Source organism: Aquarana catesbeiana, linkage group LG05 (genome assembly GCF_042186555.1).
Source record: "Aquarana catesbeiana isolate 2022-GZ linkage group LG05, ASM4218655v1, whole genome shotgun sequence".
Taxonomy (NCBI): Eukaryota; Metazoa; Chordata; class Amphibia; order Anura; family Ranidae; genus Aquarana; species Aquarana catesbeiana.
The window spans coordinates 3,716,688-3,788,776 of NC_133328.1; the positions used below are offsets into that span (position 1 = coordinate 3,716,688).

Genomic DNA, 72,089 nt, shown 5'->3' on the forward strand with positions numbered 1-72,089 from the left:
CAGAGACATCAGAAATAAAGACATGGCCTGACATTCAGTTGAAAATGCTGTAATGAACATGTGCTATAGCTTGTGTCAACCTGCGTTGCATTAGGGCAACCCACACGTTCTGAAAAGTATCATCACATCACAGTGGATGAAAAACACGCATGGCCCTTTGTTTAACACAGCATATAGGGTGCGCTGCAGTGTGCGTTGGGGCTCTACTGTGCAATGTGTTGGGGTGCCATTTGCAATGAATGGCGCCACAATGCTCTGCGCATAGAATAGATGCTTTGCCATGTGATGTGGCAGTGCTCGTTGCCACAATGTATAGGAGTGAATGGGCCCTTACAGGTGTTTTTGGGCTACCTTCATACCCACCCTCCCCCAATGCCCTGTGGTTCCTTCTGCCACCCCCTATATCAGTGGTCTCCAAACTGCGGCCCGAGGACCAGATGCAGCCCTTTGTTTGCTTTTTTCTGACCCTTGGGCACTATTTCATTCACTAATGCCAACAATGGGGAGAAAAAAGGGGTGAAAATACTGCGCTAAACCCAAACAATCTTAAAACAAAACAGCTGCTAACACACAAACAAACCAAGTCCTGATGAGAAATATCAAAAAATAAGTGAAGCGCTAAAACATAGTGACAAAATGAATAAATAACAATATGTATATATATGTGTGTGCATCCAAAACACCTCAAGTGCAAAAATGCAAAACAATATAAAAAATAAATATGAAACAGCAAAAATGAACCCCAAAAAGTTATGGAGTAATGACAATAAAAAAAGACCAGAAGTCCACATGAAAAGTGTCCAATGATTGGGGAACTTTCTCTTCAATCTTCAACCGAAGAGGACAATAAACCAAAAGGCAGGAATAACATTCAATAAGGAAGATGGGTACTCTTACCGGATCTGTTGGACGCACATACCATACGGCAGTGCGTCTAAAGAGCTTTGGGATACTGGATCCCCAATGGTGAGGTGATGCCAAGGCTTGAACGATATCCTGTAGGCCGCAGATTACAATCTACACGAGGTTGGGAGATGGTTCCAAACAAAGATTCCAAAGCTGTCGGCCGCCAAACCGTGCCAAAGGGAAGATGATCCAAGGATGGTCATCAGTACTCAGGCATGAGGAAACAAAAAAAGGGGGCGCCATATGGCGCAGGTCAACCAAAATAGGTTTATTAGGATAAAATACCATGTAGTATAAAAATATAAAAAGTGATCACAAAAGGTACCAAAATGGCAATGTGGGAAGCAAGAGGTGTTGGCCCAACGCGTTTCAACTCACAAGTCTTCAACAGGGGCATGGGACAACAATGGGGAACAATTCCTCCCAAAGACACCAACGATGGGGCACAATTTATGCCAATGACACCAACAATGGAGCACAACTCCTCCTAATGACACCAACGATGGGCCACAATTCCTCCCAATGACACCAACAATGGAGCACAATTCCTCCCAATGACACCAACAATGAGGCACAATTTATCCCAATGACACCAATGATGGGGCACAATTCCTCCCAATGACACCAATAATGGGGCACAATTCCTCCCAATGACACCAACAATGAGGCACAATTTATCCCAATGACACCAATTATGGGGCACAATTCCTCCCAATGACACCAACAATGACGCACAATTTATCCCAATGACACCAATGATGGGGCACAATTCCTCCCAATGACACCAACAATGGGGCACAATTCCTCCCAATGACACCAACAATGAGGCACAATTTATCCCAATGACACCAATGATGGGGCACAGTTCCTCCCAATGACACCAACAATGGGACACAATCATTCCAACTGAAACAAACGCTGGCTATTATTTTTTCCTATTGAAGATAGGACATTTTCTACCCCCAATAGCCAAAGTCTGACCCCCCCTAAAATCTGAAGGATATTATTGGCCCTTTGTTTAGGAGGTTTGGAAGAACCTTGCGCTATATATCGACACTCCTTGATGTAGGTCCAGTGTGAGGAGCCGTGAGGCATGGTGGGGGATGATCTGTAGGCCCAGAATTGGGTCATATTTGAAGATTCTTTGTAAACTTTAGCTTTGCAAGAGTTGAGGAAGATCCCACAAACGGAGCCCACGGACCAGGAAAGGATAAATTATCTTCCTATACGGGAGCTTTTTGCTTTAAATTTTTTTTCCACACCTGGATCTCTTTTACTGGCTATAAAGTGAGCTTTCCTAAAAGACCACCCCCGCCCCCCTACCCATCAACCGATACTCACCTTTGCTGCACTCTGGTTGGAGTGCTTGGAAATGCCAAATGCTTGAGGGTATGGGGGAACATGCGACCTTCTTCTACTAACAATTCGGCACCCAGGCCTAGCAGCCAATCCCCAGGTCCCAACGCTGTCACATGGGGCAGAAGGCCAATAACCCTGTGTAAGACCAAAACTGACCCACATGGAGCTTACACAGGGTTTAGTCCTATAGCTCTGACAATCGTATGGAACAGCGGGGGGAGGGCACTAAAGGTACCAGTGGGTGTAGGTTCAGCGCTCAAGAGGACCTGTCACCATCCATACCCCGATTGTGAAAAATGAGACATTCCTTTGATAATAAACTTTGCCTTTTTGAAATGCTTAGAAGGGATTCCTCTTGGCACAATATCTGACTTCCCGACACAGCCAGCGTTGTTTCCTGGAAAGCATCGGCAGCCGCTGATTTATTCCTCCAGCCCGGAGTGACTCTTTAATGGATGCCTTGTCTATATGTAAATATCATTCCGATACAATATGTTTCCTCCTCACACGGTAATGTATATATCTCGGATCGATTCCACAAACTTTCATGAATATATTACTCTCCGACACCTAATAAATCCGGCAGCTTTATGTCTTTTTACCCACGATTGGGGAATTGCATCTGCAGCAGAGCGCTGCCTTATTTATACCGCGGCCGATCAATGCGCATCAGGTAAAATGTAAGGAAAGCCTTGATCTTCTCTGCCAGGACTGACAGAACGCTCTGCGATGGGCCGCACCGGGCAAAATTATTCAGCCTTTGTCAGCCAATCATCGATCTTATCTGAAGGTGACAGAAAAAAGAAGATAAAGCCGAGGAGTCTATTTAGTCTTTTCTATTTGGTGACATTGTATCCAAAAAAAAGAATGGATTGTCCGTCTCCCAGAATCCTATAGTCCCAGATTGGAATCATTTAAAGGAGGGGTGTCAAACTCAATTTCATTGTAGGCCACATCGGCATTATGGTTTCCCTCAAAGGGCCAGTTGTATCTGACTAGACTAGATGTCTTGAGCACCCCCACCTGCCTTACATCAGATATCAAGAACCCCTCCGTCATCAAGAGTCCTCCCACCCTCCCTTACATCACAGTGAACTCCCCTTACCTTGTGCTGCTGCTGGGAAGAAGCTGGAGGGAAGCAGAAAGTTCTGGAGGAGAACCAGAGTAAGGGCCAGTTGTATCTGTAAGACTAGATGTCTAGAGCACCCCACCCGCCTTACATCAGATGTCAAGAACCCCTCCGTCATCAAGAGTCCTCCCACCCTCCCTTACATCACAGTGAACCGCCCTTACCTTGTGCAGCTGCTGGGAAGAAGCTGGAAGCAGAAAGTTCTGGAGGAGAACCAGAGTCAGGGCCAGTTGTATCTGTAAGACTAGATGTCTAGAGCACCCCACCCGCCTTACATCAGATGTCAAGAACCCCTCCGTCATCAAGAGTCCTCCCACTCTCCCTTACATCACAGTGAACCGCCCTTACCTTGTGCTGCTGCTGGGAAGAAGCTGGAGGGAAGCAGAAAGTTCTGGAGGAGAACCAGAGTCAAGGCCAGTTGTATCTGTAAGACTAGATGTCTAGAGCACCCCAACAACATAATACAGGGAGCCACCCCTTGACCTCTGACGTCATAACGTCAGAAACCTGCCAAAAATAACGTAGACAACAGATCGATAAATGACTCTTGCCTTGTAAAGCATCACACATATCAAAGACCTAAAAGTGGATGTGTCCATTACTTGAAACATACAGAGCCTTGAAAAAGTATTCACACTCCTTGAAATTTCCCACATTTTGTCATGTTACAACCAAAAATGTAAATGTATTTTATTGGGATTTTATGTGATAGACCAACACAAAGTGGCACATAATTGTGAAGTGGAAGAAAATGATAAATGATACAAATAAATATGTGAAAAGTGTGGGGGGGGGGCATTTGTATGGCGCCCCCCGGAGTCAATACTTTGTAGAACCCCCTTTCTCTACAATTATATCTGCAAGTCTTTTTGAGGATGTCTCTACCAGCTTTGCACATCTAGAGAGGGACATTTCTGCCCATTCTTCTTTGTAAAATATCGCAAGCTCTGTCAGATTGGATGGAGAACGTCTGTGAACAGCAATTTTCAAGTCTTGCCACAGATTCTCAATGTGATTTAGGTCTGGACTGTGACTGGGCCATTCTAATACATGAATATGCTTTGATCTAAACCATTCCATTGTAGCTCTGGCTGGATGTTTCGGGTCATTGTCCTGCTGGAAGGTGAACCTCCGCCCCGGTCTCAAGTCTTTTGTAGACTCTAACAGGTTTTCTTCTAAGATTGTCCTGTATTTGTCTCCATCCATCTTCCCATCAACTCTGACCAGCTTCCCTGTCCCTGCTGAAGAAAAGCATTCCCACCACATGATGCTGCCACCACCATGTTTCACAGTGGGGATGGTGTGTTCAGGGTGATGTGCAGTGTTAGTTTCCCCCACACATAGCGTTTTGCTTTTAGGCCAAAAAGTTCAGTTTTGGTCTCATGTGACCAGAGCACCTTCTTCCACATGTTTGCTGTGTCCTCCACATGGCTTCTCACAAACTACAAACAGGACTTCTTATGACTTTCTTTCACCAATGTCTTTCTTCTTGTCACTCTTCCATAAAGGTCAGATTTGTGGAGAACACGACTAATAGTTGTCCTGTGGACAGATTCTCCCACCTGAGCTGTGGATCTCTGCAGCTCCTCCAGAGTTACCATGGACCTCTTGGCTCTTCTCTGATGAATGCTCTCCTTGCCCGGCCGGTCAGTTTAGGTGGACGGTCATGTCTTGGTAGGTTTGCAGTTGTCCCATACTCTTCCCATTCTCCGATGATGGATTGAACAGAACTCCGTGAGATGGTCAAAGCTTGGGAGATTGTTTTATAACCTAACCCTGCTTTATACTTCTCCACAACTTTATCCCTGACCTGTCTGGTGTGTTCCTTGGCCTTCATAATGCTGTTTATGAAAACCATTTATCATTTTTCATTCCCCTTCACAATTATGTTCTACTTTGGTAATGATAAATGATAAAAATGTCATATGTGTACAGTGTTACATGACTGAGTAATTGTCATTCAAAGTGTGAGAGCGCTGAAAGCTGAAAATTGGCCTGGGCAGGAAGGGGGTGAAAGTGCCCGGTAAGCAAGTGGATAAATAACAATTTCCAAAAAAATTGTGACAAAAAAATGACAACTTCAAAAAACCTCTCAATCCCTCTTACTAAATACCTTGGATTGTCTACTTTCCAAAAAGGGGGTGATTTTGGGGGGGGGGGGGGTATTTGTACTGCTCTGGTGTTTTTGGGCCTTAATAAATGGGATGGTCCGTCAGTACATCAGGATCGATCGATTTTCAGATATCTATCCCATAGTGTGTGGACTCTATAACTTTCCTACAGACTAAATAATAGACACTGATTTTTGGGTTATTTACGCCAAAGAAATGTAGCAGAATACATTTTGGCCTTAATTTATGAAGAAAGATTATTTATTTGCAAAATTTTATAACAGAAACAAAAAAAATATGTTTTTTTTTTTCTCATTTTTAATTTTTTTGTTTATTTAGTAAAACCCCCCAGTAGCGATTAAATACCACCAAAAGAAAGATCTATTTGTGTGAAAAGAATGATAAAAATGTCCTTTGAGTACAGTGTTGTATGACCGCGCAATTGTCATTCAAAGTGTGATGGCGCTGAAAGATGGCCTGGGCAGGAAGGATGGTGAAAGTGCCCGGTACGGAAGGGGTTAACAAACTCTTTCAATGGTAGATGTAGCAATCCGAAAGGTATGAGACAAGTTCACCATTGGGGGGGGGGGGGGGCAGTGACATCTCCTTTAATTCTGAGAACCCCGTCCCGGTCCTGTGAACTGTTCAGCACATACAAACTACAAATAACGGCTTATTGGCGAGTAATCCTATCGCAGTGAGCCGGCCCGGATTATCTGATCACACCGGCGTTATCGGCTTGCCGGTAAAAATTTATGTCAGCGGCAGATAAAAAGAAAAGCGGATGCACCGGCCTGCCATAGATCAGCAGCTGTCAGCGCCGCGGCAACAATGCGAGGAGTTATAACCGCGGGAAGATGGAGAGCGCAGCGCCGCCCTTTGATATAGCGCCATCTCTGCAAACCCCCCCCCTCCTTGTCCAGGTAGCCTTGCATTATTCATACGTGAAATTTAAAGACACCATTATGGTAACCACGGCAACAGGTTCTTTTTAAAAAAAAAAAAAAAAAAAGAAGGAGCCTGATTACGGCGTTGGACACGCAACATGTTTCTAAATAGAACAGTCGTAACTTAAAAAAGAACAACAAAAAAAAAAAATAGATCCCAGCGCTACAAATAACGTGCAGCCAGTCAGATGAGAGAATAATGCGACGGACGGCGTGCAGTTAGCAAAAACATTTAACCGTTTCAATACCGGACGCTATCACCCCCTCCCCCCCTTCCCGCCCAGGCCGATTTTCAACTGGATGACAATTGCACGGTCATGCAACACTGTACCCAAACAAAATTGTTACCATTTTTTTGAGACAGATAGAGCTTTCTTTTGGTAGTATTTAGTCACCACTGGGGTGTTTTATTTTTTTACAAGATAAGTGAAAAAAGACCCAAAATTTAGGAAAGAAATTGGATCGGGCTGCTGTCTTTTCTGAGCGACCTTGCGGTCATTTCAACATGGAGACTTGGATAAAAAGAAATGAGCTCCTGGTGTCCAGAGAACTGTAACTTTTAAAGTTTGGTTAATAGATGGTTATTAAAAAGTAGCAACATCTACATCAAGCCAACGCGTTTCGGGGGGGACTCCTCCTCTTTCAGGTCTTTTTGCTGCGTACTATTGGGGAGTGATTCTCATGAATGGTTGTGTTAGATATGAGATTTCAGAAACAAAAGTCGACATTCTGCCATCTTTTGTTTCTGAAATCTCATATCTAACACAACCATTCATGGGAATCGTTCCCATCCAATAGTATGCAGCAACAGCCCTGATGAAGGGGGAGGTTTTTCCATCAGCCTCCTTCAGGGATCTTAGCCCCCAGATATGCTTCCAGCTTCCTCCAGAAACCTCATCCTTTACAAGGCCACCAATTGCCCCCAACCTCCAGCAGTGCAAAACTCCCCAGTCTCATGGAGAGACCCATAGCCTCCTTCAGAGATCTCAGTCCCCGCAGTTGCCCCCAACTTCCCCCAGAAACCTCACCCCATACAAGGCCACCAAATGCCCCCCCCCCCCCCCCAACCTCCTGTAAAGTCTCTTTACCAACAAGGCCACCATGTCTGTAACAGAGTTCCCTAAAGGCGGCATCCTGACGTCCTTGTTTCTGAAATCTCATATCTAACACAACTATCCATGGGAATCGTTCCCATTCAATAGTATGCAGCAACAGCCCTGACGAAGGGGGAGGTTGTTCTCCGAAACCCCCAGCCTCCTTCAGAGATCTCAGTCTCCGCAGTTGCCCTCAACTTCCCCCAGAAACCTCACCCCATACAAGGCCACCAAGTGCCCCCCCCCCCAACCTCCTGTAAAGTCTCTTCACCAACAAGGCCACTATGTCTGTAACAGAGTCCCCTAAAGGCGGCATCCTGCCTCCTTGTTTCTGAAATCTCATATCTAACACAACTATCCATGGGAATAGTTCCCATCTAATAGTATGCAGCAACAGCCCTGAAGAAGGAGGTTTTTCCATCAGCCTCCTTCAGGGATTCTAGCCCCCAGATATGCTTCCAGATTCCCCCAGAAACCTCATCCTCTACAAGGCCACCAATTGCCCCTCAACCTCCTGCAGTGCAAAACTCCCCAGTCTCATGGAGAGACCCATAGCCTCCTTCAGAGATCTCAGTCCCCACAGTTGTCCCCGACTTGTCCCAGAAACCTCATCCCATACAAGGCCACCAAGTACCCCCCAACCTCCTGTAAAGCCTCTTCACCTACAAGGCCACCATATCTGTAACAGAGTCCCCTAAAGGCAGCATCCTGCCATCTTTGTTTCTGAAATCTCATATCTAATACACTATTCATGGGAATCGTTCCCATCCAATAGTACGCAGCAACAGCCCTGAAGTAGGGGGTTTTCCCGCCCCGCCGAAACGCGTTGGATTTATGTAAATGCTGCTACTTTTTAATATACATCTATGAACCATACTGTAGAAGCTGCAATTCTCTGGACACTGAGCACTCCTTCCTTTTACTTAGACAAACGGCACCGCTGCTATATCAGGAAGGCAGAGGGGGAACTATAAAGGTGGAGGCTGGTAGTACCAATGTCTACCCGACTAAATATTTATTTCAGTTGGGCTTTACCAAACCAAAACACAAGTTGAATCACCGCGCCACACACTGAACCCATGTAGTTTCTACTGAGACTGAAAAGGATGCATCTGTAAAGAAATCATCAGTGGAGCATGGTATAAATAGGAGCAAAACCAAAAAGAATAAAAACCCTTCATGCTATATAATGGTGGATGAAAATTATTGTACAGCCATATCCATAAGCTTAAATCTGTAGAGTATACTGGTAATGGACAGGAAATCCCAACTGGGCTAACGTGATCGGGATCCAAGTTTGTATGAGACCAACAGGGTTGTTTATGTGTAGCTGGATCGCCCCAGTTATTTAGGGGGCCTCTCTGCAGCATCCTGAATCCTCCAATCTGCTTCCTCAGTCAGCGAGTGACTTGAGGAACTTTCATTATGTTGGGCGGCCACTTTCACAGATGTCACCAAGTCCAAGGCATCCATCGGTTGGGATCTCTGTGTTCCAGACCCTTTAATGAGACACCATGGGGCTCCTCTGCTCCTAGGGGTTTATCTGTCTGATTGGAGTCACCTGAGCTCAGTGAGGTTGTTGAACTGTCAGGTGGCCAATCAGACCATTTCAATTGGGCTTTAACTCTGCTGTCCAAGAATGCGTGCTTTGTAAAATGAGAAGTCTAAGGAGAGTTTTTAAGGGAGGATTACAGAAGAGAGAGACCTCAAAGGTGGCCACCACCAAGGTTGGGATCTTCACTAGAAGTTCACACACCAGGAAGGAGGCGGGGCAGTGGCTCAGGCTACCACATTTCCACATGTATGTGTAGCTGGATCGCCTCAGTTATTTAGGGGGCCCCTCTGCAGCATCCTGAATCCTCCAATCTGCTTCCTCAGTCAGCGAGTGACTTGAAGAACTTTCGCTAGGCTGGGCGGCCACTTTCACAGATGTCACCAAGTCCAAGTCATCCATCTGGTGGGATCTCTGTGTTCCAGATCCTTTAATAAGACACCATGGGGCCTCTCTGCTCCTAGGGGTTTATCTGTCTGATTGGAGTCACCTGAGCTCAGTGAGGTTGTTGAACTGTCAGGTGGCCAATCAGACCATTTCAATTGGGCTTTAACTCTGCTGTCCAAGAATGCGTGCTTTGTAAAATGAGAAGTCTAAGGAGAGTTTTTAAGGGAGGATTACAGAAGAGAGAGACCTCAAAGGTGGCCACCACCAAGGTTGGGATCTTCACTAGAAGTTCACACACCAGGAAGGAGGAGGGGCAGTGGCTCAGGCTACCACATTTCTAGCTAAAATTTTCCACAGGGAAGGAGTGGTCTGAAGTTATGCTTATTACTTTACGAATAATTATATCGGTGAAGGTGTCCCTCCCTGTAAGGTGCCACATCCAAATTGACTAGACAGTAGGAGGGATCCTCTAAGTGGACTTTTAAGGCACTAACATAATTTGTAGAGAAAACTTATTTAATTAAACACAATAAGCGCAGTAAAAACAAAATATATTGGAATGGTTACAATTACTGTGTACTAAGTACAAAATCACCACAATGATTGTAAAATTCTCGTAATTCACCCGACGCGTTTCAGAGTAATTATGTCGCCTTCTTCAGGGGTGTTTATAAGAAGGTCAATCATGCATCTATATTGTGGTAATAACAGAAAGTTAGATACAGGATATACAAAGATGTACAAAGAACAATATTATTTATAGTATGTATATTACAATAACAAAGAATAAAAGCGAACAGATATAATAGTAATGCAGAGTTACAGGTAAAGAAGAGAAACTGCAGAGAGCCACTAATAAGGATTGATAGGCCATCTATTGATGGATGACCCCCTCCGTGTATAGATGGTCTATCAATCCTTATTAGTGGCTCTCTGCAGTTTCTCTTCTTTACCTGTAACTCTGCATTACTATTATACCTGTTCGCTCTTTTTTTTTATTCATATGTACTTTATTATGTACATAGGGTGTCTTTGCCTTATGTATATATATTTCCCCGAGAATACATGTGTAATGTCTGCTATCGGGTTTCTGTGTTCCCAGTAATCTGCCTGTCATTTGGGATTTCAAATTCGGCCACCAGGGGGCCATGTTAATCCGTGTCCCCTGCTGTGCCTTCCCCATAGTACATGATGGAACATTCAAAGTTTATTGAAATATTTATTACATGCCAGCCGACCCCTGGGGGGGGGGGGGGGGGGGATCGTTGCAATGCCCGTGGCGACTGGTTTGACCCCTCTGTGTCTGCCCACACTTCAACCTCTGGCACTTTTCCTTAAAAAAGGAAAGAAGGAGCCAGAAAATAAAATTCCAGCAGCTTCAGATACATCTGGATGAGAGGTGCTGACAGCCAAGAGGTGAGTGAGCTCACCATCCATCCCTGTCTATGACTGAAGTCTCCCCCCTTCTCTCTCCTGCCTTTAAGTGAGTACGCTAAAGTAAATCAGGGTTCTCAGAGCATCCCTTATGTCAGAGTCCACAGAGTTCTCCCTTACATCAGAGTTCCCCATTACACCAGAGGCCACAGTGTCCCCCCTTATATCTGAGTCCTCTTCGTACATCAGAGTTTTCTCAGTGTTTCTCCTTAAATCTGGATTCCCAAAGCATCCCTTATGTCAGAGTCCCCAGAGTTCTCCCTTACATCAGAGTTCCTCATTACACCAGAGGCCAAAGTGTTCCCCCTTGATCAGAGTCCTCTCCGTACATCAGAGTTCTCAGTGTTCCTCCTTAAATCAGGGTTTCCAGAGAATCCCCTATGTCAGAGTCCCCAGAGTTCTCCCTTACATCAGAGTCTGCAGAGTCCCCCCTTACAGTGAAAGGGAACTCTGCGAGTTCAGATGTAAAAGGGGAACTCTGTGGACTCTGAAGGGAAGGGGGACTCTTGTTATTAAATTCATATGATTAGAAATGTTATTTAATAGCAAAATATATGTATAGTTTATACTATAAAAAAAAAATGCTGTGCGCCGATAAAGTGTTCGGGTTTGACTTGAGGAAAAGGCGGCAACTCTACGGCAACAGCTCATTCTATCTCGTCTGGCCGCCAGAATGCGCTGTCCACCGGTGAGGCTTGTGTGTCGGTGGGCCTTGGGTGAACGCTGTCGTTCCGTCGCGATGTCGGTCAGGACGGGGGAGGAGGAGTGTACGCAGGGCTCAGGAAGACCGCAGAGGATACGTTCTTGATCTCCCTTTCCATCTCGGGCACAGATGATAATCATGAAACAAGAATTTACCCCCAAAAGGTAACGGGGCTTTAAAGGCAGCAAACAACAACATCCATTGTTGTTTGCTGCCTTTAAAGCCCCGTTACCTTTTGGGGGTAAATTCTTGTTTCACGATTTTGGGGTGGGCAGCCCCCCCTCTCCCAGGTGTCTCTCCCCTCTTTTTGCAGATGATAATCATCGGCTGTGTCTGCCATTGGAGGGAGACAAGTATATCAGGCACGCCGCGGAGACACGGCTGACATCCACCTGAGGGTTTGGATGCAGGGCCATCTTTAATATTGATTGGACCCTGGGCAAAAATTTTTTGGGCCCCCCCCCCCCCCATGCAATTTCACTCTCCACCTGCTCTGAGACATACAATGAATAGCAGCTAGACTTAAAATCAGTTTACTGTATCAGATCAGGCAGGATTGCGACTGGTTGCCAGCGGTTACAGCATATCATTGCTGCTTATTGACTGGTTGCTAGAGTTTACAGCACACATTACGGCTCACTGATTAGTTGCTAGAGGTTACAGCAAATGAATTCTGCTCGTTAATTGGTTGCTAGAGATTACTGTACAGTATTACTGCTCACTGATTGGTTACTGGGTTACAGCACATCATCTCCTCACTGCAGGGGGGCATGATATACACATGAATGCTGCCTTTATTTACATATCAATGCCGCTGGCCGCAGCTATTTACTTATGCATGCCGCCGCTATTTACATATGAATGCCGGTTATTTACATGTAAACACAGGGCCTGCAGGGGAGTCATCTGTACACAACAATAGGGCAGAGCTGGGCAGCATTAGTAACCAGCACTTCACACTGAGATATTGGGACACAGCACAGGACTAAAACTTCAAAGGACAAGGGAATTTAAACTGGGATAGTTGGCAAGGATGAGGCAGCTGCTTTGGGCCCCACAACAATGACAGGGCCCAGGGCAGCTGCCCCTCTTGCCCTGCCTTAAAGACGGCCCTGTTTGGATACCAGGATGTGTCTCCGTGAGGCTCCCTCTTATAGACCAGGTACGATTGACTTATTTTACATTACAGTGACAGCTTGTTAAATGCTAAATCATTGGATGGACTATCACTGCTCTCTCACTGACACTGTTCCACTTATCTTCATTGTTAATGTTTAAAAGTATCATATATATATATATATATATATATATACCGTATATATATGTGTACAAGCCCCAAGTTTTTCTGTCTTGGCTGCCAACCCCTGCCTCCATTGAGGATTCATCGCTCCCAACTGTCCCTGATTTCGAGGGACTGTCCCTCTTTCCCCCTCATTTGTCTCTCATTTTGGTCTGATCTATATAGTTGTATATAAAATGCACTTTTTATCTTTCAAAAAGTGTTTCCCAGCGCTAAACCTTTCATCCGATTTTTAAATTGCTGCATTTGTAAATTCCACAAGCCAATAAAAAGGAATAGTAGTGGTAAAGAAAAGTAGGGCTGGGAAAAATTAAAGATTAATTCCTCGATTAATCGTTAATTTTTTTGATCGATCAAAATTCTTTTGATCGGTACTCACCTCCCCGCCGGCTTCCCGGGTCTTCAGGGAGTTCCGTCGGAGATCCGGTGACGTCACGGACATCGACGTCACCGGACTCCTCCCCCCCCTTCCCCAAGTGCCTCCGTCTGCTAACGAAGAGAAGGGGGGAGGAGTCCGGTGAAGTTGATGTCCGTTAAAATCATAAATTGGGGAAGACAGATCCTAACGATTTCATAGCTCCCAACTGTCCCTGATTTGGAGCAATGTCCCTCTGTCCCTCTTTCCTCCTCATTTGTCCCTCATTTTGGTCTGATCCATATAATTGTATATAAAATGCACTTTTTATCTTTCAAAAAGTGTCTCCCAGCGCTTTCATCTATTTCTAATTCTAATTCTAATTCTAAATTGCTGCATTTGTAAATTTTAAAAGCCAATATAAAGCAATAGTAGTGGTAAAAAAAAGCTCTTGTGGATTTAATTAACCTTTTTTTTTTTTTTTTTTTGGTCAATTCTTCTTTAAGGGGGTGTGGCAGGGGGCGTGTCCTATGCCTACATACGTTTGCTAGTAGGTGTCCCTCATTCCCATCTCAAAATGTTGGGAGGTATGCGATTTGATTGATCTCACTGGTCAAAGTATTCAGATAAACATCTATGTAAATCCTGGACTTGGCTATGAAAATCAACATCTCTGAGGGCTTTCCTGGCTGTAAGTCAGTTTGACGATGAACTGACATTGATTGGTTATCCACCAATCGAGAAACATTTATGACGAGGGCACTTTTTTCCAAAGAGCTGACACTTTGCTGTCTCAGCAGGTCATGGATGTTTCTGGCTCTCTATCGGTCCCCCTGATGCACAACGGTGCTATTTAAATAGACTGTAGGGTGACGCCGTAGCCCCGCCCCGCTGAGGAAGTTCTGATTGAACGTAACGCGTACGGGGGAGGAGCTACGCATGACGTCAGCTAAAAGTAGTTGGATTGAAATTAGTCGATTAATCGATTAAAAAAAATAAATCGATTAGTCTAACACGAAAATTTTAGTCAGTAACAGCCCTAAAAAAAAAAGCACTTGTGGGTTTAACCAATCTTGTTTTTTTTGTGTGTACAATTCTCCTTTAAGGGGGCGTGGTCAGGGGGTGTGTCCTATGCCTGCATGCTTTTGCTGATAGGTGTCCCTCATTCCCATCTCAGAATGTTGGGAGGTGTGAGGATATAATAAATTGTTTGATACACTTCGGTATTATACAGGCTCAACCACAAGGCTTATTAATCGCTTAGCAAGCTACTCATACAGGCGATTCTCTAGTCACCTCTAATGTGAATCTATATTACCTTGAATCTGCCTCATTGTATCCTACATGGTTAGGATATATATGCGTGTATATATATTATATATATATATATATATATATATATATATATATATATATACACACACACGTAAGTGACACCCTCTGTCATGCATTTATTATCGTTCAGTTGACATCAACTATATAGCGTTCTGTATCAACCTTTCACCAATTATCTGTTCTCATTGAGCGCAGGTAGGATACATATGTATATACATTATTTTCATATATTTTACATATATACCTCTTCAATATAATCTCTCTGTATACATCTTGCTTGTACATTCTCTAAAAATTCTTTTAGTAAAAAACAAATGTAAGTTAGCTGAGTTTGTACCATTTAGTATGCCCCCTATTACAATTGACTACTTTTACTTACAGGGCTCCGCCCTCCTTTGGCTTCAGGGTTGTCAGCTGTCCAATGCCTCTCATTCTAGCCCGGCTCTACTCGAATCTCATTGGATGGTATACTAGATAATGCTGTGAAGACCGGCTACCCCAACAGACAGATTCTTGGAGACACACTTCCGCTTAAATTCCTTGTTTTTAAATAGCTTTATTGGAAGGTTTTGCCTACGATATCTCCACAAAATATGTGAGTCTATACAATATTCTTTGTTTTTGTAATATACATGCTATAAATAATATCGTTCTTTGTACCTCTTTGTATACTTTGTATCTGACTTTCTGTTATCACTACATTATAGATGTATGATTGACCTTCTTATAAAAAACCCCTAAAGAAGGAGACATAGATACTCTGAAACGCGTTGGGAAAATTACGAAAACTTTACAGTCAATCATTGTGGTGATTTTGTACTTAGTACACAGTAATTGTAACCATTCCAATACATTTTGTTTTTACTGCGCTTATTGTGTTTAATAAAATACGTTTTCTCAACAAATGATATTTTATATGTTAATGCCTTAAAAGTTAAAAGTCCACTTAGGGGATTCCTCCTTCTGACCTCATGGGAAGGGGTGGGCGGAAAAATAGCTTTGCTTCAATTTTAATAGACAAGGCTTCATCCTGCCCCAAAAAAGGAGGTATGGATAATAGTAAAATGATGGGAACTTATGGTGGAACCTGGATGCCCACTTTATAATAAGGGGATGACTGGATATTCACCCCTTTGGTGGCCCTGAAAGGCATGAGGTTTCTGGGGGAAGCTGGTGGCAACTGTGGGAACAGAAATCTCTGAAGGAGTCTTGGGGCTCTCCAAGAGGCTGAGGCTTTGCAACAGCACTGTAAGAGGTTGGGGAAAATTGGTGGCCTTGTAGGGGATGGGATTTCTGGGGGAAGATGGAGGGGATTCTGGGGGCTGGGATTCCTGAAGGAGGTGGGGGTTGCCCCAGGAGGTTGGGTGCTTTGCAGGAGCACTGCAGAAGGAGGGGGGGCAGTTGGTGGCTTTGTAGGGGATGAGGTTTCTGGGGGAAGATGGAGGGGGTTTTAGGGGCTGGGATCCCTGAAGAATGCAGGGGGTTTCTCAAGGAGGTTGGGTGCTTTGCAGGAGCACTGCAGGAAGTTGGGGGGCAGTTGGTGGCCCTGTAGGGGATGAGGTTTTTGGAGGAAGCTGAAGGCAACTTTGGGAACTGTAATCTCTGAAGGAGTCTGGAGACTTTGCAAGAAGATTGCAGGAGTTTGGAGGGCATTTGATGGCCTTGTAGGGGATGAGGTTTCTGGGGGAAGCTGTGGGCAACTGTGTGGGCTGGGATCTCTGAAGGAGGCTGGGGGTTTCTTCAGGAGACTGGGGGGTTTGCAGGAGTACTTCGGGAGGTTGGGGGGCACTTGGTGGCATTGTAGGGAATGTGATTTCTGGAGGAAGGTGGGGGCTGGAATCTCTGAGGGAGGCTGGGGTCTTTCCCTGAGGCTGGGGGCTTTGCAGGAGCACTGCAGGAGGTTGAGGGGACGACGACTTGGTGACCTTGTAGGGGATAAGGTTGGTGCTGAGGGGAACTGTGGGAACTGGGATCTTTGAAGGAGGCTGGGGGTCTCTCCCTGAGGCCGGGGGCTTTTCAGAAGCACTACAGGAGGTTGGGGGGGGGGTACTTGGTGATCTTGTAGGGGATAAGGTTGGTGAAGGAAGCTGAGGGGAACTGTGGGAACTGGGATCTCTGAAGGAGGCTGGGGGTCTCTCCCTGAGGCCGGGGGCTTTGCAGGAGGCTGGGGGGTGGCACTTGACCTTGTAAGGGAGGAGGTTTCTGAAGGAAGCTAAAGGGAACTGGTATCTGGGATCTCTGAAGGAGGCTGGGGGTCTCTCTGGGAGGCTGGGGGCACTGCGGGAGACTAAAGGGCACTGAAGGGGGGCACTGTAGGATTCTCTTGATAGCTGGAGGCACTGTGGGAGGCTGGAGGCTCTGCAGAGGCTGGGTGGCACTGTGGGAGGTTGGGTAGCACTGTGGGAGGTTGGGTGGCACTGTGATAAAATATTAAAGTCTGGGGCACTATGGGGGGGGGGGCTGGAGACTCTGCAACAAGCTAGAGGGCATTGCATAAGGTTGGGCGGGACGTTAGGGACACTATGGGAGCTTGAGGGGCACTGTTGGGGCTGAAAGTTCTCAGAGGGCCTGGGGGGATTGCAGGCCACTATGTGGAGTTGGGTGGCATGGTAGAAGGTAACAAGCAAGGGGATATTGCAGAAGGCTGGGTGGCACTGTGGGAGGTTGGGGGGCACTTTGGGGCTAAAAGCATTAGGGGGGCCTGGGGACATTGCAGGCCATTATGTGGGGGTGAGGGGTATGGTGGAAGGTTAGGGAATCTACAGGCCCAGGAGGAGGAAGGCCCTGGACTGGCAGCGAGCCCAGTGGTTGAGAACCCCTGGAATAGGCAACCAACGCATTTTGGTGGTTCTAAAGGCACCCACCCCCCTTCATCGGGGCTACAGGACAAAAAATACTAATTCAATTAGCAATAAAATAACTTTACAATTAAAATAAAAACATCTATTTTGAATAGAATACAAAATATCTCCCTTTGACCTTGAGAAACGTTTAGCTTCTTTTTATTTCTCGCTGTATTTTCAATTCGCATTTTCCATTCGGTGTCGGTCAGAAATGAGCGAACGTTAGGAGAAACTCACTAAATTCTCCTCTAAAGAAACTTTTTTTTTTTTTGTTTCCCCTTCCAAACCCCACTGAATAAATTTCCACCCCGATCTGTGAAGTTGATGCCGGCCGCGGCGCTCTGAATCCGCAGATACAAATCTTTATTAATCAGGAAATAATTACAAGGGAGCACGAATTCCATTAGATGTAAAATTGATTGCACTTGCTAATTTGTCAGGGTAAGCTGTACGGCAGAAAAAAAAAAGAAGAAGACATCGGTATTAACACCGCGCCGTGTGTCTCGTAGCCGCATGGATTTCCAGTGATTCCATGCAGAACAATATTCATTTTCACGCATTGTATGCAAATCCAAATCCGTCTGGCACGCCGCATTCCTAATACACTTCAGAGAGAACTCCTAATAAACTTTCATAGAGTTTTGGGGTCGATCGTTAGGAGTGAGCCGTTGCTTCCTATCGTCCTTCAATATCATTGCGGAAGCAGAATGCAAAGTTTCCATCAATCTCAGCACTACGTGCACTGCTTCCTCCTCCTCTATCTGACCAGACACACCGTCCCCTTGTACACAGATTACTGATCCATCACTGCTTCCTCCTTCACCACCCTATTACAGGAAGTGCCTGAACAAGGACCTCCATGGCAGGACCACCAGGGATTGTTTTATTGCAAGCTCCAGATTTTAAAATATTGTAAGTGACATGAACATAGTAAAGACGATTGGAGAGTTAGGGGACTAGGTTCACATCTGTAGTAGTAGTGAGCGGTCCTCTGGTCATACAGCATCTCTTAGACATGGGAAACCTGCGACCCTCCCCCAGCAACGACCTACAAAAGGGGCCCAGAGAGACTCGTCAGTTGGATATAAAGCCATACAGGCCCTGCCAGGGGCATTGTGGGTAAACAACGTCAAGAGTGGAAAACATCAGCTGGCGGTGCACCGGGATGGATAGTGCCCATTGTAATTCAGCGGCGAGCTGTAGGAAGCCGGTAATAGGTGAAGTGAGATAAGGCCACGGGCAGAATTGATAATCTCTATTACCCGCTGCAGTGATGGTGTCCACTTTATAAATGATGCAATACTAAAAACGTCTGCGGGCTTAATGCAGCCCATTGCTCAGGGAGGGGAGACCGTAATGGCGCTCTCAGCGCTCTCATCATCAGCCGCCTTTGTTTAAACAACCGTCATCACTTCAGCCTGACACCGTCCTAAAGTTATATCGGCGTCTCTCCCTTCCGTGTCCTAGTTTGTTTTATTCCTGGCAGGGGGGCAGCATTGTGAAGACGGCGGGCCACCGTGAATGGGCAGCAAACCGCGACGCGCTACAATGAAACATCAACTGTCTGTGACACCGAATAAGCAAATGTGGTCTAAATACAAGAAGTGTGGGTGATCGTACTGGCATCTTTGGATTGTATTTATAAAAACAATTGCATGAACATTCATCCCGTACAAAGTTGTGAAAGATCGAATGTCATGAGGCTATTGTCTCTCTAGGTCAAATGCTATTTATTCATACAGGAAAATACCACATCATGGCCACTAGATAGAGCTGATGATCACATCATAGGCCCCTTATCACATCAGAGGTCCCCCATTATATCAGAGGTCCCTCATTACATCAGAGGTCCCCCAGTACATCAGAGGTCATCCCATCACATCAGAGGTCTCCCATCATATGGGAATACTACCTACACATCAGAGGTCCTCCCATCACATCAGACATCACCATCACATCAAAAGACCCCCATCACTTTAGAGATCCCCCATCACATCAGAGGTCCCTCCATCACATCAGAGGGCCCCCCATCACACCAGAGGTTTTCCCATCATATCAGAGGTCCCCCAACACATCAGAGGCCCTCCGATCACATCAGAGGTCCCCCATCACATAAGAATACCCCCTACTAGGGATGAGCTTCGTGTTCGAGTCGAACCCATGTTCGACTCGAACATCGGCTGTTCGATCGTTCGCCGAATTGCGAACGTTATGGGCCGTTCGCGCTAAATTCGTGTGGCGCGTCACGGCCCATAATTCACTGCGGCATCGCAGTGCATTGCTGGCTGATGATTGGCCAAGCATGCACTATGACCCGCATGCTTGGCCAATCACAGCGCCGTCAGTAGAGAGAGCTGTAATTGGCCAAAGCCAGGGTGGCTTTGGCCAATTATGGCTCAGGGGATTTAGTACACACCCCACACTATATAAGGCCGCCTGCACGGCGGCCCTGTGTAGTGTGTGTTCCGGTGTGCTGAGAGATAGAGAGAGAGAGAGACAGTGTCATTTGATTTGAGTTAGATAGATTAGGCAGAACAGTCAGTCAGTTAGCTGCACTTACAGTGTATTGTGTATATATATGCATCCCAGGTGTTGCATATATATATATACACTGTATTCAGTTTAGCTAGATCCGTTCCTGTTATCTTCTATCTAGACTATTTACATTTAATGCAGTGCGTCCTGCTCACAGTGTTCAGCTAGATCCGTTCCTGCTATTTACATTTAGTGCCGTGCGTCCTGCTCACAGTGTTCAGCTAGATCCGTTCCTGTTATCTTCTAGACTATTTACATTTAGTGCAGTGCGTCCTGCTCACAGTGTTCAGCTAGATCCGTTCCTGCAATTTACATTTAGTGCAGTGCGTCCTGCTCACAGTGTTCAGCTAGATCCGTTCCTGCTATTTACATTTAGTGCAGTGCGTCCTGCTCACAGTGTTCAGCTAGATCCGTTCCTGCTATTTACATTTAGTGCAGTGCGTCCTGCTCACAGTGTTCAGCTAGATCCGTTCCTGTTATTTACATTTAGTGCAGTGCGTCCTGCTCACAGTGTTCAGCTAGATCCGTTCCTGCTATTTACATTTAGTGCAGTGCGTCCTGCTCACAGTGTTCAGCTAGATCCGTTCCTGCTATTTACATTTAGTGCAGTGCGTCCTGCTCACAGTGTTCAGCTAGATCCGTTCCTGCTATTTACATTTAGTGCAGTGCGTCCTGCTCACAGTGTTCAGCTAGATCCGTTCCTGTTATCTTCTAGACTATTTACATTTAGTGCAGTGCGTCCTGCTCACAGTGTTCAGCTAGATCCGTTCCTGCTATTTACATTTAGTGCAGTGCGTCCTGCTCACAGTGTTCAGCTAGATCCGTTCCTGCTATTTACATTTAGTGCAGTGCGTCCTGCTCACAGTGTTCAGCTAGATCCGTTCCTGCTATTTACATTTAGTGCAGTGCGTCCTGCTCACAGTGTTCAGCTAGATCCGTTCCTGTTATTTACATTTAGTGCAGTGCGTCCTGCTCACAGTGTTCAGCTAGATCCGTTCCTGCTATTTACATTTAGTGCAGTGCGTCCTGCTCACAGTGTTCAGCTAGATCCGTTCCTGCTATTTACATTTAGTGCAGTGCGTCCTGCTCACAGTGTTCAGCTAGATCCGTTCCTGCTATTTACATTTAGTGCAGTGCGTCCTGCTCACAGTGTTCAGCTAGATCCGTTCCTGTTATCTTCCTACTGACAGGCAGGCTTGTCTGGTTACAGTATATAAAGCTACCTGAAGAAAATTACAGGTGTTCTATTTGATCCTATTAGTACCACGGTCAGGCAGCTAGACTATTTACATTTAGTACAGCGCGTCCTGCTCACAGTGTACAGCTAGATCCGTTCCTGTTATCTTCCTACTGACAGGCAGGCTTGTCTGGTTACAGTATATAAAGCTACCTGAAGAAAATTACAGGTGTTCTATTTGATCCTATTAGTACCACGGTCAGGCAGCTAGACTATTTACATTTAGTACAGTGCGTCCTGCTCACAGTGTTCAGCTAGATCCGTTCCTGTTATCTTCCTACTGACAGGCAGGCTTGTCTGGTTACAGTATATAAAGCTACTTGAAGAAAATTACAGGTGTTCTATCCCAGCTTAGTGCAGCTACAGGCCATTAGTATGTCTGGAAGGCCAAGAAGGAGAGGCAGACAGTCACAAGCCAATAAGAGAGGGCAAGCAGGCTCTGTGTCTAGTGCTGGTCGTGGAGACGGTGCATCCTCATCAGCACGTGGCCATGGGACACGCTTGGCCTTTTTTTCGGCAGCTGGCCGTGTTGAGCCGCAACATGCGGAAGACTTGGTCGAGTGGATGACCAAGCCGTCCTCATCCTCCTCATCCTCTCTCACCCATGCCCAGGGTGCTTTGTCTGGCAAAGCAGCGGCCTCTTCCCTCAGCTCAATGTCATCAGTGACTCCTTCCCTAGCTCCACCATGTCCTCATGAGGATTCCCTCGAACTGTTTGACCACAGTGTTGGGTACATGCTCCAGGAGGATGCCCAGCGTTTGGAAGGCTCTGATGACGATACTGAGCTCGATGAAGGCAGTAACATGAGCACGGACAGAGGGGGTGCCCAAGAAGGACAGCAATCTGGCAGTCATGCTCCCCCTGCTGCAGCATACTGCCAGGTTTGCTCCAGTGATGAGGAGGGAGGGGATGATGAGGTCACTGACTCAACGTGGGTGCCTGATAGGAGAGAGGAGGAGGAGGAGGAGGAGGAGGAGGAGGAGGAGGCGGCGGCACATCACCAACGAGGCAGGATGCCCTCCAGGGGCCAGCCTAAGAGCAGCACATTGACTGCATCACACCCCAAAGCTCCACATGTGCAGGGCGCTGCAGTCTCTGCGCGTTATTCAAAAAGTTCTTTGGTGTGGGCCTTTTTTGAGACGAGTGCATCAGATCGCACCGCTGCTATTTGCAACATATGTCTCAAGCGTATCTCGCGTGGCCAAAACATCTCCCGCTTGGGTACCACATGCTTGACCAGACATATGTTGACCTGCCATGCAGTTCGTTGGCAAGCGTATCTAAAAGACCCACACCAAAGAACAAAGAGGATCTCTCCTTGCTCCTCATCAGCTGAGATTTCCAACCCCACTAGACCTTCAGTCCTCTCTGAGACCTGCAGTGAGAGGAATGAAGGTGTAGAATTAGGTGTGTCACAGCCAAGTACTTGTGGGCAATCTGCTTTTGGTACACCGACGTCAGATTGTACCAGGCAAATTTCCCTGCCCCAGCTGCTGCACCGCCGAAAGAAGTTTGCTCCCAGCCATCCACATGCCCAGCGGTTGAATGCTAGCTTGGCAAAATTGCTAGCACTTCAACTGCTGCCTTTTCAGTTGGTAGACTCTGCCCCCTTCCGTGAGTTTGTGGAATGTGCGGTTCCTCAGTGGCAGGTACCCAAACGCCACTTTTTCTCACGGAAGGCGATTCCGGCTCTCTACCGGCATGTGGAAGGCAATGTCCATGCCTCGCTGGACAGGGCGGTCAGCGGTAAGGTGCATATTACCGCTGACTCATGGTCCAGCAGGCATGGACAGGGACGTTACCTAAGTTTCACGGCGCATTGGGTGACTCTGCTGGCAGCTGGGAAGGATGCAGGACAAGGTGCAGTAGTGTTGGAGGTTGTTCCGCCACCACGCCTCCAAAATGCTGATTGTGACACACCTCTCTCCTCCACCCCCTCCTCTTCTTCTTCCTCTATGGCCTCTTCCTCGGAACCAGCGGTGCTCCGTAGGCGTTCAAGGGGCTACGCAAGTACGCAGGCCAAAAGATGTCATGCGGTGCTTGAGCTGGTGTGCTTGGGGGACAGGAGCCACACTGGGGCAGAGGTTTTGTCAGCTCTGCAGGGGCAGGTTCAGAGGTGGTTGACGCCACGCCAACTTAAGGCAGGAATGGTGGTTTGCGACAATGGCACCAACCTCCTCTCTGCCCTCCGACAGGGACAAATGACCCATGTGCCCTGTTTGGCTCACGTCCTTAACTTGGTGGTGCAGCGGTTCTTGGGCAGGTACCCGGGCTTACAGGATGTCCTGAGGCAGGCCAGGAAAGTCTGTGTGCATTTCCGCCGGTCATATAATGCCAGTGCTCGGCTGACGGACCTCCAAAAGGAGTTTAACCTGCCCAAGAACCGCCTAATCTGTGACATGCCCACCAGGTGGAACTCAACGTTGGCCATGCTGCAGCGGCTGCACACGCAGCAGAGGGCCATCAATGAGTACCTGTGCGACTATGGCACCAGGACAGGGTCAGGGGAGCTTGGTTTTTTTTCCCCACGCCAGTGGGCCATGATCAGGGATGCATGCACTGTCCTGTCACCATTCGAGGAGGCCACGAGGATGGTGAGCAGTGACAGTGCATGCATCAGTGACACTGTCCCCCTTGTCCACCTGTTGGAGCACACGCTGCGTGGAATAATGGACAGGGCACTTGAGGCAGAACAGAGGCAGGAAGAGGAGGACTTCCTTAGCTCTCAAGGCCCCCTTTATCCAGACAGTGTTCCTGCGTGCCCGCCGATCACACAGGAAGAGGACGAGGAGGAAGAGGAGGAGGAGGAAGATTGTGTCAGTATGGAGGTGGAGCCTGGCACTCAGCATCAGCAGCAGTCTTTAAGGGATCAGTCCCAAGAAACACATGGACTTGTACGTGGCTGGGAGGAGGTGGCTGCGGACCATGTCGTTCTTAGTGACCCAGAGGACTCCGGACCGAATGCCTCAGCAAACCTACGCTGCATGGCCTCCCTGATCCTGCAAAGCCTGCGTAAGGATCCTCGTATTCGTGGTATCAAGGAGAAGGACCAATACTGGCTGGCAACCCTCCTTGATCCACGTTACAAGGGTAAGGTTGCGGACCTTATCTTGCCATCGCAGAGGGAGCAGAGGATGAAACATCTTCGGGAGGCCTTGCAGAAAGGTCTGTGCAACGCGTTCCCAGAGACTGGGAGGTTACAAACTCCTGTTTCTGGACAACGTGTTGCTGAGGCTTCGGTCAGTCAAAGAAGGAGCGGTGGAGAAGGTGGCCGTCTGACCGATGCGTTCAGACAATTTTTTGGTCCGCAGCCCCAAGGTATGATCGGTTCCAGCAACCATCGCCAGCGTCTGTTTTATATGGTGCAGGAATACCTAGGGGCAAGATCAGACTTGGACACCTTTCCCACCGAAAATCCTCTGGGTTACTGGGTCTTGAGGATGGATCACTGGCCAGAGCTTGCACAGTATGCAATTGAGCTACTGGCCTGTCCTGCATCCAGCGTTCTTTCGGAACGCACATTCAGTGCTGCTGGAGGCGTGGTAACCGATCACAGGGTGCGTCTGTCCACCGACTCGGTCGATCGGCTGACCTTCATAAAAATGAATGAGTCTTGGATCACCACCAGCTACCAAGCACCTGATGCTGATGTAACCGAATAATTTTTTTTGAAATCTCAGATCCCTTCAAAGACTGCCTATGCTGATGCTGAGTGACTATCCCTGAGTAATTATCCTCTTCCTCCTCAATCATCACGCTGATAGCTTGTAAGAACATTTTTGGTTCTGGGCGCCACCACCAGTGCCTAAGGCACAATTTTTCAGCCCCTGTTTAACAGGGGCGTGTAATTACAATTTTTGATGTAATACTTTGCAGCAGGGCTCGTTCCTGCATTCCAACTAGAGTGTCTGTGAGGGGTTGCAGTGTTGTGGCACCAGCACCAGTGCCTAAGGCCCAATTTTTCTGCCCCTGTCTAACAGGGGCGTGTAATTACAATTTTTGATGCAATACTTTGCAGCAGGGCTCGTTCCTGCGTTCCAACTAGAGTGTCTGTGAGGGGTTGCAGTGTTGTGGCACCAGCACCAGTGCCTAAGGCCCAATTTTTCTGCCCCTGTCTAACAGGGGCGTGTAATTACAATTTTTGAAGCAATACTTTGCAGCAGGGCTCGTTCCTGCGTTCCAACTAGAGTGTCTGTGAGGGGTTGCAGTGTTGTGGCACCAGCACCAGTGCCTAAGGCCCAATTTTTCTGCCCCTGTCTAACAGGGGCGTGTAATTACAATTTTTGAAGCAATACTTTGCAGCAGGGCTCATTCCTGCGTTCCAACTAGAGTGTCTGTGAGGGGTTGCAGTGTTGTGGCACCAGCACCAGTGCCTAAGGCCTAATTTTTCAGCTCCTGTTCAACAGGGGCATGTAATTACAATTCTTGATCTAATATTTCACAGCAGGGCCCTGTGAGGGCTTACAGTGTTGTGGCCACAGCAATACCTAAGGCCCAAATTTCTGCTGAGTATATAGGGCAGGACCCTACTTTCAAACATCTAACTTACAAATGACTCCTACTTGCAAACGGAAGGAGACAACAGGAAGTGAGATGAAATCTACCCCTAGGAAGGGAAATTCTCTCCTGTAAGAGTTAATATGGGAAAACAATTTCTCCTTTCCACTGATGCTTTCCAATCCTTGTTCCACAAAAAAACCCAAATTTTCAAAAAACATTTTTCATTGGGACAAAAAAGTGAGGTGAAATCTTCTGAAGAGGAGGAAAGACAGCAAAACAAATGTCACAGGGGTGATAACCCTTCCCTATGTTTTCCAAAAAGCTTAGAAAAGATTTTTTGGCTGGAGCTAAACACGTTAAAAATGTTCAAAATTACAAACAGATTCTACTTAACAACAAACCTACAGTCCCTGTCTTGTTTGCACTGCTGTTCAGAGTATATAGGGCCTGGTGGCCCCACACCTTTCCTTATTTTAATTTGGGTGCGGGGTTCCCCTTAATATCCATACAAGACCCAAAGGGCCTGGTAATGGACTGGGGGGTACCCATGCCGTTTGTCTCACTGATTTTCATCCATATTGCCATGACCCGACATGACATTAAACCCGCAAGCAGTTTTAAATGAGATTTTTTCCTTTAAAAATGACATTTGGTGCAGGGACTGTTCTAAACATGGGAAACACGCGTCACTTTACAGGCATACTATAGACACCCCCCAGGTACGATATTTAAAGGAATATTTCACTTTTTTTTTTTACTTTAAGCATCATTAAAATCACTGCTCCCGAAAAAACGGCCGTTTTTAAAAGTTTTTTTTGCATTGATACATGTCCCCTGGGGTAGGACCCGGGTCCCCAAACCCTTTTTAGGACAATACCATGCAAATTAGCCTTTAAAATGAGCACTTTTGATTTCGAACGTTCGAGTCCCATAGACGTCAATGGGGTTCTAACGTTCGTGCGAACTTTCGGTCCGTTCGCGGGTTCTGGTGCGAACCGAACCGGGGGGTGTTCGGCTCATCCCTACCCCCTACACTTCAGAGGTCCTTCCATCACATCCTGAGATCCCATATTATATCAAAGGTCCCCCCATCACATCAGAGGTCCACTTTCACAACAGAAGTCCTCCCATAGCATAAGAGTACCCCCTTCACATCCGAGAACCCCATGACCTCAGAGCCTCCTCAGAGTCTCCCCTTCACATTGCAGTACCCCCTATACAACAGAGGCCCCCCATCACATCAGAGCCCCCCTTTCATGTCAGGGATCCCCATAATGTCAGAGTCCCCCTTCACATCAGAAGTCACCCCATCACATGAAAGTACCCCATCACATCAGAGGTCTCCTATCACATGGAAATACCTCCTACACATCAGAGGTCCCCCCATCACATCAGAGGTCCTCCAGCTAATCAGAGGTCCCCTCATTACATCAGAGGTCCTTCCATCACATCAGAGGTCCTTCATCACATCAGAGGTCCCCTCATCACATCAGATGTCCCCCCATCACATCAGAGATCCTCCCATCACATCAGAGGTCCTCCCATCACATCAGAGAAACCCCCAACACATCATAGATCCCCCATCACATCAAAGGTCATCCATCACATCAGAGGTCCTCCCATCACATCAGAGGTACCCAATAACATCAGAGGTCCTCCCATCACATAAGAGATCCCCCTATCACATCAGAGGTCCTCCCATCACATCAGAGAAACCCCCAACACATCATAGATCCCCCATCACATAAGAGGTCCTCCCATCACATCAGAGGTACCCAATAACATCAGAGGTCCTCCCATCACATAAGAGATCCCCATCACATCAAAGGTCATCCATCACATCATAGATTCCCATCACATCAAAGGTCATCCATCACATCAGAGGTCCTCCCATCACATAAGAGATCCCCCTATCACATCAGAGGTCCTCCCATCACATCAGAGAAACCCCCAACACATCATAGATCCCCCATCACATCAGAGGTCCTCCCATCACATCAGAGGTACCCAATAACATCAGAGGTCCTCCCATCACATAAGAGATCCCCATCACATCAAAGGTCATCCATCACATCATAGATCCCCATCACATCAAAGGTCATCCATCACATCAGAGGTCCTCCCTTCACATCAGAGATCCTCCCATTACATCAGAGATCCCCCATCACATCAGAGGTCCTCCCTTCACATCAGAGATCCTCCCATTACATCAGAGATCCCCCATCACATCATAGTTCCCCATCACATCAAAGGTCCTCCATCACATCAAAGGTCCCCGATCACATGGGAATACACCCCATTAGAGTCCCCTTCACAGTTGCCCCTATCAATCAGAAGGCCCAATACATTAATCCTTCCATCACATGCAGATTTCACATCAGAGTCCCCCTCATCAAATCAGAGATTCCCGATCATATCAGTCATCCCTTTACATCAGAGTCTCCCACTTCACATCAGAGGTCCTCCCATCACATCAAAGGTCCCCCCTATATATTAGAGCCCCCCATCACATCAGAGCCTGCCAATTACATTACAGCTCCCTTATCACAGAGCCCCGTCTTCACATCAGGAGCCCCACGTTTTTGCTACAGCAGCACAGCAGAGGGTGGGAGGTGCAGAAGGTCTGAAGTTGGTGGACCTCCATCCTCCTTGATCGTGGGGATGGCCCTGCATGCCGCCTTCCCTGGATCAGAGTCATGTGAGCAAGCAAACCGCCAGCACCATAGCAATGACTGATGCTGTGTATCCTGGCCCTGGCACATTATTGGTTGTTATGGCAGCCAGCTCCCCCTCCACCATGGCAATTCATGAACCCTGATTCAGGGCAAAGTGAGTCCTATGCTCCCGACACCCCCAGACAACCCCCCCGATGAAGAAACACTGCTACAGGCAGGTAAGTATTTGGCATTTTGGATGCATAAAAAAAGAGACCAATGTGTCTAATGTCAGAGGCATACCACAGGTTTTTTTTTACATCAGACCACCAACGCCCAGAGGGTGGAATTGAACCACTCTGCCGCTAGGCAGCTACAGGTTTGAAGCCTGCACCCCAGACCACTGAGGGTCATCTGGGCAATATCACTATCTATTCCATGTTGTATATAAAGCCTGAGCTGATTAGAAGATTCAACTTAGGGAGGTTTTTTTCTAATCTTTAAAAAAAGTTCTAATATTAGGATTGTGATTGACACCGAGCTCAATGAATAATCCAATCACAAGGCAGTATATGTAAGAAAAGATGCAGCAGTGAGCAGAGACTGTGCCGGCCCAGCTGCATGCTGTGCTGATAAAAGCATTCTGGGTATTGGCAGATTCAAATGTTTTTGAATATTTAAAGTGGAAGTAAAGGAAACAAAGGTTTTTTTGTTTTATTAAGAAAAAATTTAACTCACATCTGAGGATTAATATTTAATATGTTGGGAACCTTCAGAGATTTTGTGCAGTCATGAAAAACAGAAATAACAGAAATAAATAAAGTCTCAGAGAACAGACATTTATCCGTCACTCAGAGGAGAACACTGATTGGCGAGAAATGCCTCAAAACCTGAAAAACAGATCCGGAACCTGTACAGATGAAGTGCCCACAGCCTAGAGAGCCAATCAGGATAGCAAAGGCAACGGGGGAGCAGGCTGTGTGGCCAAGGGGGCCTAGATGATGAGCCCCACTTTTTGCTACTGGGACCCATATACCATACTCATAAAAAAGAACCCTTGTTGCGTTGTGGCCTAGCTGCGTTCTGGAGAGCATGTCCTCCATGTGGTGGGGAGAACCTGTACTCGTTAACCTGTTGCTGCTTGGCATTGGCTGGTTCCCTTAGGGGAGGCGCTATGAGCACAGGATCCTCCCCTGAGCGCCATTACAGCGGTGCCCCCGACCTGGCCTAACCAGCAACACCCAGTAGCCCATTCCATGCATTACTCAGGCCCTATGACAATAGATCCAAGCATCAGCCTTACCCATCATCAGCTTCACCCAACATCAGCCTCACCCATCATGGGCTTCACCCAACATCAGTCTCACCCAATATCCGCTTTAACCTAAATCAGCCTCACCCAAAATCAGTCTCACCCAGCATCAGCCTCACCCAACAGCAGCTTCACCTAACATCAGTCTCACCCAACATCAGCCTCACCCAATATCCGCTTCAACCAAAATCAGCCTCACCCAACAGCAGTCTCACCCAACATCATCCTCACCCAACATCAGTCTCACCCAACATCATCCTCACCCAATATCTGCTTCAACCAAAATCAGCCTCACCCCACATCAGTCTAACCCAACATCAGCCTATCCCAATATCTGCTTTAACCAAAATCAGCCTCACCCAACATCAGCTTCACCCAACATCAGCCGCACCCAACATCAGCCTCACCCAACACCAGCTTCACCCAACATGAGTCTCACCCAACACCAGCTTCACCCAACAGCAGCCTCACCCAACATCAGTCTCACCCAACACAAGCTTTGTTTCCATTCTTGAGGTTAGGAGAAGGAAGAGTAGACACAATGCAAGCCTCTAATGCTGTACTGAAACACATTGGATGTGTAAATTTACATCTTTTCGGTAATCACAGTGGTGATGGCACATTCCTTAAGTTGCAAAGAGATAACAATAGAGATGAGAGCCGAGGAGCAGCCCATACCTTTCAGGCTTTGCCAGAGTCATGCACCCCATATTACAGAGGTGTGAGTAGTCCCATCAGTATTACACCACTCCTTCCCTGTTTCCCTGGTAAGGGAAACCCCAAAAAACTAGATCCTCAAAGACTACACCTTCAAATGGCTTGGACTTTGCACAGCTTCCCATGTCCAATTCCCGCCAGACTATTTATACCAGCCTTTCTCAAACTTTTTACCCCAGAAGAACCCAAAAAATAATTTTGATTTCTCAGAGAACCCCTGCCAAAAAGTAATTCATTGTGGTCCAATGGAAAAAATGCCCCTTATATTGGTGATTAGTAGGAAGAATGCCACACTTACAGACAACTAAAAGAGATCACTGGTGTCGTGTCGCTGGCCTAGCCAAGTGGTGTTGGCCCTGGAACCATGCAGGCACCATCAGATGGGAAGGCAATTGGTCACAACCCAAGGAATCCCTGGTAACCTTGTGAGGAACCCTAGGGTTCCATGGAAAATGACTGATTTATACTGAGCCCTCTTACTCAAGATGCCCCACACAAGCAGGGACAGGGTTGGCAAGTCCTCTAGCAGGCACCTACTCTTATGGTGACAGCTAGTGGTCAATTTGAGGAACTAAACCAGACACTCCTGTGCCCCTACCCTACACTCTCACTTCCAGAGACTCACCACTTTCATCCTGGACTTTACCTCTATAGGGAAGAGGTTAACTGCACTTTCCACCTACCCGACCTGGATCAATTCTCTACTTGAGTTGACCATCATAACTGCTTTTGGTCCTGACTAGTTCAGGTTTGCCGTTTTCATGGATTTGAGGCAAATGTTGCGGGTTACAGATTTGACTGGGATCATTTTTTTAAAATCATAATGCACTGCATGGCCTTTGCACTATGGCCAGTGAGCTTAGAAGGTCAATCATGGGGGGGGGTTAGGTTAGCCGCCATTACCATAGCAATGAATGACACTGTGCAACCTGGCCCTGGAGCATTATTGATTGTTATGGTGCTGGCAGCCAGCTCCACCCCACCATGGCAATCCATGACGCTGATCCAGAGCAAGCCGGGTCCTGTGCTCCCGACACCTCGGAGGAACTCAGACAGCATCCCAGTCAAGAAACACAGCTATAGGTAAAGTACGTATTTGGCATTTTGGATGCATATAAAAGAAAAGAATGTATCTAATATCAGATCAGACCACCAACGCCCAGAGGGTGGAATTGAACCACTCCGCCGCTAGGCAGCTACAGGTTTGAAGCCTGCACCCCAGACCACTGAGGGTCATCTGGGCAATGTTATGGGCCATCCCATGTTGTATATAAAGCCGGAGCTGATTGGATGATTCAGATTAGGGAGGTTTTTTTCCCCTAAGTATAAAAAGAAAGTTCTAATATTAGGATTGTGATTGACACGGAGCTCAATGAATAATCCAATCACAATGCAGTAAATGCAAGATAAGATGCAGCAGTGAGCAGAGACGGTGCTGGCCCAGCTGCATGCTGTGCTGTGAAAAGCATTCTGGGTATTGGCAAATGGGAACAGATTTACATATTTAAAGGGCAACTAGGAATAAACGGTTCAATTGTTTTATGTAAAAAAAGTTGAACTCACATTTGAGGATTAATATATAAACACTTCCGGAATTTATCAGAGATGAAGATTTTGTACAATCGTGAAAAACAGAAATAAATAAACTCTGAGAGACTCGGACACTTTGTATAGATTTACTGTATTATATCTATTATAACATATATCTATATACAGTGACTTGAAAAAGTATTCATACCCCTTGAAATTTCCCACATTTTGTCATGTTACAACCAAAACCGTAAATGTATTTTATTGGGATTTTATGTGATCATCCAACACAAAGTGTCACATAATTGTGAAGTGGAAGGAAAATGATAAATGATACAAATAAATATGTGAAAAGTGTGGGGGGGGGGATTTGTATTCAGCCCCTTTACTCTGATACCCCTAACTAAAATCTAGAGGATCCAATTGCCTTCAGAAGTCACCTAATTAGTAAATAGAGTCCCCCTGTGGTGGCCCGTCCATAAGGGCGCACGGGCGTAGCATGAATTTATCCATGGCCGCCGCTGCAACCCCCTATTCAGGCACCTGGCCCCTTTTTGGGCATCGGGCGCCTGAATTACAGCAGCGTGGGGTGTTTTTGAAGCACCTGATTAGAGCCATAGGCTCTAATAGGCTTTAAAAAAGGTGACCTCACCCAGGTGTGTTAGAACAGCAAATGAATATTTGCTTTCCTAACGGTGAACCGCCTCTCCTCCAGTCAGGTGCTCGGGTCTGTTACCCATCACCTGATTGGCTGAAACTACAGGCGCTGTGATTGGATGCCTATTAGGAGGAGAGGATGGGAGGAGACGCATGAAGGACACCACTCGCAGCCATCACCCGCTGGCTCCCCGAGACAGGGTAAGTTTCGTGCAGACGGCGAGCGGGCCGGTCACAGTGGTGGCATTCTATGGCACAGTGGCAGCATTTGATGGGCACAGTGAAGCTGCAATTAATGTTTTTTTTTTCAGAATTTTTCAGTTTGTTTGCGCCCCCCCTCCCCCCCCCAAAAAAAAAATTTTGAGCACCAGACGCCACTAGAGTCCACCTGTGTGTAATTTAATCTCAGTATAAATACAGCTGTTCTGTGAAGCCCTCAGAGGTTTGTTAGAGAACCTTAGTGAACAAACAGCATCATGAAGGCCAAGGAGCACACCAGACAGGTCAGGGATAAAGCTGTGGAGAAGAATAAAGCAGGGTTAGGTTATAAAAAAATCTCCCAAGCTTTGAACATCTCACGGAGCTCTGTTCAATCCATCATCGGAAAATGGAAAGAGTATGGCACAACTGCAAACCTACCAAGACATGGCCGTCCACCTAAACTGACCGGCCGGGCAAGGAGAGCATTCATCAGAGAAGAGCCAAGAGGTCCATGGTAACTCTGGAGGAGCTGCAGAGATCCACAGCTCAGGTGGGAGAATCTGTCCACAGGACAACTATTAGTCGTGTTCTCCACAAATCTGCCCTTTATGGAAGAGTGACAAGAAGAAAGACATTGGTGAAAGAAAGTCATAAGAAGTCCTGTTTGTAGTTTGTGAGAAGCCATGTGGAGGACACAGCAAACATGTGGAAGAAGGTGATCTGGTCACATGAGACCAAAATTCAACTTTTTGGCCTAAAAGTAAAACGCTACGTGTGGGGAAAACTAACACTGCACATCACCCTGAACACACCATCCCCACCGTGAAACATGTTGGTGGCAGCATCATGTGGTGGGGATGGTTTTCTTCAGCAGGGACAGGGAAGCTGGTCAGAGTAGATGGGTGGAGACAAAGCAGGACAATTTTAGAAGAAAACCTGTTAAGAGTCTACAAAAGACCTGAGACTGGGGCGGAGGTTCAACTTCCAGCAGGACAACGAACCTAAACATCCAGCCAGAGCTACAATGGAATGGTTTAGATCAAAGCATTTTCATGTGTTAGAATGGCCCAGTCACAGTCCAGACCTAAATCATATTGAGAATCTGTGGCAAGACTTGAAAATCGCTGTTTACAGATGCTCTCCATCCAATCTGACAGAGCTTGAGATATTTTACAAAGAAGAATGGGCAAAAATGTCCCTCTCTAGATGTGCAAGGCTGGTAGAGACATCCCCAATAAGACTTGTAGAGAAAGGGGGTTCTACAAAGTATTGATCGATATAGTCCCATTTTAAGAGGTTTTCTACATTTACTTCATATAGGGATGATGGCACTATCTAACACCTTACCATACCACACTAAACAATATCCTTCTTTTCCAAAAATCCTAGTCCTTAGACCATATTCCCTAGTTCTTAGATCATAGTCCCTAGTTCTTAGACCATAGTTCTGATACCATAGTTCTTGGTTTTTAGACCCTAGTCCATAGTGCTTAGTTCACAGACCATAGTCCTTGGTTCTTAGACCATAGTCCCTAGTCCTTAGACCATAGTCCCCAGTTCTTAGACCATAGTTCGGAGACCATAGTCCTTGGTTTTTAGACCCTAGTCCATAGTACCTAGTTCCTAGATCATAGTCCTTGGTTCTTAGACTATAGTCCCTAGTCCTTAGACCATGGTCCCTAGTTCTTAGACCATAGTTCGGAGACCATAGTCCTTGGTTTTTAGACCCTAGTCCATAGTGCCTAGTTCCTAGACCATAGTCCTTGGTTCTTAGACCATAGACCTTAGTCCTTAGACCATGGTCCCTAGTTCTTGGACCATAATCCCTAGTTCTTAGACCATAGTTCTGAGACCATAGTCCTTGGTTTTTAGACCCTAGTCCATAGTGCCTAGTTCCTAGACCATAGTCCTTGGTTCTTAGACCATAGTCCTTATCCCTTAGACCATAGTCCCTAGTTCTTAGACCATAGTCCCTAGTTCTTAGACCATAGTTCTGAGACCATAGCCCGTAGTTCTTAGACCACAGTCCCTAGTTCTTAGACCACAGTCCCTAGTTCTTAGACCACAGTCCCTAGTTCTTAGACCATAGCCCCTAGTCCTTAGACTATAGTTTCTAGTCCATAGTACCTAGACCTTAGACCATAGTCTCTAGTCCTTAGACCATAGTCCATAGTTCTTAGACAATAGTCCCTAGTTTTTAGACCATAGTCCCTAATCCTTAGATCATAGTTCTTAGACCATAATCCACAATCCCTCATTTCTGGCCATAGTACCTAGACCTTGCACCATAGTCCCTAGTACTTAAACCATACTTCTTAGACTATAGTTCTTAGAGCATAGGCCCTAGTCCTTAGACCTTAGACCATAGTCTATAGTCCACATCCCATAGTCAATCCCGGTAGTGATCAAGAGAGGTTGGCTACCTTCCTACATACAGTGGGATCATAGGGAATGAACGTAGCCACCCTCCAACAGGTAGTCCAATCACAAAAAGAATTTGGAGATTTGAAGGAGGCTGATAGCAATAGAAGGTGAGAATACAGTTTGGAATATCATTTTATTTGGAACTTTATTCACATTGACATAAATAGAAGGAGTCAGAGAACAGGAATAGTTTCTTGTTGGGGGGGCTGGGACCACTTTATCACTTTGTGATTCCAAGTAGTTAGTAAATGGAGGTGTCTGCACCGTGCGTGCTCCTCGGTGAATGTCCTCTCTCCCCACACATTCATTTATTCAGGCTGCACAAAGACGGGCAAATATTTTTCTGCTGCCCAATAATTGCTGTTTACTCTTCCTGCGTTCACAGAATGTACTGGAAGTTATTAATTATCTCCGGCTCCGGCTTATTAGCACGTGTCAGTAAAGCAGCTTGCCGTTTATGTAAATCAGATCTGGAAACAGATGAAGCTCAATTTTTACTTCTGAACCTTCGTGAACCCCGGACACCTCCGCCGAATGGAACGTCCCTGACGTCTGGCTGGAGGGCAGGAAACGCTCATTGCCTAGAAATTGAGTCTGGTGAAAGTGGGACGCTGCGATTACCGCGCTGAGCCCATCACCGGGCCTATGATTACACTTCGCAGCAATTACATTTTTATTTTTTTAACAGAATGTGGCTGCTAGTCTCATACTGAAAGCAGGAGGACCGGGGACACCAGACTTCTAATTCCTCTCTATATATCCCTCTATCCCTCACCCTCCTTCTCTCCATCCCTCACCCCCCTTCTCTCTATCAATCACCCTCCTTCTCTCTATCCCTCACCCACCTTCTCTCTATCCCTCTCCCTCCTTCTCTCTATCCCTCACCCTCCTTCTCTCCATCCCTCACCCCCCTTCTCTCTATCCCTCCCCCCCCTTCTCTCTATCCCTCCCCCTCCTTCTCTCTATCCCTCACCCTCCTTCTCTCTATCCCTCTCCCTCCTTCTCTCTATCCCTCTCCCTCCTTCTCTCTATCCCTCTCCCTCCTTCTCTCTATCCCTCACCCTCCTTCTCTCTATCCCTCACCCTCCTCCACTCTATCCCTCCCCCTCCTTCTCTCTATCCCTCTCCCTCCTTCTCTCTATCCCTCTCCCTCCTTCTCTCTATCCCTCTCCCTCCTTCTCTCTATCCCTCACCCACCTTCTGTCTATCCCTCTCCCTCCTTCTCTCTATCCCTCTCCCTCCTTCTCTCTATCCCTCACCCTCCTCCTCTCTATCCCTCTCCCTCCTTCTCTCTATCCCTCTCCCTTCTTCTCTCTATCCCTCACCCTCCTTCTCTCTATCCCTCACCCTCCTCCTCTCTATCCCTCTCCCTCCTTCTCTCTATCCCTCTCCCTCCTTCTCTCTATCCCTCTCCCTCCTTCTCTCTATCCCTTGCCCTCCTTCTCTCTATCTCTCACCCTCCTTCTCTCTATCCCTCGCCCTCCCTCCTTCTCTCTATCCCTCACCCTCCTTCTCTCTATCCCTCACCCTCCTTCTCCCAATCTCTCACCCTCCTTCTCTCTATCCCTCGCCCTCCTCTCTATCCCTCCCCCTCCTTCTCTCTATCCCTCTCCCTCCTTCTCTCTATCCCGCGCCCCCCTTCTCTCTATCCCTCGCCCTCCTTCTCTCTATCCCTTGCCCTCCTTCTCTCTATCCCTCGCCCTCCTTCTCTTTATCCCTCATCCACCATCTCTCTATCCCTCACCCTCCTTCTCTCTATCCCTCACCCTCCTTCTCTCAATCTCTCTATCCCTCGCCCTCCTTCTCTCTATCCCTCGCCCCCTTCTCTCTATCCCTTGCCCCCCTTCTCTCTATCCCTCGCCCCCTTCTCTTTATCCCTCGCCCCCTTTCTCTCTATCCCTCGCCCTCCTTCTCTCTATCCCTCGCCCCCCTTCTCTCTATCCCTCGCCCTCCTTCTCTCTATCCCTCGCCCTCCTTCTCTCTATCCCTCGCCCTCCATCTCTCTATCCCTCACCCTCCTTCTCTCAATCTCTCTATCCCTCTCCCTCCTTCTCTTTATCCCTCACCCCCCTTCTCTCTATCCCTCACCCTCCTTCTCTCTATCCCTCAACCCCCTTCTCTCTATCCTTCACCCTCCCTCCATCCTTCACCCTCCCTCCTCCTATCCCTCGCCCTCCCTCCTTCTATCCCTCACCCTCCTCCTCTCTATCCCTCGCCCCCCTTCTCTCTATCCCTCGCCCTCCTTCTCTCTATCCCTTGCCCTCCTCTCTATCCCTCTCCCTCCTTTTCCCTATCCCTCACCCTCCTTCTCCATATCCCTCGCCCTCCTTCTCTCTATCCCTCACTCTCCTACTCTCTATCCCTCACCCTCCATCTCTCTATCCCTCACTCTCCTTCTCTCAATCTCTCTATCCCTCTCCCTCCTTCTCTCTATCCCTCGCCCTCCTTCTCTATATCCCTCACGCCCTTCTCTCTATCCCTCACCCTCTTTCTCTCTATCGTTCACCCTCCTTCTCTCTATCCCTCACCCCCTTCTCTCTATACCTCACCCTCCTTCTCTCAATCTCTCACCCTCCTTCTCTCTATCCCTCACCCTCCTTCTCCCAATCTCTCACCCTCCTTCTCTCTATCCCTCGCTCTCCTTCTCCCAATCTCTCACCCTCCTTCTCTCTATCCCTCACCCTCCTTCTCCCAATCTCTCACCCTCCTTCTCTCTATTCCTCACCCTCCTTCTCCCAATCTCTCACCCACCTTCTCTCTATCCTTCACCCTCCCTCCATCGTTTACCCTCCCTCCCTCTATCCCTTGCCCTTCCTCCCTCTATCCTTCGCCCTCCCTCCTTCTCTCTATTCCTTACCCTCCCTTCTTCTATCCCTCACCCTCCCTCCCTCTCTCTATCTATCCCTCGCCCTCCCTCTATCCCTCGCCCTCCCTCTATCCCTCCCCCTCCCCCCCTCTATCCTTCGCCCTCCCTCTATCCCCCGCCCTCCCTCCTTCTCTCTATCCCTCACCCTCCTTCCCTCTATCCCTCACCCACCCTCCTTCTCTCTATTCCTCGCCCTCCATCCCTCACCCTCCCCCCTCTATCTTTCACCTCCTTAAAGTGACAGTAGACCTTCCTTTTTTTTAATTAAAATAATTACCATGTTATACTTACCTTCTCTGTAGTAGTCTTTCACTGAGCACCCCTGATCCTCCTCTTCTGGGGTCCCCTGCCAGCGCTCCAGGCTCCTCCTCTTCCGCCAGTGACCCTGTGGAAAGCCGCTTTTCATGTACCTTTTCACACGGAATGGGTGGCTCAGCTCCGCCTCTCCGCTCTCTCAGCATTTGATTGGCTCCCACTGCTATCAATCTGCCCAAAGAGGAGGGAGACAGCGGTGAGAGTCACTGCTCTCGTGCACATCGCTGGATCTGATTGGGCTCAGGTAAGAATAACGGGGGGGGGGGGGGAGAGGAGATGCATTCAAGTAAATAAAAACTTAAGGCTTTAGTATCACTTTAAAGGTTTGCTATGTATTTTGAGGAACATTTGAAGAATTCCTGGGTGCCCCCCAGGCATGGTATTTAAAGGAATTGGGTACATACAGTAAGTTGGGGCTGAACAAAAAAAATCTGAGGAGCTCTGGGAGAGGTCGCCATACTAAGAATTCGATTTTAGTACAGCGATCTCCCTGCTGAGCGATTGTGTTCTACCAGAACACACCGGTCAGTGCTTCCAGCCATTGGCTGAGAGCGCTGATTGGATGGCGATCAGCTGCTGGTTTTCCATCAAGTTCATTCCACAGAAGCCGGCCATGAGATCAGCTTCTGTCAAACAAGAACCCGTAAACACGCCTTGAATGTTGGACGGTATCTACTGTACCAGCTGAACTCCGGGCCCGTGTGTACGGGGCTTAAAGCCCAAGTCTGGGCAGAAAATATTATCCCATACTGTGGGGCAGTGTCCCCAATGCAAAAGTTAAAGCAGAACTATACTGCATCTGATCACCATAAACCAAAAATGCCATTAAATTCATTTTTAATATTCAAAGCAAATTCCCCCATCCATCCATATCTCCATGCTTTATTTTGTTGAGAAATCACTTAGAACCCCCCCCCCCTAGCATTTCTGACTGCGGCCATCTTGAGTAAGGGCAGATGATTCATGTAGCATTCATGTTTTGTTCCTGGAATCCATCTGCCCTTAGCTCAAGCATGCAGAGAGGAGGGTGGGCTTAGATGAGAAAGTCTCGCCTCCCCTGAAGACTCCTGGGATGTATGACATGATTTTGGCCTAGGCCAGAAACCTGGAAGCAAAAAAAGAAAAGTTTGAAACAAAACAAGTACATATGACAACATGGGGATTTAAATGAGTCAATGCTTTTGAGAGATTGAGAGAGTGAAGTTTTATTGCTTATTTATGTTTCAAGGAACAATAAAAGGATGATATGTTTACTCAATCCTCCGCTTCTTACTGCAGCTTCTGCACCCCTGCGTTGCAGCGGTCTAGAATCCTGACATCATCGAGACTAGTTCTGTGAGGACGCAGAGGAACAGCCCACCGACGGATTGTGAGGAGCGCCATATGCTGGGGGAGCGGAGGATCTGTAAAACGACTTCTCTTCTCCCTGGGACAAAACCAGCTATTAACCCTTGGCGTACGAGCACAGCCCTACTGCAAGGGACCTTTTTTTTTTCCTCCTGGAGTTCGGCTTTAATGTTCCACTGTAAGCATTTACCACCGCACCTGGCCGAATGGAGTTTTAACCACTTGCCAACCACAATACGTATATATATATATATATGTTGTGGTTTGCAAGTGGTTTACTGGGATTATATCTGATTATGTCTTTTTTACAGCTGGCCCTTTACCATGTGATCAGCTGTCAGCCAATGACATCTGATCACGAAAGTAAACAGAAGCCGATTATCAGCTTCTAAAAAGAAGAAACCCGTTAATTGGCTTTTGTTGGAGGGACATTGGTCCCCTTAGTACCCACCAGTGCCACTAAGCAGTGCCCTCCCAGATACCAAGGATAACTTGCCACACATTTGTGGCAGTATTGAATTGTAAGTCTAGAGCAAGAGCCCCACAAGTCTGCAGCAAGAGCCCTGCAAGTCTATAGCAACAGCCCCGCAAGTCTATAGCAAAAGCCCTGCAAGTCTGCAGCAAGAGCCCTGCAAGTCTATAGCCAGAGCCCCGCAAGTCTAGAGCAAGAGCCCCGCAAGTCTAGAGCAAGAGCCCTGCAAGTCTATAGCCAGAGCCCCGCAAGTCTAGAGCAAGAGCCCCGCAAGTCTAGAGCAAGAGCCCTGCAAGTCTATAGCCAGAGCCCCGCAAGTCTAGAGCAAGAGCCCCGCAAGTCTACAGCCAGAGCCCTGCAAGTCTAGAGCAAGAGCCCCGCAAGTCTAGAGCAAGAGCCCCGCAAGTCTAGAGCAAGAGCCCTGCAAGTCTATAGCCAGAGCCCCGCAAGTCTAGAGCAAGAGCCCCGCAAGTCTAGAGCAAGAGCCCTGCAAGTCTATAGCCAGAGCCCCGCAAGTCTAGAGCAAGAGCCCCGCAAGTCTACAGCCAGAGCCCTGCAAGTCTAGAGCAAGAGCCCCGCAAGTCTAGAGCAAGAGCCCTGCAAGTCTATAGCCAGAGCCCCGCAAGTCTAGAGCAAGAGCCCCGCAAGTCTAGAGCAAGAGCCCTGCAAGTCTATAGCCAGAGCCCCGCAAGTCTAGAGCAAGAGCCCCGCAAGTCTACAGCCAGAGCCCTGCAAGTCTAGAGCAAGAGCCCGCAAGTCTAGAGCAAGAGCCCCGCAAGTCTAGAGCAAGAGCCCCGCAAGTCTAGAGCAAGAGCCCTGCAAGTCTATAGCCAGAGCCCCGCAAGTCTAGAGCAAGAGCCCCGCAAGTCTAGAGCAAGAGCCCCGCAAGTCTACAACCAGAGCCCCGCAAGTCTAGAGCAAGAGCCCCGCAAGTCTAGAGCAAGAGCCCCGCAAGTCTAGAGCAAGAGCCCCGCAAGTCTAGAGCAAGAGCCCCGCAAGTCTGCAGCAAGAGCCCTGCAAGTCTATAGCCAGAGCCCCACAAGTCTGCAGCAAGAGCCCCGCAAGTCTATAGCAAGAGCCACGCATGTCTGCAGCAAGAGCCCCGCAAGTCTATAGCCAGAGCCCCACAAGGACTGCAGCGTCACCTGTGCCCAGGAATGCAGCCTTTCCAGTGCCCAGAAATGCAGAATCACCTGTACCCAGGAATGCAGCGTTATCTGTACACAGGAATGCAGCCTCACCTGTGCCCAGCAATGCAGCCTAACCTGTTCAAATTTAGCATTGTTATTCCCCCCCGTACCTGGTCTGGGCAACTTCTTCTACATGGGGTCTGGGTGAAGTGCTTCTCCTACAGGTGGTTCCTACTGGAGCTGGGAGCCCGGGACCAACTGAGCACCGCTGGTACATATGGTCCTCTCCCATCCTTCTGGGCACCGCTGAGCTGGGCAACTAGGACTGGAGTAAACTGGGGGAGGGGTGAGGTAGAGGGGACTCCAAAATCTTGTCCACCAATAAGCTAATTTTCAGGTTTAGGCGGATTAATTCGCCGCAGTGCTCCCGGCTGGCCGCGTTGTATTCATATTGAAGATACCGGACTTCAACTGTGTAGCGCGCTGTGGCGGATTAATCCACTTAAACCCAAAAATGAAGAAACAGTCTGCTTACTGTCCCCTGGCCCCCACTGAGCACAGGGGGTCCAGAGATGTTTGTTTTGTAGCTGCACCGCTGGGGATTTGCTTATTGGTGGAGAGGATTTGGGAGTCCCCGCCCGCTCTACCTCCGGGCCTCCCTGCTGAGATGACAGATCCAGGGACAGATCTGGGGACAGAGGTCTTCGGGGACAGTGTCCTCAATCCGGGGACTGTCCCCGGAAACTGGGGACATCTGGTCACCCTGCTATAGTCCCACAATCTGGTGATAGTGAACCCACTGTTAATCTAATCCCTTACTGTACATGTGTGAAATACATTCACTCCAACAATCATATATAATAATAAACCCTGTGTCATTGCATAAAATAATTCATCTATCGTTCAAAAATTACTTGTTTCTATGAAACAATTTCAGATAGCAAGTAATTGTACTGCAGCAAGTCCACATTGCATGAGTCCAGATCAACTTTCTTTGCAAACATTCTGCAAATTCTGGTTCAGTTATGTTGTGTAATAGTTATCCCTCCACAGGGGGTCACTGTGGCTGAATTTTCATCATTGCTCCCTGCTGTGTGTAAGGTTTTTCTTTAATTGGTGCTGGGGCAGCCATAGAATCATTTTGGGAGTGGTGTGCAGAGAGGGGAGTGGTAACCAAGAGATCGGAGATCAGGGAGGTAGAAATTAAAGGAGTGACTAAACCTAATATCCCATTGGTGGAGCACAATTTGGAATGTTTTTATTTTTTCTTGTTTATATGGTGAGATTTAGCAGAAAATGTGTGTATTTAACGAGAGGTGGAAATAGAAACTTTAAAGAGAACTACAAATCCCAGCAATACAGTAATGATGCAGAATACCACCAGCTATAGGGGGTGTATATAGAGAGCCATGCATTGTATATAGAGAGAAGACTGCTCTGTACTGTGTTGTAAAGAGATCCATGTACTGTATACAAGGAGATTCATTCATTTTGCTGTATACAGAGAGACCCATGAATAGTGCTGTATACAGAGAGATCCATGCATTGTGCTGTATACAGAGAGACCCATGAATAGTGCTGTATACAGAGAGATCCATGCATTGTGCTGTATACAGAGAGACCCATGAATTGTGCTGTATACAGAGAGATCCATGAATTGTGCTGTATACAGAGAGACCCATGAATTGTGCTGTATACAGAGAGACCCATGCATTGTGCTGTATACAGAGAGACCCATGAATTGTGCTGTATACAGAGAGATCCATGAATTGTGCTGTATACAGAGAGATCCATGAATTGTGTGTATACAGAGAGACCCATGAATTGTGCTGTATACAGAGAGACCCATGAATTGTGCTGTATACAGAGAGACCCATGAATGGTGCTGTATACAGAGAGACCCATGAATGGTGCTGTATACAGAGAGACCCATGAATGGTGCTGTATACAGAGAGATCCATGAATTGTGCTGTATACAGAGAGACCCATGAATTGTGCTGTATACAGAGAGACCCATGAATTGTGCTGTATACAGAGAGACCCATGAATGGTGCTGTATACAGAGAGACCCATGAATGGTGCTGTATACAGAGAGACCCATGAATGGTGCTGTATACAGAGAGACCCATGAATGGTGCTGTATACAGAGAGACCCATGAATGGTGCTGTATACAGAGAGACCCATGAATGGTGCTGTATACAGAGAGACCCATGAATGGTGCTGTATACAGAGAGACCCATGAATGGTGCTGTATACAGAGAGACCCATGAATTGTGCTGTATACAGAGAGACCCATGAATGGTGCTGTATACAGAGAGACCCATGAATGGTGCTGTATACAGAGAGACCCATGAATGGTGCTGTATACAGAGAGACCCATGAATTGTGCTGTATACAGAGAGACCCATGAATTGTGCTGTATACAGAGAGATCCCTTTCATGGGAAATAGGAAAAGGTGGATACTTTTGTCACCATCTATACCAGGCTCACCTGTCAGGAAAAGCCCTCTTGCAGTTATCCCAGCAGATTGAGGGCTAAACGAATGCCTGTGCATAGAAGCGCCATCCAGCGCTCGCGAACGCGCAATAGCGCCAATAGCGCTAATGGTGCTAACAAACGTACGCGCATGCGCAATAGCGCCAATAGCGCTAACGGGCGTACTCGCATGCGCAATAGCGCCACTTGGCGCCAAAGATAGGCTATTTAAAGAAGACTGTTTTAATGCTGCCTTGCTGTCCAGTCTACAGCGTTTCCTGAGACCCCTGCTACCTTGTTACCAGTTTTCCTGTATCCAGTACTTACTTGGCTTGTTCCTGACTTACCTGCTTGCTGCCCGCCCCGATCTTGGCTTGGACTCTGACTATTCTCTTGGTTTGCCCTTCTGTACCTGATCTGCCCGCCAGTACCTTGACCCGGCTTGTCTGCACCTCTCTGCTGTCTGCAACCTGCTACAGGACTACAGTGCACCTCCCTGCTGTCTGCAACCTGCTACAGGACTACAGTGCACCTCCCTGCTATCCGCATCCTGCTACAGTACTACAGTGCACCTCCCTGCTGTCTGCAGCCTGCTACAGGACTACAGTGCACCTCCCTGCTGTCTTCATCCAGCTACGGAACTACAGTGCACCTCCCTGTTACCTGCACCCTGCTACAGTACTACAGTGCACCTCCCTGCTGACTGCAACCTGCTACAGGACTACGGTGCACCTCCCTGCTGACTACAGGATCCTGCCTTCTACTTCAGTGTTCCAGTCAGGCACTTGTACCCCTCTGTACTTTCGATTCCCTGTTCACACCTTCAGGGGTTCTTAAGTCGGAGGCATACGAGAGGCCGTTCTCTGCATTCCGGGCTCCACCTACCAGGTACGTGACATCACCTCACTCTACAGAGGTCTCAGGTCACATGACCTTTCTGCTCTAGGCATGCCTTATACCCCTGACAGTAAAGCAGAGAGAGGAGCGGAGGGTTCCCCCACTACTGGTTCCTCTATTGTGCTGTATTGGGCTTGGTCTATAAATGTCTAGATTTGTCTCCTACATTGTGTGCAACGTCTTCCATATCCCTCTTACATTCTGTTGACGTCTTCTGTAGCTTTATTCCTGGCCGGCTAGTCTCTGCAATCTCTGTATTTATGCCTCTGTTGCCCCTCGATCTGAAAACACAACGATTCCCATCATGGGATGTCCTGTGTATTTGTGTATATGTAATAATAATAATAAAAAATGGTGCACTAATTCAAAAAAAGATAAATATGCAGGGTGGACTTTACAACAGATGTGATCAGTCATGCTGACATCAGTCATCAGTCATGATTTATCTTGTGTCAGACCAAAAGACATGGAACTGTCACAGCTGAGTGTTAGAGCAGTGTTTTTCTATGCAGGCTTGCTGATAGGGGGGTACAGGCAGTACTCCTGTACTAGGCCCAGGCCCTATCAGGTCAGAAGGGGGGGGCTGAACCTGATAGGCCAAACCATCAGCAACAATGTGACCCATTCAATGCCAGCCTATCCCTCATGACCATTCATGGCTAGTTTGAGCCCAATGGCAATTAATGACTAGCCTGCCCACCATGACCATTGATTGCTACACTGTCCCCATGACCATTCATGGCCGGCCTGTCTCTCATAGCCATTCATGACTGGTGAGTCCAACATAGCTTTTGGTAGCTACCCTGTCCTCCATGACCATCCATGGCCGGCCTGTTTTCCATGGCCATTAATAGCTGGTTTGAGCCCCATGGCAATTCATGGCTAGCCTGCCCACCGTGGCCATTCATAGCTAGTTTTAGCCCCTTGGCATACACAACGATTCCCATCATGGGATGTCCTATGTATTTGTATATATGTAATAATAATAATAAAAAATGGTGCGCTAATTCAAAAATAGATAAATATGCAGGAATGACTATTCATAATCAAAAAAAAATGCAGTAATATGCGATAATGTTGTGAAACAATGAAAAAGTGCAATAATTCCAGAAACTATGCAGCAAAAACAAACAAATATGCATGAATGACTATCCCTCATTTAAAAAAAAAAAACAAAAAAAACATAAAATGCGATAATAAGTAAAACAGTGATGAAGTGCGCTAATTCAAGAAGCTAAGCAGCAAAAATAGACAAATATGCATGAATGCCTATCCCTAATAAAAAATAAATAAAAAAAACAAAAAAAAAAGCAAATAGCAGTTACATGCGATAATATGTGAAACAGTGATAAAAATCACTAATTCAAGAAGCTAAACAGCAAAAATAGACAAATATGCATAAATGACTATCCCGCATTACAAAAAAAAAAAAAAATACAATAATATGCGATAATATGTGAAACAGTGATAAAAGTGCTTGAATCAAAAGCAGATATTCATCTGCACTTTTATCACTGTTTCACATATTATCAGATAATATATTATTGTATTTTTTGTTTTTATTATTCGGGATAGTCATTTATGCATATTTGTCTATTTTTGCGGTTTAGCCTCTTGAATTAGCGCACTTCATCACTGTTTCGCATATTATCGTATATTACTGCAAATTTTGTTTTGTGCTTTTTTCTAAATTAGAGATAGGCATTCATGCATATTTGTCTATTTTGTCTATTATCGCATATTATTGCATTTTTTTTTCTTTTCCTAAATGAGAGACAGTCATTCATGCATGTTTGTTTATTTTTTCTGCATAGCTTCTTGAATTAGTGCACTTTATTATTGTTTCACAACATTATCGCATATTACTGCATTTTTTTTTTTAAATTAAGGATTGTCATTCCTGCATATTTGTCTATTTTTGCTGCATAGCTTCTTGAATTAGCGCACCATTTTTTATTATAATTATTACATATACACAAATACACAGGACATCCCATGATGGGAATCGTTGTGTTTTCAGATCGAGGGGCAACAGATACATAAATACAGAGATTGCAGAGACTAGCCAGCCAGGAATAAAGCTACAGAAGACGTCAACAGAATGTAAGAGGGAAATGGTAGACATCGCACACAATGTAGGAGACAAATCTAGACATTTATAGACCAAGCCCAATACAGCACAATAGAGGAACCAGTAGTGGGGGAACCCTCCGCTCCTCTCTCTGCTTTACTGTCAGGGATATAAGTCATGCCTAGACCAGAAAGGTCATGTGACCTGAGACCTCTGTAGAGTGAGGTGAGCCTGGTATAGATGGTGACAAAAGTATCCACCTTTTCCTATTTCCCATGAAAGGGATCTCTCTGTATACAGCACAATTCATGGGTCTCTCTGTATACAGCACAATGCATGGGTCTCTGTATACAGCACAATTCATGGGTCTCTGTATACAGCACAATTCATGGGTCTCTCTGTATACAGCACAATGCATGGATCTCGCTGTATACAGCACAATTCATGGGTCTCTCTGTATACAGCACAATTCATGGGTCTCTCTGTATACAGCACAATTCATGGGTCTCTCTGTATACAGCAAAATGCATGGATCTCTCTGTATACAGCACAATGCATGGATCTCTCTGTATACAGCACAATTCATGGGTCTCTCTGTATACAGCACAATTCATGGGTCTCTCTGTATACAGCACAATTCATGGGTCTCTCTGTATACAGCACAATTCATGGGTCTCTCTGTATACAGCATAATGCATGGATCTCTCTGTATACAGCACAATGCATGGATCTCTCTGTATACAGCACAATTCATGGATCTCTCTGTATACAGCACTAATTATGGATCTCTCTGTATACAGCACAATTCATGGGTCTCTCTGTATACAGCACTAATTATGGATCTCTCTGTATACAGCACAATTCATGGATCTCTCTGTATACAGCACTAATTATGGATCTCTCTGTATACAGCACAATTCATGGATCTCTCTGTATACAGCACAATGCATGGATCTCTCTGTATACAGCACAATGCATGGATCTCTCTGTATACAGCACTAATTATGGATCTCTCTGTATACAGCACAATTCATGGATCTCTCTGTATACAGCACAATTCATGGATCTCTCTGTATACAGCACAATTCATGGATCTCTCTGTATACAGCATAATGAATTAATCTTCCTGTATACAGTACAGCGCAGTCATCTCTCTATATACAATGCATGGCTCTCTATATACACCCCCTATAGCTGGTGGTATTCTGCATTGTGGCTGTGTTGCTGGGATTTGTAGTCCTCTTTAAAGTTTCTATTTCCGGCTCTCGTTAAATACACACATTTTATGTGAAATCTCAGCATATAAACATGGCAAAATAAAACATTCCAAATTGTCCTCCAACACAATATTGTGGTTTTTTTTTTAAATTCATTTAAGTTTATCATTTCCCCCCAAAAAATGCATTTGAAAAAACGCTGCGCACATACCGTGTGACATAAAAATTTGTAACAATCGCCATTTTATTCCCTAGGGTCTCTGCTAATATATATATAATGTTTTGGGGTTCTAAGTAATTTTCTACCAAAAAAATACAGATTTAAACTTGTAAACAAAAAGTGCCAGAAAAGGCCGGGGTCTTCAAGTGGCCCCTTGCATATGTGCGGTGGGGAATCTCTCAGCCACCTGTGATTAGCTGTCAGCTTTGACCGCTTCCCAGGGGATAGGCCAGTCAGGTTCGGAGTTGTGTCCCCTTTCCCTGATCCTTAGTGATGGGGTAACACTTCCCGGGTTGGATTCTTCAAAGGTTCCGCAAACAGCCGCACATACTTCACCCCAAAAACTGTCCAGTTTCCAACCATCACATCTAAGGCGCCTTTCACACGAGGCGGACTCCGTTTCTACTGAGCCCGCCTCGGTCCGCCGGCTCAGCGGGAGATCTGTCCGTTGATCTCCGCTGAGCCGGCGGATGACAGGTCCCTCTCTGCTCACTGAGCGGGGGAGGGGCTTGTCAGACGCCGCTGCCACCTATGGAGGGATCGGATGAAAACGGACAGCGTGTCCGTTTTCATCAGATCTCACCCGATCCGCCAGCGACGGACCTGGACGTAGGCCCATCCGTCTGCTTTTAGCGGATCGGACGGGGTTGGATGTCAGCGGACATGTGTCCTCTGACATCCGACGCTCCATAGGCTAACATGGAGCGCCCGTCAAAACTGACAGGTCCGATCGTGTGAAAGGGGCCTAAGAATGGGAAAGCTGCAATATGATAAATGTTGGCTTTTGGGTTTAATACCGATTTAATCTCTTGACCTCCTGAAAGATTTTCCCCCCTTCATGCCCAGACCATTTTTTGCTGTTCGGCGCTGCGCTACTTTAACTGGTAATTGCTCGGTCATGCAACGCTGCACACAAATGACATTTGTATCATTTTTTTCACACAAATTGAGCTTTCTTTTGGTGGTATTTGATCACCACTGGGGAGGGGGGGGTCCTATTTTATTATATAAACGAAAAATAAAAAAAAGATACAAAATCTCAATCCCCGATAAAATTTCCAAAGTTTATGTATCGATCCGCAGATGTGAGTTTAAACTTTGAATTGAATCTTTTTTCCCCTCTTAGTTCCCCTTTAACCACTTCCTGCCAGGAGGACGTTCCTCTGGTTATACCGGAATGATCTGCGCACCTCAGTGGCAGCTAGTGGTGTTTTTTTTTTGGGGTGGGTCAGCAAACAACCCCCCCGGCCGCCGGTGGAGTGGCACTAGCACAACTGCCCCTACCCACCCCCCCCCCCCCCCACGCGGCACGGCACCAACACCCATAGCAAACCCCTTCCCCCCCCCACCCGCTGTCCTTACCCTGGATGCGGGCGATGAGAGCAGCGGTCAGAGCTGTTGTAACACACCTGGGTGGGCTCCGGCCACATCCTCTGCGACCCGAGCCCACCCTAGTTTGAAGCCTATTAGAGCCTCTGGCTCTAATCAGGTGCTTAAAAAAAAAACTCCCCCGCCACTGTAATTCATGCCCCCGGTGCCCTGAAAGGGGCCGGACGCATTAATAGGGGGCGGCTGCGGTGGGCATGGATAGATGAATGCATGAATCTATCCATTCCATATAAGGGGTGGCGAGAAGAGAGGGGGCAGCGCCCGGGCACCCATAATGGTGCACATACAGGTATCATTCTGGTATGTAAATTTGCAGCCGGCAATTCTCTTTCTTGCAGAAGTGATCCGAGTGGCTAATTAGCCACTCGATCACTCCTGCAGGTGGCGGAAGGGGGTCCCACCCCCCCTCCCGCCGACGCCTCTCCCAGGCTCTGCCATACGATCGTGGCGCCCCGGGAGCGATACGGCCGGCAGCGATGGCTGCCATGTACGGAGAGAGAGAGGAAGTGACGTCATTCCCTCCTCTCTGTAACCCCCAGAAACCGGGAGAGACGAGTTATGTGGTCACTTCCAGTTCTGCCTCTTTGTTTACCTGGGCACCAGTCAGTGGTCAGTAAAGAAGCCGATTGGAGCGATCTGTGTGTGATCAGCTGCATTGGAGACCAGAGGAGAGATGTGGGGTCTAATAGACTCCACATCTCTCCATAAAGAGGACCTGTCATGGCCCATGCTGTCACAAGGAATGTTGTTCATCCCTTGTGATAGCAATAAAGTTCATCCAAAAAAAACAAAGTGTAAAAAAACATTTTTGTATAAAATAAATAATAAGGTTTTTTTAAAGCACCCCCGTCCCACTGTCTTCCATGCTAATGTGCCGCATACGTTACTCCGGCACGCTTATGTAAACGGTGATGGCACCACACATGTGAGGTATTGTCATGAATGTCAGAGTGAGAGCAATAATTCTAGCCCCAGACCTCCTGTGTATCTCTAAACTGCTAACCTGTAAAGGCGTTTAAAGTGTAGACTTTTTTAGTATGACATGTTAGGTATCTATTTACTCGGCATAACATCATCTTTCACATTATACAAAAAAATTAGGCTAACTGTAGTGTTTTTTTGTTTTATTTTTTTAAATTCATGAAAGATTTTTTTTCCCAAAAAAGTGCATTTGAAAAACTGCTGCGCAAATACCGTGTGATAAAATTGCAACACCCAACATTTTATCCTATAAGGTCTCTGCTAAAAAAAATATATATATATGATGTTTGAGTAATTTTCTAGCAAAAAAAAAATGAGATTTTTCCATGTAGGAGTGAAGTGTCAGAATTGGCCCGGATGGCAAGTTGTTAAATATGTAAATATGTTCCCATCTGCCAATACCCAGAATGCTTTTCACTGCACAGCAAGCAGCTGGGCCAGCATCATCTCTGCTCACTGCTGCATCTCATTTTGCATATACTGCGTTGTGATTGGATAATTCATTGAGCTCCATGTCAATCCCAATCCTAATATTAGAACTTTTTAAAAAAAAATTTAGGAAAAAAAAAAATAGAAACCTCCCTAAGTTGAATCGTCCAATCAGTTCTGGCTTTATATACAATATGGGATGGAGGGTAACATTGCCCAGATGACCCTCAGTGGTCTGGGGTGCAGGCTTCAAACCTGTAGCTGCCTAGCGGCAGAGTGGTTCAATTCCACCCTCTGGGCGTTGGTGGTCTGTGGTAAAGGAACTCATGAATCCTTTCTTCACCTTTTGGTTAAGATCAAGTGTAGTACCTGTTCTTATCATTGTCCAGTAGGGGGCACTCTGCCAATATTCTGTTCTTCAAGCTGGGATGGCTGGCTGTATAGTATCCTTGCTGGTATGATGGGGGGCCCTGAGGACCCTTCTGACGGGAAGGGCGGCACAGTGGTGTAGTGGATAGCACTTTCACCTAGCAGTAAGAAGGGTCACTGGTTCAAATCCCAACCCCGACACTACCTGCCTGGAGTTTGCATGTTCTCCCTGTGTCTGCATGGATTTCCTCCGGGTACTCCGGTTTCCTCCCACACTCCAAAGACATGCTGGTAGGTTAATTGACTTCTGCCTAAATTGGCCCTAGTATATGAATGTGAGTTAGGGACCTTAGATTGTAAGCTCCTTGAGGGTAGGGACTGATGAGCGTGTACAATGTATATGTAAAGCGCTGCGTGAATTGACAGCGCTATATAAGTACCTGAAATAAATAAATAAGTAAAGAAAGAAACCCAAATTAAGCCCCCACTGGGTAGGGTGTAGTTTGGGAGTATTTCCCTGTTGTGGTTCTGAGGGGCAATGGGAGTGGTGACCCAACGTTGGAGTAACACGATGGGTTTGGGACCCCATTTTATGAAAAAGCACCAGGCCATCAACACCTGTTACTTCATGAGCTAGGCCTTTTGGCAGAGACCGGGGCAATTTTTGTTACCAGGCTGCAGGGTCAAGCCATTGGCACTCTGGAGCCCAACCTGCCACCAGGGGGGGCGCACGCAGCCCTTTGGTATATGATGTGCGGCCCTCAGTAGTCTTTAGTGGGAACATTGATTAAGACCATAACATTGATCTCTACCAGTCTCATGTAACATCTTCCCAGATTTGTATTGTCTTCTGCAGCATCTCCCCACCCAACAATATATCCTGTCCCCCAGCCCCCTCCCCCAATGTCCTCACTCTCTGACCCTCATTTCTTCTATTAGGTCTGCAGTCTCTGACAGTCCTGTACAGCATTATATATACTGAACGATATGTGTGGCCCTTTGGTGATGTCAGGGGCCACATTTGAGGTCCCCTTTAGCTCATAAGTTGACAACCACTGCATTGGCACCTTTTTTATTTATTGTCTCTCCACATATGTGTCGCCTGCACTTTATAGATGGGTTATTTTCACTCACCAGATTGTAGGAAATGGGTCTTTGTGCCTATCCTGAGGTCTAGAGGGGATGAGGATGTGTGGACCCTAGGATCTTTACTCTCCTGCCTTGGGAAAGGTGGCGGGGGGTTGGTGTCTCTCTTTGGGAGAAAGCCTCACCAAATGCTTCTTGGTTGCCTTTGGCTGTTCATGAGTAGTGGAGTTTTCTGAGCCTTTTTGGTGAGCGGGGGTATGGGGTCTATCTTTGGGAGAGCCCCTCGCCCAATGCTCTTTGGTTGCCGTCAGCTGATCATGAGGAGTGGAGTCTTCTGAGCCTTTTTGGTGGGCGGGGGGATGGCGTCTCTTTTGGGAGAGCCCCTAACCCAATGCTTCTTGGTTGCCTTCGGCTGATCATGAGGAGTGGAATCTTCTGAGCTTTTTGAGTGGGGGGGGGTTGGTGTCTCTTTTTGGGAGAGTACCTCGCCCAAAGCTTCTTGGTTGCCTTTGGCTTATCATGAGGAGTGGAGTCTTCTGAGCCTTTTGGGTGCGGGGGTGTGTGTGGGGGGGTTGGTTTCTCTCTTTGGGAGAGCCCCTCGCCCAATGCTCCATGGTTGCTTTCGGCTGATCATGAGGAGTTGAGTCTTCTGAGCCTTTTGGGTGGTGGGGGTTGGTCTCTCTTTGGGAGAGCCCCTCACCCAATGCTCCTTGGTTGGCTTCGGCTGATCATGAGGAGTGGAGTCTTCTGAGCCTTTTTGGTGAACGGGGGAATGGGGTCTCTGTGTGGGAGAGCCCCTTACCCAATGCTCCTTGGTTGCCTTCGGCTGATCATGAGGAGCGGAGTCTTCTGAGCCTTTTTGGCGGGCAGGGGGATGGCATCTCTCTTTGGGAGAGCCCCTCACCCAATGCTTCTTGGATGCCTTCGGCTGATCATGAGGAGTGAAGTATTCTGAGCCTTTCTTGTGAGCGGGGGGATGGGGTCTCTCTTTTGGAGAGCCCCTCACCCAATGCTCCTTGGTTACCTTCGGCTGATCATGAGGAGTGGAGTCTTCTGAGCCTTTTTGGTGAGCGGGGGGATGGGGTCTGTCTTTGGGAGAGCCCCTCACCCAATGCTCCTTGGTTGCCTTCGGGCTGATTATGAGGAGTGGAGTCTTCTGAGCCTTTTGGGTGATGGGGGTTGGTCTCTCTTTGGGAGAGCCCCTCACCCAATGCTCCTTGGTTGCCTTTGGCTGATCAAGAGGATCGGGGTCTTCTGAGCCTTTTGGACTAGGTGGACCTGGGTGGCCCTGCCCCCATCAGGAGTCTTGTGTCTTGGGGGGGTACTTCCTCTTCCAGAGAGGACCATGTGTTTCACCCTAAGTGCACTTTTTTGTCCACATACACTTTTTTTTTGGTTTTCGGTTCACTTTTAGTGTTTTGTTTTTCTTACTATGTGTGTGTATCGTTCTCAATCTGGCTGTTGGCTTTCTAGTGGAAGTGATTGGGTTAGCTGGAAAAGCCACCAAATCACTTCCACAATCATTAGAACAAGCCACCCCCCTCCACCCACCTTGTATCCTGGGCTCCAATGTCCAATCTGTGTGCCTGGCAGTGGCGTAGCGTGGGGGGTGCGGGGGGTGCCGTGGCCCCGGGCGCGACATTTAGGGGGGCACAATTTCGTGCCAGTAGTGTCACTACTGGCTGCCTCCTCCTAATTTAATTTCCTGTGTCCCCCGCGCTCCGCTGCCATGTCCAGTGTTTGGCGCCCTGTGATTGGGCGTATGGGGGTCATGTGCGGCGTGGGGCTGGCCTATCCGCGATCACGGTTGCTCCTGAAGTCCCGCCTCCGCACATGACCCCCATACGCCCAATCACAGTGCGCAGGGAAACACTGAATATGGCGGCCGGAGCGCAGGGGAGACGAGCACTGGAGAGTGTGAGCCGCCGGGGCCGCTGTCTTCTTCTCCTCCTCCTATCCTCCAGACCGATGCAAGACAAGAAGGTGAGGAGGGGGGGCGGGGGGGAGAGAAGAGACAGGCGCCGTATATGTAGTGTCAGTATAGGAAGATTAGGCAGGACAGTATAGTGTGTAGTGTAGTGGTCAGTGTAGTATAGTGGTCAGTGTAGTGTAGTGGTCAGTGTAGTATAGTGGTCAGTGTAGTGTAGTGAACAGTGTAGTGTAGTGGACAGTGTAGTGTAGTGGTCAGTGTAGTGTAGTGGACAGTGTAGTATAGTGGTCAGTGTAGTGTAGTGAACAGTGTAGTGTAGTGGACAGTGTAGTGTAGTGGTCAGTGTAGTGTAGTGGACAGTGTAGTATAGTGGACAGTGTAGTGGTCAGTGTAGTGGACAGTGCAGTGTCGTGGTCAGTGTAGTATTGTGGTCTGTATAGTGGTCAGTGTAGTGGACAGTGTAGTGTAGTGGTCAGTGTAGTATTGTGGTCTGTATAGTGGTCAGTGTAGTGGTCAGTGTAGTGTAGTAGACAGTGTAGTATAGTGGTCAGTGTAGTGTAGTGGACAGTATAGTGGTCAGTGTAGTGGTCAGTATAGTGATTAGTGTAGTGGTCAGTGTAGTGTAGTGGACAGTGTAATAGTCACTGTAGTGTAGTTCTCAGTGTAGTATAGTGGTCAGTATAGTGTAGTTCTCAGTGTAGTGGTCAGTGTAGTGTGGTGGTCAGTGTAGTGGACAGTATAGTGGTCAGTGTAGTTCTTAGTGTAGTGGACAGTATAGTATAGTAGTCAGTGTAGTTCTTAGTGTAGTGGACAGTATAGTATAGTGGTCAGTGTAGTGTGTAATGGTCAGTATAGGAATCAGGTAGGTCAGTACTATTGTATTTGAAGGGACTCGGGGAGTGATAAAAGTCCGCAGGTTGGGGGGGGGGCGCAAATTACTTGCCTTGCCCCGGGTGCTGACAACCCACGCTACACCACTGGTGCCTGGTGATGGGCATTGCGGGTGTCAGCCGGGTAAGCTGGAGTAAATCAGTTCATTTCTATTTGCTGATGATCCTACATCGGGGGCATGAACCCAAAAGTGACGTGCATTACGTCAGCTAATCAAGCTGAATATGAGCTTAGGTAGCTGCAGCGGAGACATTAGGGGTCTAACAGACCCCCTAACATCTCAATAAAGAGAACCCGTCACTTCATAAATGCCCCAAAACTTCAAATCTACTCATTATGTCAGAATGATTCATTTTCTAAATTCATTTTGGATATTCGGAATCATTTTGTATGTTTGTTATTTTCAAATTGATTTAGAATGTATTCAAATTTTGGAAGACAGCTATGTTTATTCTATTTTATTCAAATCTTTTCTATTCTAATCTACTCTATTTTTTCTATTCTATTCTCTTTTATTCTATTCTATTCGGTTTTAGTCTACTATATTCTTTTATTTTCTATTCTGATCCATTCCATACTGTTTTATTATATTATATTTTATTTTATTCTAGTCTTTTATTTTCTATTCTTTTCTATTCTATTTTATTCTATTCTATTCTATTTTGTTTTTCTATTCTGATCTGTTTTATATGGGTGTACTTCTCCTGCGGATGACGGGAGTGCCGTCTGTTCTGCACTCCTGTGACCTATTTTCAGCGAACGGCGGGCCGAAGCCAGCTGTCGGCTGACGTCACAGAGCTAGTCCAGGCTCAGGAAAGATCGCGACCATATTGTCAGGATCTGCCCACATGGCTGAACCAGCACCCAGATCAGCGAGCCGCTAAGAGACTGAGCCGGCCACTCCCACCCCCCTCCACAGCTCAGCGCTCCAAAGAGTGAGGAGGGTGCAGAGCAGAGAGCCGGTGACTGACAGTCAGCAGCTCTCTGCTCAGGGAGCTGGGAGAACCGAGCGATCAGTAGTGTTTAATCGCTCGGTTCTCTGTGTTCGAGCCGGCGTGGGACAGATGCTGCATCCACCGAGGTGGATGCAATTTAAAAGAATACCCCATACTTCTCTTTTAAAGAGGAGCTGCAGTCTGCTCACATAATTTCTAATAAAAAACATCTTTGCCATTCTGAAGCTTCCCTCCAACCACTTTGCATATTATTTTATATATACTGTGATTCTGTACTTGCCAAATATGCTGCAGAAATCTCCCTCCACTGAGTCTGGCTGCAGCCATTTTAACTGTGGGCAACTGAAGCCGCTGCCTGTTTACTTCCTGGATTTACACAGAGGCACACCTCCAGCTCTGCAGCTCTCGTTGGCCCTCTTGTGACTCATCCCCCTTCCCTGTCATAAGCCTAGACTAATGACCAGACAGGAAACAGGAAGTGGGCTGTATAAGTGATTTTTGACAAATTCGGTAATTCCGAAATTTCCGAATTTCCGAATTTTTCAATTTCCAAAATTTTGAATTTCCGAATTTCGAATTTCCGAAATTTCGGAAATTTGGAATTCGGAAATTCTACATTTTGGAAATTGGAAAATTCAAAATTTGGTAAATTTGAAATTCGGAAATTGGAAATTTCGTAGATTTGTAAATTTCGGGAAATTAGAATTCAGAAATTTGAAATTTCGGAAATTAGGAAGTTCGGAAATTCTAAATTTCGGAAATTCAGAAATTCGAAATTAGGAAATTCAAAAATCTGGAAATTCAAAATTTCGGAAATTTGAAAATTCAAAAATTTGGAAATTTGAAAATCCAAAATTAAAAATGAAAATCTGAAAATTCAAAAGAATGAAAATCCGAGAATTTGAAAACCGGAAAATCTGAAATAATAACTAACTAATAATAACTATTAAATTATAGGTATTGGAATTTCCTTACAAATTCGGCTGTTAGTGAACGTAACGAGTATGAATTTATCCGAAGTTATGAATTATCTGAAATAACGATGGCCGTATCTAAATGAATGGAACGTAGCGATCTAATAATAATAAATAACAATAATAATAATACCTTTTTATTATTATTATTTGTTATTAATTTGTTCCACTCCATTTGTTTTGATGCGGCATTCGTTATTTCAGATAATTCATAACATCGGATAAATTCATACTCGTTACGTTCAAGCGTTTGTAAAGGTGTTTTTTTTTTTTTTTTAAAATAACAAACATGTTATACTTACCTTCACTGTGCAGCTCGTTCTGCACAGAGTGGCCCCGAACCTGGTCTTCTGGGGTCCCTCGGCAGCTGTTTCAGCTCCTCCCCGCAAGCATTTACCACCTTAATGCGAGCTCCCTCGCACGGTGGTGAGTGCTTGCGGGCGCGCTCCCGTGATACAGCCGGCGACTATAGCCGCTCGCTGTATCACTCGGCCCCGCCCCCCGGCGCGCCGCGTCATCGGATGTGATTGACAGCAGCGCGAGCCAATGGCTGCGCTGCTTTCCTTGTCAAAAGAAGTTTATTGAGTATACAATGTTATAAAGATACATAAAGTAAGTTTACAAGGATTTATAAAGTAAGCTCATTGTTTTACAGTAGGGTTTATATAGGTAAATATCATGAAATTTCAAATATTAAACATTGGGTTCACGTAAACCTAAATTAAAGATATATATCATTTCCTTAGTTACTTTTGTAGGTATTTAAATGATTTATACCTACTATACATATTGTTTACAAGTAGAGTGTATATAGGTCAAATAAATTCTGATAATGAGCTTTAATCGTAAGGTGGAGAAAAGGAAAGAGAAAGAAGAAAAAGGGTTGAAAGGTAGAGGTATGGTCCACAAGGTTGTCCCGCTCGTCAGTTTATTATTCTTTTTAGTTCTCTTTGAAGCCTTAGAATGGGTGTCTCTGTAAGTCATTTAATCTGTTACCATGGCAACAGGACAGAGTCATTGAAATTTGACAGGAACTGTTGTTTTATCCAAGGGTGCCAAAGTTTTTCAAATTTTGGAATTTGATTTTGATCGATGGCTACCATCTTAGCCTGGGACATTGTATTATTCATTCTGTGAATTGTTTCTGCTAGTACCAATGTAGGAGATTTCCATGCCTTGGCCACTGTTTGTTTTGCAGCCGTTATTAGTTGGATCATAAGTTTGAATTGAGAGAGTGTTAACCATTCCGGTTTTAGATTAAGTAGAGTTAAATATGGATCTGGTTGTATTAGCTTTTTAAATATTTTAGATGCAATCACGAAAACTTCCTTCCAGAAGGTTTGGATTACTGGGCACGTCCACCATATGTGTAAATATGTGCCTATTTCTGGGCATCCTCGAAAACAAAGAGCTGAGGTATTAGGTGAATATTTTGCCACTCTAGCGGGTACAAGGTACCAGCGAGTTAGGACTTTATAATTTGTCTCCAGTGCTAAGATGTTGGGTGAAGATGACTTAGATGTGAGCCATATGTTAGACCAGTCCGTGTCTTCTAAAGTTCGTCCCAGGTCCTCCTCCCACCTCTGAATGTAAGAGGGTCTATTAAGATTTGCTACTCCATATAATTGATTATAAAGTGATGAAATTGTACCTTTAGCAAGTGGATCTTTTGTACAGATTGATTCAAAAATGGATAATTGGGATAATGGTGTATCCCCCTTTAGGAATGGTGTATAGAAATTTTTGATTTGGAGATATCTAAATATCTCAGAGTTTGGTAGATCATATTTTTCTCTAAGCGATGGGAATGAAAGGAATGATTTAGATGCTATGAAGTCATTTAGTGTCTGAATGCCTGATGTTGTCCAAGCTTTAAAAGAATTTGGGTAGATCCATGCCGGATAAAAGGCCGGATTTCTGATAAAAGAAAGGAGAGGATTGTGTGGAGATTGTAACTGATATTTGGTTTTTAGTTTATCCCAGAGAGATAAGAAGTGTTTAGTTATGGGATTATGAATTTTAAAGCGGTCTTTAGGATCAAGCCATAATAAATTTGATATTAATAGAGGGTCATTTTCTGAAGCCTCTATAAATACCCATAATGGGATTTCCTGTTTTGCATGGTATTTGGACAGACTGGCCAAATGTGCTGCTCTGTAGTAGTTAGTAAAATTAGGGTATCCCAGGCCTCCTTTATTTTTGGGAAGATGTAGTGTGTGTATAGGTATACGTGGTTTAGAAGAGCCCCATATAAACGAAGTTGCTCTTTTTTGTACTATTCTCAAAAAATAGGAAGGAATTGGAATAGGGAGGACTCTGAATAGATAAAGCAATTTGGGTAGAATAGTCATTTTGATTGCATTAATTTTCCCTATCCAGGATAAAGGAAGTTGCGACCATTGTTTTATTAGATTTGTGATCTGTCTTAATACAGGAGGATAATTGGTTGAGAATAAGTCAGAATGAGATGCTGTTAAATGAATTCCAAGATATGGGATTGATTTTTCTGCCCATGTGAATGGGAGTGCAGCCTTAGCCGGGATCAATTCCATGTTTGTGAGTGAAATATTAAGCACTAGGCATTTCTTAGGTATAATCATAAGGCCGGATAGGGCTGCAAATCCATCAAGAGCTGGTATTAAGTTAGGACCAGAGACCTGTGGTGATGATAGAAAAAGTAATATGTCGTCTGCAAATATACATAATTTGTGTGTAATACCTCCTACTTCAATGCCAGTTATAGTTTGGTTTGTTCTGATGTATTGGGCCATGGGTTCGAGTATAAGGGCAAATAATAAGGGAGATAATGGGCAACCCTGTCGGGTACCTCTTTCGATATTAAAGGCTTCAGATTTGTATCCAGCATATTTTATATAGGCTTTGGGTTTATTATATAATGCTTTGATCCATGTTAAAAAGTGGGGTCCAAAACCCCATTTTTGTAATGAATATTGCATATATTGCCAGGATACTGTGTCAAATGCCCTCTTAATATCGAGAGATAGAAAACATAAAGGGATTTTCCGTTTTTTAGCAATATGTGCCAATAACACTGCCCTGCGTATATTATCGCCTGCCTGTCTATTTGGCATGAAGCCTACTTGATCTCTATGTATTAATTTTCCTATAATGCTATTGAGGCGTTTTGCTATTATTTTTGCTAATAATTTAATATCGAGGTTTAACAGAGAGATAGGCCGATAATTCACACAGGAAGTATCATCAGAAAAGGGTTTTGGGATCATACAAACAATTGCCATTAGTGTTTCTTGCCGAAAAGAATGTCCATCTAGAAGTTTGTTAAAAGTTTCAGTGAGAATGGGAGAGAGTATTTCTGAGAATGTTTTATAGTATAAAGCCGAGTAGCCGTCTGGGCCTGGTCTTTTGTTAAGTTTTAGGTCTTTTATGGCGTTAGCAACTTCATCTATAGTTATAGGCTCATCCAAACTGCTTTTTTGATTCTGAGATAACTCAGGTAAGGTTATTTTTGAGAAGAAGGATTCAGCTTCTGTAGGATTAAATTCATTGTTTGTCTTGTATAAAGTTGCGAGATGTGAGTGAAATTTATGGACTATTTTAACTGGATTACAAGTGTAAACATTTTTTGATAATTTCAAACGTATTGGTTTGAAAGATTTGTTAGTTGAATTTAATGCCCGAGCCAAATATGTACCAGGTTTGTTTGTATTCATGTAGAAATTGTGTTTGGAGCGTTTGAGGGATTTATCAACTGACTCAGTGAGAAATAGATCGTATTCCAATCTAGATTTTTCCAGATGAGATTTTGTACTCTGAGATGGATTATCTTGAAATGATATGTAGGCTGCATTAAAATTGAGTTCTAGTTTTTTTGCTAGATTTTTGCGTTCCCGTTTAAATAGTGCCATTTGTCTTTGTATTGTACCACGCAAGACAGGCTTATGAGCTTCCCACAGTGTTATTGGGGAGATGTCTGTTGTATTATTAATTGATATGTATTCCTTTAAAGCTTGTTCAATGGCCATCTGATGTAGTGGGTGTTTGAGCATTATGTCCGGTAAGTACCACGTTGGGTCATGCGCTTTTGGTATGGCTGAGGCTATAGTAGTGTATACTGCATTATGGTCAGACCACGGAATCGGAATTATATCTGATGCAATAATTTCTGGTATCATTCCTATTGTTAGAAAAATATGATCTATTCTGGTGAAGGTTTGATGAGGGTGCGAGAAATAAGTGAATTTCTTTTTCATTGGGTTACTTTCTCTCCATGAATCTACCAGATTGTATTTGGAAAGAAGTTGAGAAAAAGGTAATCTAGAGGTTATTTTGGATGGTGTAAAAGGTGATTTATCTAGAAATGGGAGGAGGACCTGGTTCGAATCCCCACACATTATCACTGTTCCTATTTTGTGTGAATTAATCACTTGTAATATATGTGAGAGGAATGGTGTAGGTTGTTTGTTAGGAGCGTAGTAGGAAATCACAGTGATTGCTGTATCCATTATATAACCCATGAGTATCAGGTATCTACCTTCTGGGTCTTTAATTCCTGATGATAAGGTGAATGGTGTGGATCGGTGAAATGCAATTAGAGTTCCCCTTTGCTTGGTACAGGCAGAAGCCGTGTAAATTTGTTGATAAAAAGGAGAAATATATTTTGGAGTAGAATCTTTGGTGAAGTGTGTTTCTTGGAGGCATACTATGTGAGCCTTCTTGTTATGGAAAGTACGGAAGGCTTTGGTCCTTTTTTGAGGGACATTTATTCCCTGAACATTCAGGGAAAGTATATTCAGTGGTGCCATGGCAATAGATCAAATAGTTTTGACTTACTTTTTGTTATGCAGAGCTGACTGCGCAGATCAACCTGTGTGGACTGAAGAGATGAATAGATAGAAAAGAAACCAGTGAATTCTGGAGTAAAGAGTAAACAAAAAACATATGAGATTAAATGATACATTGTATAAATTATTTTTTGCAAGTAATCACAATTTACCCGTGAAAGAGAGTAAATATCTCTCTCAGGGGAATAAGTGCCTTCGTCACACTCCCACATAATATGATTGGGAGAATGAGGAGGGCTAATGGGGGTACACGGATCTTCCGCTTACAGGAGAGAAGTGCTATGTCAAAAGACATCAAAATGATGTTTCATTAATTGGAGTGCAGAATATAGTTTTTGTTGAAATTATTTATTCCAGGGTGGTTGTATATGGTTAGTCTTGCCCTAGGCTAAATAATTCAGTTAGAAAGGTACTGTTAATAACTTTGGTATTGATGAAGATAGTTTGAATTATTTTGGGATTTTAACCATTTTAGAGTAAACAATTACATATTTTATTCATATGCAACTGTTTAGATATGTTAACTCATAAAATTGAGGTTGTATTGCTTCAGATTAGAATAAACAAAAACATAATTCTAGGAACTAGTTAGATAATAATATATTTGTTTTAAGAAAAGAAAGAAAAAGCTTCCATTACTTCTGGATTATTGAACATATTTGTCCTAAAAAGTAATACATCTATTATTACCTGATAATATATAACTGAACAAGAATTTCCTTATTTCACTTATATATTCTAAGGCTATATGAATCAGAAGTAATAAGAAATATAACTGGAATGTAACATGATCCCACACAGTGTGTGACTATCAGAATGCAGTTACATTCAGTTATAAATATAGGTTTTTTATAGAGAACCATCTCTTAGTATAATAAATGAAGAGATATCAGGAATTAGGATGTCAGTCCATTGAATCTTCTTGGTCCATGGATGATGTGGCATAACGGCCTCTTTTGTGAGAATGATGATTCCCATTTTGTTCTGAAATTTTCTGGGTGCTGCCTAAAGGTGAAGATGATGCCATTCTTCTGCGTGTGGGAGAGTTGCTGCTTGTGGGTTCTGTCAGATTTAATTTTAAAAGGGTTTGTTGTAGTTCATCTGCTGATCTGCTTCTGTAAATTGTACCTTGGTAGTTAAATCTGACTGAAAAGGGGAAGCCCCATTGATACATAATGTTGTGGCGTTGCAGTTCCATTAGTTGGGGTTTCATGGATCGTCTTTTAGTAATAGTAAGTTGGGATAGGTCAGCAAAAATTTGATAATTGTGTCCTTGAAAATTAAGTTCCTTTTTTTCTCTTGCAGCAATTAGTATTTGTTCTTTCGTTCTGTAATAATGAAATTTTGTGATTATATCACGTGGGGGTCCATCTTTCTTTTTGGCTGTGAGGGCTCTGTGTACTCTGTCCAGTTCTAAACGTTCAATAGGGATATCTGGCTTTAGTTCTTGTAATAGAGCAGTAATAGTAGATTGCAGGTCTGTCACAGTTTCAGGTATTCCCCTTATGCGCAAGTTTGAACGTCTGGCTCTATTTTCGTAATCTTCGAGCTTAGTTTGAAGTATTAAATTCTCTTTTTTTAATTGTTCCAATTCTGTTATATTTTCTTGGGTTGTAATTTCAATTTCATCCATTTTTATTTCTAAGGCTGCAGTGCGGTTTCCCAGCTCTCTTATTTCTTTGGTTAGGCTTTTTGTTATTTGGTCTGAGGTTTGTTTTAAAGCCTTATGAAGCATCTTTTCAAATTGTAATAATATTACTGGGGATACTGAGGAGGCTTGTGGAGAAGTTTGTGAGAGGATTTGTTCTGTATCTGACTCAAATGGAGAGTCTTGCTGTGACATTTTCTGTCTGTGAGAGCGCCCTGATGCTGTATCTTGTGAGGTGACTGGAGCTGCTTCAGCTGCAGTGAGTGCCTGTGAGCTCTTTGTGAGGTGATTTTTATTTCTGCCACGGTTTCCTCCCAGTACCATATTTCCTGCCCAAACTTTCACAGTTTGTTCCCTGGGGCAAAAAGGTTCAAATGGATACCTTTTGAGCCTGCAGGCTCCGCTTTGTCCTTCTCTTCTCTCCTCAGCGGTGTGGAGCTCTAACAATGCATGTCTGCTCTGCTAGGCTCCGCCTCCTGCCCCCGGCTGCGCTGCTTTCAATCCATCCACTGCAGCCAATCAGCGGCCAGGGTGAGCGGAGGAACAGATGTCAGGAACGCGAAGCTGACTTTCGAGGCGTCAGGTAAGTAAAACGGGGGGGCTGGGGGCGGCGGTTCTGTCAGAAGTTTTTTCACCTTAATGCATAGAATGCATTAAGGTGAAAAAATTTTTACCTTTACAACCCCTTTAACTAACAGCCGAATTTGTAAGCAAATTCCAATACCAATAATTTAATAGTTAGTTATCATTAGTTAGTTATTATTTCAGACTTTACTGATTCTTTTTTTCAGATTTTCAAATTTTCGGATTTCCGAATTTTCGAATTTCCGAAAAAAGCAAAAAAACCAAATGAAACTAAAATGAACACATTTTCTAGTCAGTGCACATGTCTAATCATCATCTTATTACTTTGGAACCTTACTGTATTTATTGCAATATGTTTCCATTTCAAATTTGAATTCAGATAATTTGTTTCGGTATAATTTATTTTGGATTTGTTACTATTGAGATTCAGAAATTCGGATACATCAGAATCTTTGAATATTGAAAATTTGGTCCGTTATCATTATTAACAGAAGTAGAGACTTGTTCCATGTTGGGTGGAGGGAACGTGAATCTGCGTCTTCCCTATGGAGGTAAAGTCCAGGATGAGCCTCGGGAACTGAGTGGGTTTCATTTCTGAGTATTTGTGGCCCCAAAGCAGGAAGTGGGGCTCACCCTCCAGGGGCCCCCTAGTCACACAACTGGCACAGCCTGTTCTCCCTCTGGCCTTTTAAATCTGTCTTTGCCATCCTGATTGGCTGCCCAGGCTGGGGGCACGTAGTCTGTATGGGCTTTGGATCTGTCTTTTCGGGTTTTGGAGTATTTGTGTTCTCCTCGGAGTGATGGGAAAAGGTCTGCTCTCCGAGAATGTATTTCATCTCTTTTATTCAGTGGCATATTTTTCTTTGGACTTGTTTATTGCTGCCTAGACATGTGCAGTTCATTTCCTTCCGAATTGACAAATTGCAATAGTACCGAATTTAAACGAATCCAAAATAACAAAAAAAAAATTTCGGACGAAATTCGAATTCGAATTGATTCGAATAGTTTTCGAATCCATTTCGAATGCTAATAGCTTTCAAATTCGAAAAGTTTTCTAATTCAATAGTGTTCTAATTGGAACAGTTTTCGAATTCGAATAGTTTTCGAATTTGAGTAGTTTTCCAATTTCCAAAGAGAATAAAATAGAATAGAAAAAAATATAATAGAATAAAAAAAAAACAGAAAATAAAAGAATAGAATATAATAGAATAAAACAGAACAAAATAGAAAATAAAATAAAAGAATAGAATATAAACGAATAGAATAGAATAGAATAGAATAAAAAAAAAGAATAAAATAAAATAGTAAGAATATAACCATCTTCTGAAATTTAAATTTCAAATAAAATACGTTTGAATTCGAATACCTAAGTAAAGAAAAGAATAAAATAGAACAAAAAAGGATAGACTATAACAGAAGAGAAAAGAATAGAATTAAAAAAACAATAGAATAGAAAGAATATAACAATTTCCCAAAATTCAAATAGAATCAATTTGAATAGAATAGAAAAGAATAGATTAATATAGAATAAAAAATAACAGAATAGTATAGAAAAAAACAACAGAATAGAATAGAAAGAATATAACCAGCTTCTGAATTTCGAATAGAGTAAATTTGAATAGAAAAAAATAGAATAAAATAGAATAAACACACAGAAAAGACAAGAAATAATATAACCATTTCCCAAAATTCAAATAGAATCAATTCGAATTTGAATAGAATGGAAAAGAATAGATTAGAATATGAAGATGGTTATATTCTTTCTATTCTGTTCTATATTTTGTTCTATGCTATTCTGTTATTTTCTATTCTATTCTCTTCTATTCTATTCAAATTCAAATTGATTCTATTTGAAATTTGGGAAATGGTTATATTATTTCTGTTTTTATGCTATTGTTTTTTTGAATTATATTATTTTCTATTCTATTCTTTTCTATTCGAATTTCAGAAGATGGTTATATTATTTCTATTTTATTTTTTTTTTTTTCTATTCTATCCCTTTAATTTCCATTCTATTTTATTCTCTTTGGAAAAGGATTTGAATTCGAAAACTATTCGAAATTGATTTGAAAACTATTCGAAAACTATTTTTTTGCTAGAAAATTACTTAGAACCCCAAACATTATATCATTTTTTTTTTTTGGAAGAGACCGTAGAGAATAAAATGGCGATCATTGCAAATAATTTTTTATGTCGCACAGTATTTGCGCAGCGGTCTTTCAAACACAATTTTTTGGGAAAAAAGACACTTTCACGAATTGAAAAAAAAAAAACAGTAAAGTTAGCCCATTTTTTTTGTATAATGTGAAAGATGACACCGAGTAAATAGATACCTAACATGTCACGCTTTGAAATCGCGCACGCTCGTGCAATGGTGACAAACTACGGTACCTAAAAATCTCCATAGGCGTTACTTTAAAGTTTTCTACCAGTTTAGAGTTTAGAGGAGGTCTAGTGCTTGAATTATTGCTCTCAGTCTGATGATCGCGCCGATACCTCACACGTGTGGTTTGAACACTGTTTACATAGGCGGGTGCGACCTACGTATGCGTTCGCTTTTGCGCGCGGGACGGAGCGCTTTAAATTTTTTTTTCTTTAATTATCATTTATTTATTTATTTATTTTATTTATTTTTACACTGTCTCTCTTTAAAAAAAAAAAAAAAATCGGATCCTTTTATTGCTGTGACAGGTCCTCTTTATGGAGGGATATAAGAGCTATAGACCCCCAAATCCCTCCTTTGCCCTTAAAAGTATTCAAAAATGCGTTTTGAAACACTCGTTTTTTTTTTTTCAAATTGGCGCCATTGGCTGCCGAGAAAACTAGAAGTGATGTCATGACATCGTCTCGGGTTACTAGATCGGAGACCCGATTGGAGCCGATTCCGGCTTCATTCGGGTATTCGGCCAGCCGGTAGACGTGTCAGCTGGTCGCTCGGATCCCCTGGTGGGACCTTTTTCACGTCAGACTTCAGGTGACCTCTTGGTACTCCTGCAGGCTGCAGCTCAGCCTTACCTGTAGTGTGCGGTGCCAATCCCATTCATGACCACTTAGAGACAGCAGGCTGCACGCACCAGGCAGCCAGAGCAGGATAAGAGAGCCGCCCGCGGCCCGCCCATTTACACAGAGCAAGCGCCGAGCGGGGGATCTCATAGTGCTCGGGGCGGCCGCAGTGTCATTCCTTCCTCCTGGACGCCTATGATGGACGTCACACGTCCCGCGGTCCCGGCATTGGAGCAGTGCGGCGCCCATCATAGGCGCTGCCAGGTCCAGGAGGCGGGACTTGTTATGTCACTTGGTCATGCTCGGAGTCAGATTGATCCCCCCTGGCTGCGCTGAGTGAGACAGTCAGTGGCAGTCTGACTCTTTGTTTGCGGCCGCTCGGAGCTAATAATACAATTATGAATGCCCGAGACCCAGGGTTTTTTTGGGGGCCCACTTGGGGCTCCGGCCCCCCTCAGCCCCCCCTCCCGATGCCACTGCTTCCTCCCTAATTTGTGTTCCCCCTGCGCAGTCGGCGTCATTCCTGTTTGCTTTCTTCCCCCTTCAGCAACAGTAAATCTTAAAGTTGTCAGCTGATCAGCCTCTAGGGCAGGGGTCTCAAACTGGCGGCCCTCCAGGGGTTGCAAAACTACAAGTCCCATCAGGCATTGCAAGACTGACAGTTACAAGCATGACACCCAGAGGCAGAGGCATGATGGGACTTGTAGTTTTGCAACAGCTGGAGGGCCGCCAGTTTGAGACCCCTGCTCTAGGGGCTCTGATTTTAGGCACGGTGCCTAGAATAGTGAGCAACTGAGCATGTGCAGAGCAGGGTGAGACCGTACATTACTGATTTTAAACAGTATACTTATTTATTTTTAATGTTTTACATATCTATACCTGCAAAAGGGGCCGAAGTCATCCAGCAGGACTTCATTTTCTGATGAAAGTTTTACTTCAAAGTAATTTTTATGTCACTTTTACAATGTTACTCTTTATATTATTATATTGATAAAAGTTGTAATCTATATCCAGTTGCCAACTGCCATATATCCAGTTTTACTGCTAGAGGGCGGCCGCTCTGTGCAGAATCACGTATATACATGTGATTCTGCACTTCAGCATAGGAGGGGGAGTGTGCACGTGCGCTTCTGGCGCGCCACCTCTGCTGTGATTGCTCACAGGAGAAGCCGATCGGCTGGTGCAATGGATGACCACCGGCACCCGCTGATCGGCGAGGAGAGGCACAGAACTGAGCTCTAAACAATACAGATCTCCATCCTGATGGCGGAAGTGATGGATTTTGTTTCCCTGCAAATCACATCCCTTAGTAAAAGCAGCGCACATAAACACTGGCTAGGCACACATTTATCCCTTTGATCACCCCTAGATATTCAACCCCTTCCCTGCCAGTGTCATTAGTACAGTGACAGTGCATGTCTTTAGCACTGATCTTTGTATTAGTCTCACTGGTTCCCACAAAGTGTCAGTTGGTGTCAGATATGTCCGCTGCAATGTCGCAGTCCCGCTAAAAATCACCGATCACCGCCATTACTAGTAAAAAAAAAAAAGAATAAAAAGTCCATAAATCTATCCCGTCGTTTGTAGACGCTATAACTTTCGCGCAAACCAATCAATATATTCTAATTGGGATTTTTTTGTACCTAAAATATGTAGCAGAATACATATCGACCTAAATTGATGAAGAAATTTGATTTTCTTTACAATTTTTTTATTGGATGTTTTATAGAAGAAAATATATATATATTTTTTTCCAAAATTGTCGCTCTTTTTTTTTTGTTTATAGCGCAAAAAATAAGAACCTCACATCAAATACCACCAAAAGAAAGCTCTATTTGTGGGGAAAAAAGGACGTCATTTTTATTTGTACACAACGTCACACGACCGCGCAAGTGTCACTTAAAATAACGCAGTGCTGTATGGCAAAAAAAAAAATGGCCTGGTCATGAAGGGGGGTAAATCTTCTGGAGGGCAAGTGGATATGGAATGGGGTGTAGGATAACCACTAGAGGGAGCTCTAAGAAAATCACTGTTGAGCTTTCAGCCACACAGGGTGTGCGTTGATTTTAATGCGATGGTTGGCTCATCAGGCTTGCATTGTGAGAACTACAAGCAAGAAAGCAGAGTGTGTAACATAGTGTACATATATCATCAATAATCACATTCCATACAGAGGCACGGCTTTAAAAAAAAGAAAAAAAGCAACAAAGATTATATTTCTTCCAACAATCTGTTTATCTAAAAACTGATAAAACGGTACAAAGTCTTCATCTCTGATAAGCGGATGGGAGTTCAACCTTTTTTTTTTTTAACTCTTTAAATATGTAAATCTGTTCCCATCTGCCAATACCCAGAATGCTTTTCACAGCACAACATGCAGCTGGGCCGGCACGGTCTCTGCTCACTGCTGCGTCTCATCTTGTATATACTAAATTGTGATTGGATTATTCGTTGAGCCCCCTGCCAATCACAATCCTAACATTAGAATTTTCTTTTTATATTTAGGTGGAAAAAAAATCAAAATTCCTCCCTAAGCTGAATCGTCCAATCAGCTCTGGCTTTATATACAACATGGGATAGCCTATAATTTTGCCCAGATGACCCTCAGTGGTCTGGGGTGCAGGCTTCAAACCTGTAGCTGCCTAGCGGCAGAGTGGCTCAATTCCACCCTTCTGGGCGTTGGTGGTCTGTGGTAGAGGAACTCATGAATCCTTTCTTCACCTTTTGGTTAAGATGAAGTGTAGTACCTGTTCTTATCATTGTGCAGTAGGGGGCACTCTGCCATCATTCTGATCTTCAAGCTGGGCTGGCTGGCTGTATAGTATCCTTGCTGGTATGATGGGGGGTCCTGAGGGCCCTTCTGGTGGGAAAAAAACCCAAATTAAGCCCCCACTGGGTAGGGTGAAGTTTGGGAGTATTTCCCTGTTGTGGTTCTGAGGGGCAATGGGAGTGGTGACCCAGCGCTGGAGTAACACGATGGGTTTGGGATCCCATTTTATGAAACAGCACCAGGCCATCAACACCTGTTACTTCATGGGCTAGGCCTTTTGGCAGAGACCGGGGCAATTTTTGTTACCAGGATGCAGGGTCAAGCCATTGGCACCCTGGAGCCCAACCTACAGCCTGGGGGGGGGCGCACGCGGCTCTTTGGTATATGATGTGTGGCCCTCAGCAGTCTTTAGTGGGAACATTGATTAAGACCATAACATTGATCTCTACCAGTCTCATGTAACATCTTCCCAGATTTGTATTGTCTTCTGCAGCATCTCCCCACCCAACAATATATCCTGTCCCCCAGCCCCCTCCCCCAATGTCCTCACTCTCTGACCCTCATTTCCTCTATTAGGTCTGCAGTCTCTGACAGTCCTGTACAGCATTATATATACTGAACGATATGTGTGGCTCTTTGGTGATGTCAGGGGCCGTGTGTGTGTGTGTGTGTGTGTGTGTGTGTGTGTGTGTGTGTGTGTGTGGGGGGTGTTGGTTTCTCTCTTTGGGAGAGCCCCTCGCCCAATGCTCCTTGGTTGCCTTCGGCTGATCATGAGGAGTGGAGTCTTCTGAGCCTTTTGGCTGGTGGGGGTTGGTCTCTTCAATTCCACCCTCTGGGCATGGGTGTCCGCAGGTAGGGGCAAGGGGGGGCAATTGCCCCCCCCTCCCCCCGAATTGTCAAGAAGTTGTTACAGTTGCCAGCTGCATTGTCCGCCGTGGCCGCCGCTGACCTTTTCTGAGTAAGCAGGCTGCTCTCTGTCCTGACACATCTGATGTCCCTCCCTCACCTCCCCGGCCCGATCATTGGATGAGATGGCTCGGCAGCTCGGCCATTCCGCCGCTCCTCTTCAGTGATTGGCTGCCTGCCTGTGTACATGTTCTGTGTAGATCCGCCGCCCACTCAGTGCAGTCAGTGGCCGAGCCGCTGAGTGATACGCTGCCAGTGCCTGCTCATCATCACATTACAGGAAATCCTAATCTGAAGTGAGTGGCGTATACCGTTGTAAGCAACAGAAGAAGAACCACAGGTAATAGCAGTTAGGAGGAGCAATACTTTGTATTGGAAATTACTCAGGCCAGGCATACCATGCCCATATAAATATAGCCTAGAGAATGTACATCTTTTTATATTGCAAGGGTGAGCTTAAAATGATGCCCCCCTCTGAAAAAAGTTCTGTGGATGCCCATGCCTCTGGGCGTTGGCGGTCAGCAGTAAAATAACTGTGAAGTGTGTCTGACCTTTAATTTAAAGTGGAGTTCCACTCCTAAAATTATTTTTGCATTATTCAGCTGCATTAAAAACAATTAATAACATTTGGAAAAAAAATTTGTTTTTTATTCACCTTTTCATGACTGTTGCTAGGGGGGTCCCTCGTAATCTGCCTCCTCCTCTCCCTGTCGCCTGACGTCATTTCCCTCGTCGCCCATGCTCGCTAGTGCTCCTGGGAGATGCTTGTCAACATTTCCCAGGAGTCAGTGGGCAGCGCCGAGGGCGGCTTTGTTGCCATCACAAGGGGGGGGCGGGCACTTCCAACGTCAGAAGTATATACGGTGCATGCGCTTGAACGGGCGGTGCATGCGCGAGAACGGGCGTGCATGTGCGAGGACGGGCCGTGCATGCTGGTCGCTCATCTGCACCTGATCCCGGAAGTTTCCTTAGTGCTTGAGGGCCCACCCCTTACCCACCTCCCAGTACCACCCCTTTCAGAACTAAGTATCATTTTGTGGTGTTATTTTGTATGGAATTTGTTAATGATAATGAAAGCAGTAACTAGATCTAACAACAATGGACACCCAAAGGA

General features: G+C 45.4%; 5 non-coding genes and 1 pseudogene across 5 annotated transcripts; 4 read left to right on the top strand and 2 right to left on the bottom strand.

Moving 5' to 3' along the window:
• Positions 1–28,715: 28,715 nt before the first annotated feature.
• TRNASTOP-UCA (transfer RNA opal suppressor (anticodon UCA)) lies at positions 28,716–28,802 on the bottom strand. The gene has a single exon. It is a non-coding gene; the product is annotated as a tRNA-Sec (tRNA).
• A 2,765-nt stretch (positions 28,803–31,567) lies between these two features.
• TRNASTOP-UCA (transfer RNA opal suppressor (anticodon UCA)) lies at positions 31,568–31,654 on the bottom strand. The gene has a single exon. It is a non-coding gene; the product is annotated as a tRNA-Sec (tRNA).
• Positions 31,655–51,248: 19,594 nt separating this feature from the next.
• TRNASTOP-UCA (transfer RNA opal suppressor (anticodon UCA)) lies at positions 51,249–51,335 on the top strand. Its single transcript has one exon. It is a non-coding gene; the product is annotated as a tRNA-Sec (tRNA).
• Positions 51,336–51,364: 29 nt separating this feature from the next.
• On the top strand, positions 51,365–51,560 carry LOC141146478 (U2 spliceosomal RNA). Its single transcript, XR_012244899.1, has one exon. It is a non-coding gene; the product is annotated as a U2 spliceosomal RNA (small nuclear RNA).
• Positions 51,561–69,890: 18,330 nt separating this feature from the next.
• On the top strand, positions 69,891–69,978 carry TRNASTOP-UCA (transfer RNA opal suppressor (anticodon UCA)). The gene has a single exon. It is a non-coding gene; the product is annotated as a tRNA-Sec (tRNA).
• Positions 69,979–70,007: 29 nt separating this feature from the next.
• Positions 70,008–70,180, top strand: LOC141146482 (U2 spliceosomal RNA; annotated as a pseudogene).
• The last annotated feature ends 1,909 nt before the right edge of the window (positions 70,181–72,089 follow it).